The sequence below is a fragment of the Diabrotica virgifera genome, chromosome 1 (assembly GCF_917563875.1).
Source record: "Diabrotica virgifera virgifera chromosome 1, PGI_DIABVI_V3a".
In the NCBI taxonomy this organism is placed as follows: domain Eukaryota; kingdom Metazoa; phylum Arthropoda; class Insecta; order Coleoptera; family Chrysomelidae; genus Diabrotica; species Diabrotica virgifera.
The window spans coordinates 190742753-190814841 of NC_065443.1; the positions used below are offsets into that span (position 1 = coordinate 190742753).

The 72089-nt window shown below is 33.1% G+C and overlaps 1 protein-coding gene across 1 annotated transcript; it reads left to right on the forward strand.

Moving 5' to 3' along the window:
• The first annotated feature begins 8287 nt into the window (after positions 1–8287).
• Positions 8288–49173, forward strand: LOC126878992 (probable ribosome production factor 1). Its single transcript, XM_050641871.1, has 4 exons — positions 8288–8568; positions 33500–33724; positions 45039–45457; positions 48942–49173. Exons 1-4 carry the CDS (start codon positions 8401–8403, stop codon positions 49117–49119), a joined length of 990 nt encoding a protein of 329 aa, XP_050497828.1. The 5' UTR covers positions 8288–8400; the 3' UTR covers positions 49120–49173.
• Positions 49174–72089: the final 22916 nt, after the last annotated feature.

Consider the following 72089-nt stretch of genomic DNA (forward strand, 5'->3'; position numbering starts at 1 on the left):
CTCGCGCACGGTCGTTTCTCGTTTCCCTTTCCAAGTACTTGCACACCGCGAATATTAACCAATCACGAAAAATAAACCCATCATCCCCTAGTGCAAAGGCCACCCCGAGATAATTATGAAACTAGAAAATTCAACTGCAAGGAATTGCTTGCTACTTTATTACTGAAAGAGTATATTATTGCTGTAGCCGTTTCCGGGAAACAATAGGCGCTGCAGCGCGCTGTTAACTTTATGGTAAAGCTGGCAGCGCCATATCTATATCTCAGCAAGGAAAAATGATACAGGGACCATCTTGGCGGCATATTTTATTTCTAATTAATTGCTGCCGATTGGTTAATTAACATATCACCAAAAACTACCCCATCATCCCTTAATACCAAAATCACCCCCCAAATAATGATTAATTTGAAACATTCAACCGCAGCGAATTAATTGCTAGTTTATTACGGAAACAAAAAATTTATTGCTGCAATTGTTTCCGAAAAACAATGGTTATGCTAACTTTACCGTAAAACTAGCATAATCATAGCTATATGTCGGCAATGGAAAGGGTTACAGGGCCATCTTGGCGACATATTTTATTGTAATTACTTAATAATTAGTTGTACCTATATACTGCGCGTCAGAGAAAACGGGCACCCAAAAAAATGGGTCATTTTTGATGTCTCATATCTCCTAGAACTGTTGTCCGATTTAAGTAATTTTTTAATATTCTATAGACTTATTCTTTAACAATATGGTTATAATAATATTGTTGCTAAACAGGTAAATTTTCATTGTATACCGGGCGTACGAATCAACTGTGTTTTTTTCTTAAAGTTCGCAACACCCTGTGGTATATTCTAGCATTTATAAAATACTGAAATTTAAACCCAACTATAGCCTCAGGTGTTCTTAACATTCTGTTTTTTAATTCATTCGCTTATGTTGAATAATACAAAAGTTAGGTTCTTTAACAACTTCATCAATACAGGGTGTTTCTAAATAAGTGCGACAAACTTAGGGGTAACCCTAACAACACAAAACATTCCAGGAATGTACTACCAAAGTTCTATCAATATTTGAATGTCCTGGCCATTTAGGGAACATTCGGTGAAAATCTGATTAAATTATTCCTGGAATGTTACCATAAGACATTCTGTGAACATACTACCAATGTTCCTATATTTTAAGCTGCCAAATAATAAATACTTGTAATAGATATAACATTACTTATAACAGAAACTTGTGCAAAAACGAAGAGAGGCATTTATAATTATTCTTAATTGCGTTCATTTTCAAATTCGCCGCGTGTGTATTTGTCAGAATTTGTGAACGGCGCTTAGAGAGGGCATCACGTGAATAAAAACGACCAACGACAACGACCACAACGAACGACCTCACTTCGGCGCTTCGCGTGGATTCGCTACTTCGCTACGGCCATCTTGCCGTGTGTGATCGATGGATTGTTTTCGTTTTGGTAATGTCTGGTAAACGAAACGTGTGTGTTTTTTGTTGTTTGTTTTGTTTTGTTTTTGTGCTTGTATAGTGCATAAAATTGATAAAATGGTGTCCTGTTCTCAACGAAGTTGCAGTAGCAGAAGCAATGTATTCTGCAGGAATAACGTTTCATACTAGGTTAGTATGCAAATATGTAAACAAAGGAATAACCCCTATTTCAGAAAATAATTAAACTTAATACTATAATACCCTAATACTATTCATAAAAAATCTTTTAAGTAACGTAGATATAACAAAGTGAATAAAATGTATAAATCAGAAGAATTATTATTTTGTAAGTTAATAATTATTGGTCACATCCATTTATTATTTTAATTGCGAATAAGCCACAAACTTCGCTTATTCCTAACTAAAATAGTAAATAGAGATGATATAATAACAAAATAGAAAATAGAGATAATGACAAAAGGATTATTTGTAAAATTAAAATAATAATTCTTCTTTTTTGCGTTTTTGCTAATGTATGCGTTTATAGTTTATAAACACGAGGATAGACCACACACTATAATAATACCAACTACATAATATAATGAATACACAGAATATAAAGATATTGTCGGTCCGATAAACTCAGAGTCCCAGTACCACTGAGTCTCAGACACAACTGGCTAGTGATTTTAGTAAATAATTTTGCAAATTTTACCAAAAAAAAATAAATACTAAATAGTTAATAATTACTAAATAGTTAGAAATAGGGCTTTTCATTCACAGTCATTTGTTTCGAGCATCTATCATATGTCGTATAATCCCTGTATATAGGGCTTTTCATCGATTGTCATTTGTTTCGAGCTTCTGTCATATGTTGTATAATCTGTGTATAATATCAAGGCCGCGTCCCACCATCAAATAATTTGATCAAACTGGATTGAGCAAACTGAAAGTGACAGTTAGTGACGTCACATCCTTGAGTGTTCATTGTGGATAATAATGAAAAATTTTAATTTTAAATAAAGTACAAACAAGTTAGACAACTCAATACAAAAAATTTGATCAAACTAGATTGATAGTGAGAGCACATATTTTTATAATTTCAATAAAACTGCAATTGTGACGTCACTTTGACGTACTTCCGGAGTTTGCTCAAACTGTTTGATCAAATTATTTGATGGTGAGACGCGGCCTTTAATATACACGGATTATACGACATTTGACAGAAGCTCGAAACAAATGACTGTGAATGAAAAGCCCTATTAATATTATACACAGATTATACAACATATGACAGGAGCTGGAAACAAATGACAATCGATGAAAAGCCCTTTTTTGCCAATTTTGACAAAATTGGCCAAAAACAAAAAAATTGCCTACTAAAATCACTAGCCAGTTGTGTCTGAGTTTAGCGAACCGACTATATTAATAATCAATTTTTAAGCTGTTTTATAATATTTTTAAGTTCATTAATCATATTTTTTATTTAAAACATAAATTCGTTAATAATGCTTAGTAATGCATATATTTGTATTTTTAGCTTTCCAGAAGATCCTGCGAAGAAGGCGTGAAGTATAGATCAGATTTGTTAATAGAGAAGTATGTTCAAAACATTTTTTAGAAAAAGATATTAGCAGAACTTCACTTTCATCTGTTCATTGAGAGACTGTGCTGTTCCAATAGCTTATGTCACACAGGTAATATGCTTAACCTAATTAATAATACAGTCCGTACAATATAGATACCGTTGCACTTCATTATCTACATAAGTGATCTAAGTTGACATTGTTTAATTATTTGATTAATATTCAATGTTTGATTAATATTCAATTTAAATAAATAAAAGCATCAGGATAGAAAAATTACCATTTATTTTAATTTTTGTTTAGAATCAGCGGAGAGAAGTGTTCTACAAAAAACCAGGAAGGAAACGGAATATGTGGCTACGAAAGGCAAAAGAAAGGTTTACAAAGCAAATGTGACACATTTTTTTATAGAAATATCAGTGAATTACATTAAAAAAATGTGTGAAAAGATTTTGTGCAATAAAAATGTTTATATTTATTAAGGATGCATTATTTAGTATGGCCACATATCGTCAGTGATGTGACAATACCTCCTATCTGTTTTTCATGAGATTTGTAAGAGAGACTAAACACTTGTTTGGGCCACCTCCTGTTTTCATATATTTTTTGACTTGTTTTGTAGTAAATTCAACTATCTATTTACTACAAAACAAGTCAAAACTTACGTATGAAAACAGGAGGTGGCCTTCAAAAATGTTTTTCATCTCCTGCAAAACTCATGAAAAAACATATAGGAGGTATTGTCACATCACTGACGATATATTTCAGAGAATGTCTAAAAAATATACTGTGAATGTCCTACGAACACTCGTGGACATTCATGGAATGTTCCAACAAGACAATCAGTCTAAAAAATATACTGTGAATGTCCAAAGAACATTCGTGGACATTCATGGAATGTTCCAACAAGACATTCAAGGAATGTTTAAAATACTGACACAACACTTTCCTGGGACTTTCCATGGTCATTCGTGTGCTTTTGGGGACATTCCAGGAATGTTTTCAATGTCCTGTGTGTACCTTCTAGGAACATTCCTGGAATGATTCGTATTATTAGGGATTCTGCATTAAAAATAATGGCAGCTTGCTTTATAATCGTATATCCGCAAATGCTTCGTTTCCGAGATAGGAAATATCCTACGGGATGTTGAATTTTTTCTTACACGATTCATTTATTGCTTTAAAACCGGTTGAGATATGCAAATGACATTTGGTGAGGTTTAGGAAGTAGTTATTACACATTTTTGACATACAATTAAGAATTTTATATTTACCATTGGCGTGCATACGGGTAATAAGCTGGGTCATATTTTTGGTGAATATAAAATTCTTAATTGCATGTCAAAAATGCGCAGTAACTACTTCTTAAAACTAACGAAATTTCATTTGCATATCTCAACCGTTTTTAGGGCAATAAATAAATCGTCAGTTTGTAACAAAAATTTCAACATCCCGTATATCTCGGAAACAAAGCAGTTGCAAACATATGTTTATAAACAAACGCTTATTATATTGTCATGCAGAATTACGCATTAAAGTTTGTCGCACGTATTTAGAAACAGCTTGTATTGATGAAGGACATACCTAGTTGTTAAAGTACGAAAGTACCTAACTTTTGTATTATCTAACATAAGTGAATGAATCAAAAAAGAGAATGTTAAGGAAACCTGAGGCTATAGTTGTGTTTTAATTTCAGTATTATATAAATGCTAGAATATTCCACAGGGTGTTGCGAACTTTGAGAAAAAACACAGTTTGATTCGTACACCCGGTATACAATGAAAATTTTGCTGTTTAGCAAGAATATTATTACAGCGATATTGTTGAAGAATAAGGCTATAACATTAAAACAATTACTTAAATCGGACAACAGGTTTAGGAGATACGAGTCATCAAAAATGACCCAGTTTTGGGGTGCCCGTTTTCTCTGACGACCAGTGTATATTAATATTAATAATATAATTAGATGGTTTATGTTTTTGTCCCTCAGATGATAACTTATTTAATTCGTTGTATGCAAGTACTTGGAGGGGATACGAAAAACGATCGTGCGTGAATAGCGGAGAAATCTTACAACTTTCTTAAATAATTCAAATTGTCAATTGACATTGTCAAATTGACGTATATATCATACCTACTGTCATTGAAGAAGAAAAATTATATGTTGCTCCACAATATTGATATGATATATGCAATTAATTATATAAAAGTAATTAATTGTATTTTGCTTGCATTACTGCATTTTAATAATTAATTTTATTTACTACATACAATTGTTTACCTTTTAATAATATAACCTCCATCTTACTTTTTCTTCTTATAATTTTTTTGGGCTATGGCCAATATCCAGCAGCCAGGACTAATATAATTGGCCAATATAATTAAAAGTGCTAAAAATGTTGCTGAGCTATGAAACCAGGTGTCTCTTTTCCGAACTTACATGGTTGATTTATGCTTAATGTAAAATGTAACACTGATAGGGCTTTTCATCGATTGTCATTTGTTTCGAGCTTCTGTCATGTGTCACATAATATTAATATATCTACGTCATACGTCTTTGGTTTGTATCATTGGTATATGCCAATGCCAATAACGTATGACGTAGATATATTAATATTATGTGACACATGACAGAAGCTCGAAACAAATGACTGTGAATGAAAAGCCCTATTGTAACACTTGCGGATACCTAGAATTCCTCAGAGGTCGCCTCGGTACAGGAGCGCGTGCGCGAAAACTATTTGTAATTTTAAATCTCACAAGTAGTTAGGTTATTAAATTATTGGTTACATACAATAAGAAATAATATTGTTTTTCTATTTTACTTTACTAGTCTATTATAATTAATGGGGTGCCAGAGTTTTAGCCAATATTATTCAGACTAGCTGTATTATTTACTTTTCTGATGATAAAATTAAAAATACCGTCTCTATTATAATAATTATTATTGTATACCTTGGTAGAAGAATAATATTTCAAATTAATTTTGACACATTTGAACATTTTATGAACTATTTTCAAAATGGCCTATTTTTTTAAATGATTTTTACACTTTTGTTTTGAACGTCAACATGTTATGAACACGAAAATGTTTTTTGAAATAGTAATATCATAGTAATTATTTATAATAACAGAAAAATTTATCCTCTTATTAATATAAACATTTTAAAATCTTTAATAATAATTAAAACAAGTCCACACGTTTTCTGGGTTGTATACATTTAGGCGGACACATTTAAAAATGCAGCAAAGAAAACGTGTGGACTTGTTTTAATTATTATTAAAGATTTTAAAATATTTATTAATAAGAGGATAAATTATTTAAAATTTTTTTGTTATTATAAATAATTACTATAATATTACTAATATTTCAAAAACCATTTTCGTATTCATACATGTTGACGTTCAAAACAAAAGCACCACAAAAGTGTAAAAATCGTCTAAAAAAAATATGCCATTTTAAAAATAGTTCAAAAAATGTTCAAATGTGTCAAAATTAATTTGAAATATTATTCTTCTACCAAGGTATACAATATTAAAATAATTATTATAATAGAGACGGTATTTTTAATTTTATCATCAGAAAAGTAAATAATACACGTAGTCTGCATAATATTGTCTAAAACTCTGGCAACCCGTTAATTATAATAATAGACTAGTAAAGTAAAATAGAAAAACAATATTATTTCTTATTGTATTTAACCAATAATTTGATAACCTAACTACTTGTGAGATTTAAAATTACATATAGTTTTCGCGCACGAGCTCCTGTGCGGGACGACCGCTGAGGAATTCTAGGTATCCGCAAGTTATTGGGTGCGTTCGGACGACCACAGCGGCTGGACAGCTGAGCCAGCAGTAGCTGTCAAACGTCACCGCTGGAAGTAAGCCGCTGAGAGATTTACTAAGCTTTCCCTATCACGGCTGGATACAACCACTCAGCCGATTTCTGCTGACAGTCAGCCGCTATGGTTGTCCGAACGCACCCATTGTAACCGATAAAACTGAACTTGATCTCGCATTCCACACTTCAAAACACAAGAATAATGAGGCATATCTGTTATCTTTTTAAATTAATTCTTCTAGTGAAAATGTTAAATTAATTCTTGTACAAAACAAAATTATAAAGAAACGCAACTAAATGATCTAAAGGCTGTATGACACTATGCATGTTCTTGTATCATTTCTAATATCGTTTCTGATATCGTTTCTTGTATACATTTTCTTGTATCATTTCTTGTACGTACATTTGTGCCCTGTATGACACTATGCAAGTTCTTGTATCGAAAATTGTATGAAATTCGGCACATGATTGGTCGAAATTTTGTTTGTCACCCTGTGTCACGTTATGGTAGTACTGCATACTGCATCTACAGCTACAGCTGATTTTGAAGATTTTATAAAATTTATAAACTTTTAATTAACATTTTAATGTTAACCAGAATTTTACGTTGACTGTTTGAGGTTGATTATTTGTGTTTTTATTTTGTTTTGATATTTGTGCTAAATTATTTGCATTAGAATTATCTTCAGTTTGATCCAAATTAGGAACTATTGTATTTTCGTCTATTAAAAAATTATGCACCATGAAACCTAAATTTATAGTATGAACTTTACTAGGAGCTAAATATATGATTCTTAGTAGACCAGTAGTCCATACCAAACGGTATATTAAGTATCAATAAAAGATTTATAAATAATACCTACAAAAGCACAAAATAAATTCATCAATACATTATCCCATTTTCATTTCAGCCGCCATTATGAGTAAGTAATTATGACATTTTAGATGTTTTACCAGCAGGTTTTACGTTTTTGCTCTTTGCGCAGAAATTGGCGCAGTTCTTGTACAAGAATCTGTGTCTGACTCAAATTCTTGTATCGTTTCTGATATCGTTTCTTGTATCTGTGCGTATGACACTATGCATTTTTTTGACATATCAGAAACGATATTAGAAATGATACAAGAAAATGTATAGTGTCATCATAGTGTCATACAGCCTTAAAACCATCTAAAACACAGAACTGATAAAATAACATTTTGCCTCCCGACCACCGTCCTGACATATTGATTTAATTTTGACAGCATGTTAGTAGGCCCCAGAGTGCGTAGGCCCTATAGAGCTTAGACAAGGAAAGAGGGCTTTTCTCCTTGTCTAAGCTATACAGCGTAAAATTTCTTCTTTTTTTTAATCACGGCAAAAATGGATGTCAAATTAAAAAAAAACATCCAAAAAAAGATGACATACAAATAAATCTGAGAAAACGAAGAAGAATTTTAAGGTTATGATTATGTCAGTGATGTGAATTTGTGAGGTTACCAAGTAACACATTACATTTTCATATTATTTAATTATTAGAAATAAATACGTAATAAGTTCCGGCAATGGGTACTAAAGAAGAAACTGACTTTAAAGTTAAAACTGAAGATGACGAGGTTAAACCATCATTAAGTGGAACAATAAAATTTCCTTCAGAATCTAAATATGCCCTTATCAAGAATAAACAAGTTAGAAATGGACAATATCAGAAAGAAAAACGGGAAAAGAAAAAGGTACAATTACACTTTTAAATAAAATAAATCAGTCCACTTTCTGTCCAAATAAACAATGTATTATAATAGATATGTACTAGATGGTGTCCTTTAATAAGATTTGTTACTAGTTTGCTAATATAATTACTATCAGACTATTAGAATAGATGTCCCTATTTTTATTTTATTATCTACATAGTTAAGCATCTAACTTGATCTTCCTTGTAATTGATTATTATAATTATTTACTGACTTGAACTCTTCTATCCTATTTCACGTAAATCACCCAATTCCATTACCATAGCCCCATTTTTTTTTATAAATCTAGGATTGTCTGAGAAACCATTGATGTAGAGAATGCATCGACTGTCCCAATAAAATAGATTGTCTCCCAAAAATCAACATTCCGCCGTCGATAATCTTCGATATTCTTTATTAGGTATCTCTTCAGTTGGCAGCAAAAGACCTGCTTATAGAAAAATTAGATCTCGACTAGATCCAGAGAAACTAAAATCAGATAGTAGTACAGTAAAACCTGCCAATTACGGACACTAAAAATGACAGAACTATTGGCCGATATAAGGTGGCTGCTATAGTCCTATGATATAGTGCTATGGTGGGGTGGTTTTTTTAGTCCACAAATTTTGGTTTGGGGAACTTTGAAACTGGCCATCTAGTTCAGGTGGTCGTTAACACAGGTTTTACTGTATTTGTACAAATTATATAGATAAGAGCCTGCAATATTTGAAGACAATTTGTCAGCATTGCCTTACATTTACAATGTGTTACCATCAAAGAGGCAGTCCAAAAAAAGTAATATGTCTTGTAAAATTAATACAAACTTCATCAATTTGTTACTGGATTTGGTTAACATGCCTTATACTTATATTATTTATGTTAATGGTACAAAACAACAATTTAAATATACAGTGCGTCCATAAAGTAACGCATAAATTCGTTATTTCGTAAACCGACAACTTCAAGAAAAAATCCCGAAACAGGTCGATTTTTGTTTTTAAATTACGATTTTTTGGAATATATATCATACTAGTGACGTCATCCGTCTAGGCGTGATGACGTAATCGATGATTTTTTTAAATAAGAATAGGGGTCATGTGATAGCTCATTTAAAAGGGTTTTAAATTCTCTATTCACTTATGTAAATATTAACATAAATATTTATACAGGGTGTTCAAAAAAATATTTTTTTAATTAAAATAATTGAGACAAAAAGAAGAATGTATGTAATTTATTTAATTCAAAATGCGTTTTACTAGGTACTGTCAGAAAACAGAAAAAAATTTATTTGACAAATATACATTGATTTTAGCTTAATCGAAATGTTCAAACTGGCAAGAGACAGGTGGGTGGCAGCTATACCATTGAATTTAAGCAAAAAACAATATTTATTTGCCAAATAAACATTTTTTTCCTGTTTTCTGACAACATTAAAACATATTTTAAATAAAATAAATTACATACATTCTCCTTTTTGTCTCAACTATTTTAATTAAAAAAATGTTTTCTTAAACACCTTGTATTAATAATTATGGTAATGTTTATATTATGGAATAGAGGATTGAATACCCTTTCAAATGAGCTATCACATGGCCCCTTTTCTCATTTAAAAAAATCATGGATTACGTCATCACGCCCAGATGGATGGCATCACTAATATGATATATATGCCAAAAAAATAAAAATCGACCTGTTTCGGGATTTTTCCTTAAAGTCGCCGGTTTACGAAATAATGAATTTATGCGTTACTTTATGGACGCACTGTATTATGGCACAATTTTTTATCCTTCTTATATGGAATGTTCCTGTGTATACTATGTATGGCTAGTTAAATCTTTTTGCAGAAAAAGTGAACCATGTAATAGGCCTGGATCCCGTGTTCCAAAAAAAAAGTTTATTAATAGGAAGCTGAAAATTTGTTAATAGCTTAAGAGCACACAGTAGCGATCAAGAGGTAGCAACAAACGTGGTCCAAGATTGTGAAAGTTCTGCGAACTTTCAAAAGTGAGGCAACAGTGTGTCAGTAATTCGACACTGACAGTGACGTTTATACTATCAAAAACAATAATTTTTATACACATAGGCACGAAATGTTGCCAAGTCAGTGATGTTCGATTTCTTGTTATAAAAAAATCGATTTTTAGTAGTTCCAATGTGACACAAAATCTAGGCACGGGATAAAAAAGTTTATTTGAAGAAAGTGTATTTTTTTGTCTTTCTTAACCTTTAACTACCCGCGCATCAAATTATAACATAACTACATATGTGGAGTACTTTATATGCCACAAGAAAATACACGTAAAAACAGTGGATTTGTTTATTTTTTTTTGAAAAAATACACTTAGTTGTTTGTTATAAACCTTATTTGGCATCAGTGCTTCATCAAACGGCATCAAGACGGCATCAAACCACTTCCTTCGTGGTCTCCGTCTTCTTTTCTTAACTTGTTCTCCTGCTGATAAAACTCTTAGGACGTTTCTTTCTTGTGGCATTCGTAAAACATGGCCCAACCATCTAACTCTCTGTGTCTTGATTTTCTGAGTTATTTTAGGTTTCTTATACATCTCCATTATCTCCAGGTTTGTTCTTCTGCGCCATTCTCCGTTAGTCTCCTTTATACCCCCAAAAATTTTTCTCAATATTTGTCTCTCCCAAATCTCTAGCTTCTTTTCTACTTTCTGGTTCATTGTCCAAGTTTCACATGCATACAGCACCGTTGGTCCCACTATTGTTTCATACGCTCGGATCTTGGCTGCCCTGGACACGTTTTTTGCCTTCAACAGTGCGTTTAATGAACCTACTGCTTTGCTACCTTTTAACAACCGTTTATCTATCTCTCTCTCTTCGTCTCCTTTATTTGTAACTGTGACTCCAAGGTACTCATTCAGTTACTTTCTCAAATTTATAATCTTTGTCATTTGTCCTTAGAGTAATCCACTTAGCTTACCAAGTTGTTCATAGAACTCATTTTTTGTTTCCATGTCTTTCTCTTCTGTAGGAGCATGTGCATTTATTATGCTAATTTTTCTATACTTCCCGCGAAATCTTAAATAGCACAGTCTTTCTGATATTGCTTGGAAGTCAGTTACCACTCGTCTTATTCTGTCTGACACTATAAAACCAGTCCTCAGGTGTCTATTTGGCCGGCCACTTTTAAAAAGGGTACTTTTCCCAACTTTTACTATCTCACTTCCTAGTTGCTTGGTCTCTTACAAGGCCATTATTTAGATTCTATATTTCTCTCGTATTTCATCTAAATTTCTTAATGCTCCTTCATCGTAGGTCCCCCTCTTACATTCCATGTTCCCACTTTCAGTACATTTTCAATTTGTTTATTTCCTTTCTTATCTTCTTTTCCTTTCTCCGAAGTCATCGTCCTTATTGTAGCCATGTCGTTACCATTTTTCTCATGTTGATTATTGTTTATTAGTTTTTTGACCTCCCTGGTGCAGCTTTTCCTTTTTTTATTTCGTATAGCTGCTCCTTCTCTTCATCCCATCTTCATTCTCTACCGGCTACTATTAATTTTTTGTATCCAATTCTTGCCATTTTTCCTTTTTCTCTTTCTTCTTTCGCCACCTTGCTTATTTGTTTCTGTATTTCTTTTTCTTTCATCGTTAGGTCACTGTTTATGTAAATGCGTTCGTTGTGGTTTTTTAACTTTCTCTTTTTTTTTTTCAATATCTCCATTTTTTCAGTCATTGTTTCCGTTTCTAGAACACAGAGATTATCTCCAATTTTTGTGGCGTTCCTTAATTTCACTTTTACTTGCAGTTCTCTGTCTAGGAAATTTTCCATCTCTTCTCTAATGTTTCTATCGTCGTTTGTGTCCATTTTTAATCCTGATATTATCAAGTTTTTCTTCTTACTGTATTTTTCTATGTATTCGATTCTTTCCTGTAGTTGCTTTACTTCTCTTTTCAAGTTCTGATTCTCTTGCCTCATTTCCATTAATTGCTTATTGTTTTCGGCTTGTTCCTTCCTGACTTGTTTTATTTCATTCATCATTTCATCACTTTTCTCCATAAGTTCTTTCATCATTCTAATCATAACTGCATTTGTATCTTTGTCTGCTTCATTTTTCTGTTGTGTTCTCTTTGCTTTTTTATTTCTTTCAAAACTGTCCTTGTTTCCTTCTGTTCTCTTCCGTTTAGTTTCTTCGTCTGTTTCTACCTCGCTTCCAGTTTCGCTTCTATGCGCACTCATTGTGTTTTTGTTTAGAGACCTATTTCTGTATTTACTTATTACTATGTATTATATTATTATTTTATTTATTAATTATTTAATTTTAAAATTTTTATTTTAGGTACTTTTAAAATTATTTACAAATTTTTTAATTATCGATTATTTATTTATATCAACAACAATATTACGACTCTGTATTTTTCGATAGGTGAAAAAAACTTGAATTTATCTATTAGTAATTAACACTGCGGAAAGAAGGCCCGGCTAGTCGACCCAGCGGACCGTTGACTTCTTATCAGTGCCAAAAAACTTAATGATAATTATTGTTTTACTGTTAGTAATTTAAAATATATTTTTATTAAAACTAGGTTAGGTTAATAATGTTTGGATTTTACTTTTAAAATTCTTGTTTAGTTTACACTCTAAATTACTTAGTTCACTTATTTACACTTTGCAAGAATTTGGTGATTTATCTGTTCGCAATACCTCAGTAATGTTGAAGCTAAATCGACCTCACTGTCTCTTTACCAGGACCGAACTCCTTTCTGGTAAAATTAATACAAACTTCATCAATTTGTTACTGGATTTGGTTAACATGCCTTATACTTATATTATTTATGTTAATGGTACAAAACAACAATTTAAATATATTATGGCACAATTTTTTATCCTTCTTATATGGAATGTTCCTGTATATACTATGTATGGCTAGTTAAATCTTTTTGCAGAAAAAGTGAACCATGTAGTAGGCCTGGATCCCGTGTTCCAAAAAAATGTTTATTAATAGCAAGTTGAAAATTTGTTAATAGCTTAAGAGCGCACAGTAGCGATCAACAGGTAGCAACAAATGCGGTCCAAGATTGCGAAAGTTCTGCGAACTTTCAAAAGTAAGGCAACAGTGAGTCGGTAATTCGACACTGACAGTGACGTTTATACTATCAAAAACAATAATTTTTATACACATAGGCGCGAAATGTTGCCAAGTCAGTGACGTTCGATTTCTTGTTATAAAAAAATCGATTTTTAGTAGTTCCAATGTGACACAAAATCTGGGCACGGGATAAAAAATTTTACTTGAAGAAAGTGTATTTTTTTGTCTTTCTTAATGGCGGTACAGGCTCCTTTTTTCAATATTTTATTTAGTTATAGAGTAATTTCCACATACAGTAGAACCTCGATTATCCGTCAGGGCACCGGACCAAGGGTATGACGGATAATCGAAAAGACGGTTAACAGAACATTAAAAAAAATTAAAAATTCATGGTACAACTCTCAAATTTCATTTGTATGTTTTGTTTGACAATATAAGAGGGATTTGTGTTCGTACAATCGAATCAATTTAAAATATTCTGAAATCTTTGTTTGTTTTACTGTTGCTTCACATTTTGCTTCTTCTTCTTCTTCTTTTTATGTAGACATGATCTGTCTGTTTTTCAATGTGCCTCCAGTAAGTTGTCATTCCATCTTTTTCGTGTTCTTCCCACTGATCGTCTTCCTATTGAGGAACCGTCTCTCGCCGTCCTTACTACTCTATTTGTTGTCATTCGGCTTATGTGGTCGTTCCATTCTACTCTTCTATTTTTCACCCAGTTATTAATGTTGTTCACCTTGCATCTCCGTCGTATATCTGCACTTCTAGCTCTATTCCACAGTGTCTTACCATCGATTTTTCGCAGTGTTTTCATCTCTGTTGTTTTTAGCATTTTTTTTGTCCTTTCTGTATCAGGTCGTGTTTCTGCCGCGTAGGTATGCTATTACTGGTCTGATGACTGTTTTGTAAATTCTTCCTTTCACTTCTTTTCCGATGTTTTTATTCATAAAATGCTTCACATTTTGCGACGGCTGAATTTCTTAATCGGCATAAGATCATGCAACCTACTTTATTGGCTTTTTCTTGTTGCGAATACCACTCGATGAATTATTGCATGTGCGATGCAGTTTCTCTAGATTATTTACGCAAATCTTTTTCAGTTACAATAGGTTCATCAACATATCCACAGTCAAATTCCAAGTCTGTGTCAGTTTCTGAATGTATTTGGTCCGCCTTTGTTGCCATTTCAACGATTTCTTTATGTGTCAGCAATGGATAGCCGTTTGTGTCCTCATTCCTTATCACAAATGGTTCTCATCTGAACTTAAAAAGTTGATATCTTGTAAGAAGGCAGCTCATGCTAAGTTTAAAAATACTAACTCAGCTGGTGATTATTCCAACTTTTCTAATCTTCGAGCTCAGTGTAAAACTTTGACAAGAACATGTTATGATAATTATATTTCTAGTATTGATCTGAAGGTTAGTGAAAATACAAAATACTTCTGGAATCACATTAACTCATTGAAACAAGATCACGGTATCCCCAATAAAATGCATTATAATAGTACAATTGCTGAAAGTGGTATAGACATTAGTAATTTATTTGCTACTCATTTCTCTAGTGTTTATAAAAATGATAATATAGATGTGTCATATATGCAGTACGATATTTTTAGGCAGCCTGACATTCCATTTATACAATTTTCCCTAAGCGAAGTTTATGAAGGAATTAGCTCTTTAAAAGGTAAACTGGTTAGTGGTCCGGATGGTATCCCTGCGTATTTTTTGATAAATTGTAAATGTAGTATTTCCAAACCACTAAATTATTTATTTAATTCTTCTTTAAAATTACAACAATTTCCTGTTAAATGGCGGGATAGTTTTATTACCCCTGTATTCAAAAATGGTCTGAAAAATGATATTGCTAATTATCGTCCCGTAGTATTACTTTCTGCAATACCTAAATTATTTGAACTGTTGTTATACAGGGTGGGGCATTAGTGTGACAAAGTCCAATTACTCGTTTCTCGTAAGAGATACGAAAAAAAGTTATTTAGGTAAAAGTTGGGGCACACATAGTATCATAATTTAAAAATATTTTCAAATATACAGGGTCGTCCGTATTGACAGGGTGACACAAACTTATGTTTTTTTAAATGGAACACCCTGTATTTTTTTACATTTTTGGATTCTCCTCGATGTTTCCTTTCTTAAAATATATGGTTTTGTAATATTATACGAGGTAGTTTAAAAGATAATTACGTTTTTTTGTTAATTTCGTAGCAAAATCTACACCCTGTAGAATTTTAGTGATTTGACATCAAATTTTTATTTTATGTTCAAACGATTTTTAATATAGTCTACTATTGTTAAACATTAACAGTATAGCGAAATGTTTAATTTTAGTATACAGGGTGGGTCGAAACTCGGAATGAGTATTTTCTGAGTTTTCTTAAAAATGGAAAACCCTGTATTTAAGTATTTTAAGGAAATGATATTTTATGGTACTTTTTTATTTCTTAAGCATTCCCTATACCTAAGTGCTTTAATTTGTAAGTTATTCGTGATTCTTTAAGCCAAACATTAATTGTAAGAAAAATTACGTGAAATTTTATTAGGTGGCTGTGAAAATATTTAATCAAAAATAATTTTTGGAAAAGAAAATACATCATAATCTAGTCTGATCCTTAATTTATTACTATTGGATGAAATATCCAAATAAATTCGTAGTTAAGGTTGTTGGTGCGCAAAATATTAATAAAAACATACAATATTCTACCTAGTCGGCTATGACACTAAATTTCCTTAAAAATTTGATATTATACTATTTTTATAGATCCAGTTGCTTCGTTACCATTACTAATATGTATTTTTCTTATGAGAAACTGATTAATAAGATTTTGGTGCTAGTGGAATATAACAAAATGTGCTACTAGCAATAAGAATTTTTCATCAGAAATTCCCTGATAGAAAACAACTAAGAAGAGAAACGATTAAAAATATACTAGAACGGTTTCAACGGACTGATCACTTAGATTATGATAAATCTGCTCGAATAAAAACTATTGTAAGTGAAGAAAACAGCAATTAAATGTAATCCTTAGTGTCGCTGAAGATCTGCATATTAGTAAAATCGTTCTTACAATCTAAGTATCTTGTCTGTTGAAACCGTTTTAGTATCCTTTCAAAAGTTTCTCTATTTGCTTGTCGTCTATCAGGTAATTGCTGATGATACATTTTTATTGCAAGTAGCTCATTTTTGTTATACTCTCCTAGCACAAAGCCATTTTAATCCGTTCCTCTTTAGAAAAATTAATATTAGTAATGGTATCAAATCAACTGGAACTATATAAATAGTGTAATGTCAAATGTTTAAGCAAATTTTGTGTCATAGCCAACTAGGCAGAATTTTGTATGTTTGATTCATATTTTAAGCACCAACAACCTTAACTACGAATGTATTTGGATATCTCATCCAATATTAATAAATTAAGGATCAGGCTAGATTATTATGTATTTTTTTTCGAAAAATTACTTTTGATTGGATATTTTCACGGCTACCTAATGAAATTTTACGTAATTTTTGTTGCAATTAATGTTTGCTTAAAGAATGACGAATAACTTACAAATTAAAGCACTTAGGTACAGGGAATGCTTAAGAAATAAAAAAGTACCATAAAATATAATTTTATTACAATACTAAAATACAGGGTGTTCCATTTAAGAAAACTCAGAAAATTCTCATTCCGAGTTTCGACCCACCCTGTATACTAAAATTAAACATTTCGCTATACTATTAATGATTAACAGTAGTAGACTATACTAAAAATCGTTTAAATGCAAATAGAAAATTTGATGTCAAATCACTACAATTCTACAGGGTGTAGATTTTGCTACAAATTAACAAAAAAACGTAATTAACTTTTAAACTACCTCGTATAATATTACAAAACCACATATTTTAAGAAAGGAAACATCGAGGAGAATCCAAAAATGTAAAAATATACAGGGTATTCCATTTAAAAAAACATAAGTTGGTGTCACCCTGTCAATACGGACGCCCCTGTATATTTGAAAATATTTTTAAAATATGACACTATGTGTGCCCCAACTTTTACCTAAATAACTTTTTTTCGTATCTCTTACAACAAACGAGTAATTGGACTTTGTCACACTAATGCCCCACCCTGTATAAACCCTTGTCATGGTATTGTAAAAATATTCTGATCGAACAACAGCATGGTTTTACGAGTGGTAAGTCTACCAACACAAACTTACTGCTTTATCAACATTGTATCACTTCTGCCTTTGAAAAGAGGTGCCAAGTTGATTCGATTTACACTGACTTTTCGAAGGCATTTGATACAGTGAACCACGATTTACTCTTACAAAAACTCGCTAAAATCGGATTTCCACACTATTTAGTGAATTGGTTGGAAAGTTACCTACAATGCAAGATTCATTATGTGAAAATAAAAAATTTTACTTCGATTCCTATAAACGCAAGTTCTGGCGTCCCACAGGGATCACATTTGGGACCCTTACTATTTAATATTTTCATTAACGATGTAGCTTCATGTTTTAAATAGGTATTGTAAGTTTTTATTATTTGCTGATGACCTGAAATTATTTATGGAAATTTCTGAATTATCTGACTGTTTCAGGTTACAAGATGATTTAAATTACTTTATTAATTGGGCTACCAATAATGCCATGTCTTTAAATCCACGCAAATGTTTTACAATAACTTTCTCGAGATCAACAAATTCTGTAAATTTTGTTTATAATATTAATTCTGTTCCTTTAGAGAAAATTAGTGAAATCAAGGATCTAGGAGTAATTTTTGACAGTTCTTTGACATTTGTCTCACACTTAAGATCTATTACTAGTAGAGCTTTGAAAACTTTAGGATTTATAACTAGAAACTCTAGAGAATTTTCTGTTTCTACATTCAGGACTTTGTATTTATCTTTAGTACGCAGCATCCTATTGTATGTTTCACCAGTGTGGTCACCTCATTATCGATCACATATTTTATCTTTGGAAGCAGTCCAGAATTGGTTTTTGAGAACTTGTCGGTGGAGATTACATATGTCTCAATTTTCTTCTTATCAGAGAATAAATAATCATTTAAAGTTGTTGTCTATTGAAAAAACTTTAATTATTAATGATCTTTTATTTCTTCATTAAATCTTGGAGGGTAATATAACTTGCCCGGATTTGTTGGAGCTAATCAACTTTAAATTAAACACTATAAATATTAGAAATAAACCATTATTCTCAATTAGTTTTCATTATACTAACTACGGATATAAGTAATAGCCCTATACGCTGTGAGCTCGTACGTAGAGGGGATATTTACAAATTCGCGAGCGCCAGTAGTGGCAAGTCTGTAAACGTTTACCGGAAATTTGACATAAATGTCAAAGTGATTAATTTAAAGTTAAAAGTGAAAACATTAATTATAAAAAATATTAGTTGGTCAAAGCTGTGGTATATATTTTTACCTTAAATATACTTACGTTTTAAATACTGAATTTAAGTTTTTTTAATGTTCCGTAATATCGTTGATTGAAATAAACGGTAATCTTAGCGCCATCTACACGATAATTGTGAAAGTATCATCCGAAGTAAGAAATTCATATTTTATCAATAGAACGTCAAAATGATTTGCAAAATCTTAAAAAAATCGAGTACAATTTAATTAATTTTTTGCGTTGTAAATATTAAGCGATAACAATTAAATAATAAATTTAAAAATTACCGGTGAAAGTTGGATTAGTAATCCGCCAGGAGCGCCACCAGCCAAGCTCAGAGCCTATACCTAGATTTCATAGACTGGGTAATGAAATTAATAAAACTACAGATCTGCTGGGAGTTAGTCAAACCAGGTTTAAGAACCAACTGAGGGAGTATTTAATGTAATATGTTATTGTGATATATTTATTTGTTAGGAACCAACTGAGGGAGTATTTATGTAATTTATGTATTTTATATATTTTAAGTATTTTATGTAGGTAATATGTTATTGTGATATATTTACTTGTTAGTAGGTTAGTGTTAAAAATGTCTATATATCTTTATATTGTAAAAAGGAGATTTTCCGTTAAATAAATAAAAAAAAATAAACAAATCAAACCAACTTTTTTTTATTTTTCTACATTAAAATGTTTGCTTATGTAGTCAATACAACGTCTGTATGTGCCCTGACGGTTAACAGAGGTGACGGTTAATGGAGAGACGGATAATCGAGGTTCCACTGTACTAACATATTTCTGAAATTGGGCTCTGTACTGCCATTCTTTATTATATTACGAATATGTGTGCCAAATATCTCGACAAAATATTCAAAATTAGAGCCGCAATCTTGGAACGCGTTTGTTGCTACCTGTTAATCGCTACTGTTTGCTCTTAACAATGACTAGTCGGATAAACTTTGATGGACGGTAACACTGGAACAGGGGGGAGTTTTTATTTATTATAGGGGGAACATAATTCCTGTCATTTAACATGTTCTACGTTTCGGACTTATTAAAATGTCCAACATATGGACAAACATTTTTCATATATTATATAAAGTTTGCTATTGAATAATCTTAAAAACAGCCTGCTAGTTTTCACAATCATAAACTAGTCAAGATGACAAGTTTCACAATTAAAACTTCCCCTGTTCCAGTGTTTCCATCCATCAAAGTTTGTCCGACTAGGCACTGTTAAGCTATTAACAAATTTTCAGCTTGCTATTAATAAACTTTTTTTGGTACGTGGGATCCAGGCCTATAATGCACAGGAATAGTATGCCTAATGCCTTTTTGGATAAAGCGTTTAGACACTAATACTTTTAAAAGGATCCTTAGAAGAAAGAAACATAAATCGTATTCATTAGCTAAGATTATAAGTAGGTATGTATGTATTAAATATCTCGACATACTGCGGGGCTATGGGAATGGCCCATTTATTTTTTTTTTATGGAATGCTGTTTGAGTCTACATTTCTTGAAATGTTCCTGTGTATACTATGTATGGCTAGTTAAATATTTTTGCAGAAAAAGTGAACCATGTAATGCTCAGGAATGTATACCTAATGCCTTTTTGGATAAAGCTGTTAGGCACTAATACTTATGACATAGATATATTAATATTATCTGACACATGACAGAAGCTCGAAACAAATGACAATCGATGAAAAGGCCTATTGTTGGCAAACATATGCGATCCATCGGCGTTAGTACAAATATCCATGAGCTTATATCTGCCTTAGTTAAGGCTATGGGTACATAATTCGCAAATATTTTACGTGTATCCCTACTTTTTCTGTCTTTACACGGCAAATTACGTGTAGTAAAATTCACACTGGTGTGGATATGTAAACATTACTAGAATGTCATTCTACTTGAAAATGTCATAATTAATTTAAAGAGATGGCTTTTGAATGTTCTTGGATAACTGTTATTTTTATAATTGCAAATTATTAATTCAGTTAATAAATGTGATAATTTTTTCACTAACTATGTTTTCAGTGATTGTAATAATTTATTTGTACAACAAAAACTAATAATCAATCGAGAAAAGAGGAAAAGTGTTAAAGTGATTTTTTAATATGTTGTTATTTTGGAACGCTTACAATTTTGAACATCTCGAACAACAAAATACTTGGATCACAGGATATATCTGATGTATTCTCTGCTTGGATCTTCCACAAATAATACACAATAAATAACTTTTTATTAAGTTCACGTCTTAAATCAATTATTTATCAAATACACTATATATCAATAATATTTAATCAATTTCTCAAAATATTCCCGATGCAATGTCAAATATTTAAAATTGTCACTGATTGTCAGTGTCTGACTGACAATATATGCTGACAATATTATATTCGGTTGAGTGCGTTGTAAGACAAACATAGAAAAAAGTGTTGTGTGATTTGGTAGAATGCGATCTTACCCTTCAAAAAATATGTCACGTATTTCAGCACCTGGAAAATTGGAAGGATACTACAAATCTGGCCTCCACATAAGTGGTCTGTAGCTTCGACATGATAGGTGTGAAATTTTAAACGTTCTTGCTGTTGATTGGATAGGAAGGGTAGCGTTATCTAGCCTCCACGCTAGGTACACCATAGCCTCCATACGGTACTTCCAATATTTAATATTTTATTCAAGTGGGCAATAAAGGTAAAACACAAACAACTTTTGTTTCTTAATTATTTATTTATACAATAATGTGACATTTTACATAGAAATATGAGTATTTAATTTCGATTAAATATATGTTTACTTGTTGAATTTATCGGCTGCACACAACAGCTGATCGGCCATTAGACCCAACAACAAAACGCGAAATAAAATGTGTATTTTAAAACTGTTGGATAAACACTACCTACAATCAGAAAAACTTACCTTTAAAAAGGTACTCGATTATGAAATAACAAAAATATCAAAAAACACGACTGAATATCAGCTTTTTATGGTGACACAAACACAAACACCAAACACATTTTATAACCGACCTTATAAAATAAGTGAACGACAACGAACGAACGAACACAAATTACAGATTCACAGATAGCGCAGGATTTGTCAAAAGTCATGTTCCACCAATCACAATGCCGACATCAGCGCCTCTGACTAAACGGAAGGAAAATAAATACGATTACATGTTTTTTATTAGAGTTAGCGGGGCATGAAGACAAAGACAGATTTGGAAAATATTACCACGGCATTGTGTTCATTTTTTTCAAATCCTGAAAAAACCAATAAATATTTTTGAAAAATTTAAACGCAGAATTAAAGACTAAATTATTACCGAGGGCCGAAAGTCCCTTAGAATAAATAAAAGGTTCATTTTGAATGAGATATTTGAAATTAAAAATCACACTAAATTTTCTCTTAGTTTTTTCACCCCTGTAACTTATTAAAATAAACATTATAGAAGTTCTCAGGGACTTTCGGCCCTCGCTAATAACGTAATCTTTCATTCTGCGTTTAAATTTTTCAAAAATACTTATTAGTTTTCTCAGGATTTGAAAAAAATGAATCCCCATTTGAATAGCATTGCAGCCCAAAATACGTATCGATCCTCTTAATAGCAGAAACACCGCAGCTGGGCCCGATGATATTCCTTATGCATTTCTAAAGCACTTGTCTAATTATGGTCTTAAAAAACTCCTAACTTTATACAATCTAATCTGGAGCTCACATAAATGTCCATCTCAATGGAGCAAATCTATTGTTATACCTATACTTAAGCCAAATCAGCCAACTAGTTTTCCACAATCTTACAGACCCATTTCCCTCACATGCACTATGTGCAAATTAATGGAAAAAATGATCAACAAACGTCTTCTATGGTATTTTGAAAAATACAAGATTATTCCACAGGAACAATCTGGCTACCAAAGACAGCGCTCCACAAGAGATAACCTTGTACTACTTCAAACCCATATATCTAACGCGATTAATAGCAAACAAGATAACAAGATCTGATAGCAACAATCTTCGATATAGAAGGCGCATTTGACACCATCTCAAGAAACGCAATTCTTGACAAACTTTTTCAATGTAACCTCACTGGCAACATATACGCTTTTATAAAAAACTTCCAAACATCTAGAACATTCAGGGTTTCTGCCAATAACTTCCTTTCTTCTCCATATATCCAATATGACGGAGTTCCTCAAGGTTCAGTTTTAAGCACATCTTTATTCATTCTTGCGATTAGCCAGTTATGTCACAATATCCCTCCGCCTATCAAATGCTTATTATATGCCGATGACCTAATAATGTACTGCCAGGGTAAATCCAACGCTACTACTAGTAAAATTCTGCAATCAGCAGTAAACGATCTACAAATCAAAGTTGCTTCCCTAGGACTTACTGTCTTCCATTCTAAGTCCAAAGTTATTAAATTCAATAGAAGAATGAATTCTTTTAACCCTGAAATCACCGTCAATAACTTTAAGTTACTGGTCGTTGACAATTGCAAAATATTAGAGCTGATATTTGATTCAAGATTAACCTGGAAACAACACATTCAGGAAACTAAAGGAGCGTGCCTTAAAAGGTTAAATATAATTAAAACACTCACATTATCATTGGGGTGCGGAAGAAACTACGTTACTGAAAGTTTACAGATCACTAATCCATCCAAGCTTGACTATGGATGTTTCATCTATATGTCTGCATCGAAGTCAAACCTAAATTCACTAAATACAGTGCACACCACGGCTATCCGCCTATGTCTTGGAGCATTTCGTTCCAATCCGGCAGAAATTCTTTACTGTGAAGCTAATAAACCTCCTCTGTGGCTTAGACGAGAATATCTGCTTTCCTCCTATGCTGCTGCAATTTCTTCCAATCCCTCCAATCCAGTGTATCCTTTAATTACATCATCACATCAACCTCATAACCGTGCTCCTTGTAACTTAATTATACATCCTTTTCCTCATCTTCTACACCCGTTATTAAAAGATATAAATTTGTCTGAAACCAGAACGCTACCATTCTCCAATAATCCCTATTGGACCAACCTACTCCCTCATCATGATATGTCCCTCACGAAATTTAACAAGGAAGATGTCAGTGTTAACACATTAAGAAATCTCTTCCTAGAACTCATAAACAAAACTAACTACTCTAACTACTCTTCAACAGCCTATCGAACTCTGTAAAATTTCCCCTTGGTGTAGTATTCACACTGGCGAACTGCTAGCTATCTTGTGTGCTTTCAAACATGCTCAAACATATCCAAACACACACATAGCCATATGTACTGATTCACTTTCCTCTATACACTCCATCAATACTATAACCACCAACCATCCTCTTGTCCAAGATATTCATGACATTTATCAGCTTCTCATAAATCAAAATACAAAAGTCACTTTATCATGGGTACCATCCCATGTTGGGATTAGTGGTAACGAAAAATCCGATTGCCTTGCCAAAAAAGCTGCATCATCGATGGATACCATACTTAATGTACAAATCTGCAATGACCTAAAAGCCAGACTGAAGAAGCACAATCTATCCACCTGGCAAATTCACTGGAATAAAATTACTTCAGCGCTGCATGAAATTAAGCCCTCAGTGAACCTATTTACCTGCTCTAGTTTATCTCGGAAAAACATGACAATCGTACGGAGACTGCGTATAGGACATACCCGTCTAACACATGGCTATTTGATGACATCATCTCCACTGCCAAAATGTCAACACTGCAATACTACTCTTCGAATCAGACATATACTTATTGACTGTCATTTTTATGCCAAAGAACGCCAACAGCTTGGTATCAGTCCTAACTTCAAAGATGTCCTCAACAGCACAGACCAAATCAACAAGGTTATCAAATTCCTCGAGAAGAATCAACTGTTAAACAAAATATAATTATTGCTAACTGATTTTTTTTTACTTATGTTAAATAATGTTAACTAATACTATTGTAATGTATAATATATGTATATTACCATGTAAACTGTAACTCGTGCTAATGACCATAGATGTCAAATGCACGTTAATTTAAATAAAAAAAAAAATACACAAACCTTTAAGTGACCATTCCTACTCAGAAATTAGAAATACAGTAAACCTTCGTAAGCTATCTTCTAGACGGATTTATGCTGATGTTTTGTTTCTACATAAACTATTGAATTCTAAAATAAATTGCAATGATCTACTGTCTCTAATTGATTTTAATGCTCCCTCTACAGTCACTAAATCATCTCAAAAATTTTGCAATTAAATTTCATCGCTGCAACTTTGGTAGGCATTCTCCACTGAGTAGAATCATTCTGAATGGAAATAGAATAGACTTCGATTTGTTGCTGTGCGCTTCCGAACACAATTGTAGACAATGTGTAAAAAAATGTTTGTAATTTAGGTGATTTATATTGTTATGTGCTATACTGAAATGAGGGCATCTCCTGAGGTAAAATGTGCCGGAAGTAAAATGAGCCTCCGTTCGGATTTCCGGGTGAGGACTATCTCAGGGGGAACACCATTGCAGGTTAGAAAAATCAGGATAGGGTCGTGGAATCTTGGTAGTCTTACAGGTAAGAGTCTGGAGTTAGTGGATTTGCTCAAACGAAGGAGAGTTCAAATTGCTTGCATTCAAGAAACTAGGTGGAAAGGACAAAGGGCAAAAGAACTAGGTGAAGAATACAAATTGTGGTATGCAGGGAGTAGTAACACTAGAAATGGAGTTGGTATAATTGCTGATAGTAAAATGAAAGATAACGTAGTGGAAGTTGTAAGAACGAGTGATAGAATGATGCCAGTAAAATTTGTAATTGATAAAGAGGTATTGAATGTTGTCTATGTGTATGCTCCTCAAACAGGTCTGGGTGAGAATGAAAGAAGAGCTTTCTATGACCAATTAGGAGACTTCCTGAGTGATATTCCGTCAGAGGAGAAAGTTATAATAGGAGGTGATTTCAATGCACATGTAGGCCAAGCCAAGGCAGGATACGAAGCAATACATGGGGGATTAGGCTTTGGAGCTACAAATGAAGCTGGAGATGATATGCTTGAATTAACAACAGTACTAGATATGGCGATTGTTAACACATTCTTTAAAAAGAGAGAAACTCAACTTATTACGTACAAAAGTGGACAACATCAATCCCAAATAGACTATTTCATGATAAGGAAAGAAGACATACGTGAATGCAAGGACTGCAAGGTAATAGTTAGTGAGACAGTAAGCCAACAACATAAGCTGCTTGTTCTGGACATCGAAGTAAAAAGTGAAACTAAACCAAAATATCATAGAGGACCACAAAAATCAAGTGGTGGATGCTAAAAGATGAGAAAGAAGGTCTATTTAGGGAAAGAATAGTAGAGAAAATATGTTGGAACGTGAAAGGAAGCCCTACTACAATTTGGAGAAAAATGGCCAGTAGTATTAGAGAAACTGTTATTGAAATACTGGGGAAAACGTCAGGAAAAAAGTTTGAGGATAAAGAGACTTGGTGGTGGGCAAACGAAGTTCAAGGAAAAATAAAAGAGAAGGGAAAATTATATAAAAAGTGACAAGAAACCAGATCCAACACAGATCTTCAAAACTATATGGTCGCGAAAAAGGAAGCGAAAGTAGCAGTAGCAAAAGCTAAAGCAGAAGCGTATTCAAACCTATACGATCAACTTGATACCAGGGAAGGCGAAACGAAGATATATAAAATAGCCAAACAGGGAGCAAAGAAAGCAAAAGATTTTAATCAGATTAGATGTATCCGTAGTGTGACCAACTCCAATTCAGTCGAATCCGGGACAAGGCTGAAAAAAATACCTGAAATCCGGAACTTTTCAATGAAAATCGAGCCATTTTTTTTTCAGAAGACGATAATTAAAATAAAGAAACGAAAGAAAGTCCACCGCCCACCGATATAAAATGCATACGCTTTGGATGTGGTATTAGAATGAAACTCTAGAAATTGCCGACTTTTTTCGTCCCATACCAATTCAATTTGATGTGAATTAGAAGAATAACGTATTCAAAATTTCAAAATAGAATTTTACCAAAACGTTGAAAATTCGGATGGCCCTGAAGCATTGTCCGGGACGCCGGGACACGACTTCGTAATTCGAGCCATGTCCCGGATTTTTCGGGCTAGTTGGTCACACTATGTATCCGAGATGAAAATAATAAAATACTAGTTCACGAAAAGGATGTCAAAAAGAAATGGAGAAAGTACTTTGACAGCTTATTAAATGAAGAATTTGACAGACAGCCTGTGGAGTCAACGGAGACAGTAACAGCAATGGTCACCAAAATAACAAACGAGGAAGTGGCTCAAGCGCTTCAAAAAATAAATAAAGGAAAAGCGGTAGGACCAGATGATATTCCTGGGGAAGTATGAAAAGCATTGGGAGAGACAGGAACAAGGTGGCTAGCAGGTTTATTTAATAGAATTATGGAAGTTGGACAAATGCCAGACGAATGGAGAAGCAGTATACTAGTACCTGTCTACAAAAACAAGGGAGATATACAGCAGTGTACAAACTACAGGGCTATAAAACTGCTTAGCCACACCATGAAAATATGGGAGAGAGTAATTGATAGACGGATACGTGAAGAGACCGACATATCCGAGAATCAATTTGGCTTTATGCAGGGCAGATCAACAACAGACGCAATTTTCATTATAAGACAGTTGATGGAAAAATACAGGAGTAAAGAAGCAAACGCTCATATGGTATTCATTGATCTTGAGAAAGCATATGCTAGAGTTCCTCGAGAGATTCTGTGGTGGGCACTCAATAAGAAAGGAGTCCCTGGTTTATATGTAAAGATTGTGAGGGATATGTATGAGGGAGTAACGACTAGTGTTAAAACAGGTGTGGGAGCGACTGATAAATTTCATGTGAAAGTAGGATTGCACCAAGGCTCGGTGCTGAGTCCGTATTTATTCTCATTAGTTTTGGACCAGATAACAGCGAAACTACAGGATAACATTCCATGGTGCTTAATGTATGCTGATGATGTCGTGTTAGTAGGAAATAGTGAAAGAGACTTAGAACAAAAACTGGAACAGTGGACACGAGCTCTGGAGGAAAAAGATTTAAAACTTAGTAGGACAAAGACAGAGTATTTGGAATGTTCATTTAAAGATGGAGTTACTACAAATAAAATGGTATCTTTAGATGGTGAACTGGTTGGTAAAAGCAATAGTTTTAAGTACCTGGGATCGGTATTACAGAGTAATGGAGAAATAGATGGAGATGCATGCAGTAGAATTAGGGCTGGATGGATGAAGTGGAAGGAAGCGAGTGGTGTGTTGTGTGACAGAAAAGTTCCAATGAAGCTGAAAGGAAAATTCTATAAAGCAGCCATAAGACCGGCTATGATGTACGGAACTGAATGTTGGGCAGTGAAAAAGAAAGAGGAACAACGAATGCATGTGGCGGAGATGAGAATGCTTAGATGGATGAGTGGAGTGACAAGAAAGGATAAAATAAAAAATGAGTAATTATTTATATGGGAAATAAGCCACAATTAAAATGAAAAAAATAATTTTTTTAATATTTTGTATTTTGACAACGGCACCCGATTTGGGCGTCGAAACGTTAATAAAATTATTTTTTTCATTTTAATTGTGGCTTATTTCCCATATAAATAATTAATCATAAAAATGCCACAAGGAAATAGCTTCAGAACAACAAAAAATGAGTATATTAGGAGAAGTCTAGGTGTGGCACCAATTGATGCCAAAATGAGAGAGCGTAGGTTGAGATGGTTTGGTCATGTTCAACGTCGAGACGGTTATCCAACACGAAGAGTAGCTGAAGTGCAGATTCCTGGAAGGAGTAGGAGAGGAAGACCAAAGAAGACGTGGGGGGAGATGATTAGGCAGGACATGTTGGTAAAGGGGATTAACATTGATATGACCCAAGATAGAATTGTGTGGAGAAATGCAATTAGGGAAGCCGACTCCGCATAGGGATAAGGCAAAGAGAATGATGATGATTTGTTTTTTCTATATGGCTGCATCGTCAATTTTTGTCATATTCACTATATTTATGTTTAATGTATCACTAGATAATAATTATTGTAATATTTTATGTATATGTATATTTAATTGGGTGGTATCCTGTCAATAAATAAATAAATTAACCAAAAAGGCCCGGGGTGTAATTCTTGAATTCTTCGTCTTGATTCTTGTAAAAGAATCATACAATCGGGTCCTTTTTGTAGTGTACGGATACCCGGTAGTAAGAAGAATTGAGAAAATTTTCACATGCTCTTAATAGTATGGATATCTTGAAAATACAGTGGAACCCTGATAAGTCGGCCTCCGATAACCCGGAAGTCCGGCTAACCCGTACCGATTTTCATCAAACAAAACAAACATTTTTTTTCACTTTGACTGAGTTTTTTACCAAGAAATAAATAATACTGTATACAACTATGATTAATAAATACTCCCGTATGATTAATAAATAAAAATTAAAAAAAATTACAACAACTGTATGTAATTTAGATATACATATTGTGCATATGTATTTCATTTTTTTGCAATTATACTTGGATTTATATATAAGTACACCGTATTTTATTAATTTTTACCATATTCTCCGGCTAACCTGGATTTTCGATAACCCGGATAAGCTGCGCTTCCGATTAATCCAACTTATCGAGGTTCCACTGTATCAGTGGCGGTCTCAGAGTCAGATTTTGGGAGGGGCGATGGTCTGTTGCAGGGGGGTCTGGGGGGTGCAGCCCCCAGCCGGAAAGGGGGTCCGGAAAATTTTTAAAAATATGGCAAGATTTTGAGAGTTTTAAAGGCATTTTATTCATTTGAACAGTTGATGGACCGAATATGGACTGACTGTCACTTAGTGGTTGTGACGAACGGAGAAAAAGGAAAATCACTTATTATTATTACAATTAGTATGAGTGGAAACAGTTTTACACTATAATAAAAAATAAAAAACTAGCCTCTAAAGCTTGTTGTAAATATTGTTCGGCTAACTTACAAATAAAATATTCAAAATATATTTTGTATTCTTGTGATTGTATCAAAAACCAATTTAGAACTATTGAAAACAAGTCAAAGTCTAATAGAAAAGGTTTGTGGGTGATAGTATTTTTCAATGGCAAGCCTCTGAAGCAAGTCTTATCTTTCTAAACCTTTGACGATTTAGGTGGTTTTACTTTATCACGAACAAACGTCAAACTTCAGAGGTTTGGTCTGACAATGTTAGTTTTACGCTTGAATTGAAAGAGCTTAAAACACATTTTACCTTTTAAAATGTTAAAATTTACAATAAATATACAATACAAATTAGTCTATTAGAATGGAAAAAAGGAGGTTCACATTATACATTGTAATAGTTTTATTAGGTTATAAGTAATAAAATAACAAGTTATAAGGTTTTAAAAAGAATGTAATTACAAATCGAATTCAAGTCTTCGACGGCCACTTTTGGCGAATCGTTCTAAAACTTTCGTTGGGTCTACAGGGATGTCTCGATGGGCATGGAGTAGAGCAAGTCCAGTCAACCTGTCTTGACGCATCCGTGTTCTAGCCACGACTTTATTCTCTTTAGAGATTGAAAGCTACGCTCTGCAGAAGCATTGCTGATGGGAAGTGTAGCTAAGACTAGAAGTAGCTTGCTGACTGTAGGGAACCAATCTCTGTTACAACTGTCTAACGCGTCCAGCGCTGTTTTTTGAAATTCGTCCGTGTCTTTCCATTGCATTTCCCAAAGCTGTAGTTCACCTTTCAATAAGCATTTCATTTCAACTTGAGACATCAAAAAGTTCACTGTACCTCCTTACTAAACACTCAATTTTTTTCAGACATGTCCTGAACAGAGTTGGTTATCAGGTATTCAGGCATGCATACGTGAAGATTGTACAACTCCAATGTTTCTTCAGGAAAACGAGACTTTGTGTCTTCTATTACAGAGTCTAGAATGGGAAGGAACACTGATACTCTAAAGTATGTCTCTGGGTCTTTAGTTGCGTGGTTGGCTCGATTCTTCTGCACTTGTGATATTCTTGGAATACTAATATCTACTTGCCTCTTTTAGTATGCAAATCGCAATATTTTACGATAAATACAAAATAATGAAGGTAAATTTGATAGGCTGTACATAATACGTTGTACTCCGTACCCTCAAAAGGCACTCAGTTTTCTTAAAATGTTACGTTTGTTTGTGAGTTAATAGCCTAAGCGGTAGGCCTGTGAATAATTCTCTATAGCCTACGGTACACCAAAACTACAGGTTTTCTTTTAAACCCTTAAGTTAAACCCAAGGCAGCTAAAGATATAAATACGAATGAGTTAAGGACATAATTAAAACAAACTTACCATGTCGATGTCGTCTTTTGTAGTTGCACATGGAAAAGAAAACGCTTGAGCAAACTGACACTTATAGCCCTTTGACTTTGCCAGGCATTGATACACGGCCAATATGTAGCAACTAGCAAGGCTAGCAAGCAACGTCTGACTGAAGAAGATTTGTTCTATTCTCTGTGATTTATACAGTGTTGCCACTGCCAGTGTGACTTCAACGACAACATTACAGAAACGTCACTGTACCGTATTTGATGTTGTTACGTTATATCAAAACTAACCGTAGGCTATTAAAATAATCTGTCTACGGACGTTTTCACACTGTTAGATTATTTTGTCCAATAATAGCAATGCATTAGTTCGATCTCACATTTCGGATTAATATGTATATTAACTTTTCAATTTTTCAGAAAACTAAGGTTTCTGGGGGGGGCGATCGCCCCCGTCGCCCCCCCCTTGAGACCGCCACTGCACTGTATATGCAACATAAATCCCTTAAGGCCATCGTAATCGGTACATAATTCGCAAATATTTTACGGCTATCCCTACTTTTTCTGTCTTTACACAGCAAATTACGTGTAGTAAAATTCACACTGGTATGGATATGTGAACATTACTAGAATGTCTACTTGACAATGTCATCATTAACTTTAAAGAGATGGCTTTTGAATGTTCTTTTATAACTGTTATTTGTATAATTGCATTATTAATTCAGTTAATAAATTTGATTATTTCATTCATAGGACATTCTGACCAATAGAAAGCTACATAAATCTAAATTAAATCGATAATTTTTGATAATTTCCCGTTGTCAAGTATATTACGTCAGATGCCCTTCGTTGCCACGAAAAAATACATTCAGTGACATTAATGACAATTAATGTTTTAAAAATTATAAAAGTGATGACTTTCAACAGTCAAATTAATATTTATAACAACTGTGTGTTTAATTGTACTAATTTGTACTTACATAAATAAATTACAATAAAATTTTGGTTTTGAACAGTTTTATTCATGAAATAATCGCAACAAATTGCACTCGATCTCTAAAATTAATATATAATTTTAGAGCTCTTGTGCAATTACTACTGATAATTTTTTTCACTAACTATGTATTCAGTGATTATAATAATTTATATGTACAACAAAAACTAATACTCAATCGAGAAAAGAGGAAAAGTATTAAAGTGATTTTTTAATAATATATTGTTACTATGGAACGCTTACAATTTTGAACATTTTTAACAACAAAATACTTGGATCACAGAATATATTATCCTGATGTATTCTCTGCTTGTATTTTCCACAAATAATACACAATAAATAACTTTTTATTAAGTTCACGTCTTAAATCAATTATTTATCAAATACACTATATATCAATATTATTTAATCAATAACTCAAAATATTCCCTATGCCATGTCAAATATTTAAAATTGTCACTGATTGTCACTGTCTGACTGACAATATGCTGACAATATTCTATTCGACTGAGTGCCTTGTAAGACAAAGATAGATTTGGAAAATATTACCACGGACATTGTGTTCATTTTTTTCGAATCCTGAAAAAACCAATAAATATTTTTGAAAAATTTAAACGCAGAATGAACGACTAATTATTACCGAGGGCCGAAAGTCCCTTATAATAAATAAAAAGTTTATTTTGAATGAGATATTTGAAATTAAAAATCACACTAAATTTTCTCTTAGTTTTTCACCCCTGTAACTTATTAAAATAAACATTATAGTAGTTCTCAGGGACTTTCGGCCCTTGCTAATAACGTAATCTTTCATTATGCGTTTAAATTTTTCAAAAATACCTACTTATTAGTTTTCTCAGTATTGGAAAAAAAATGAATCCCCATTTGAATAGCATTGCAGCCGAGAATACGTACCCATCCCCTTAACATTTTAGTATAAAATTGTTTGTATATTGGCATAAGAGATTATTATTACAATTGCTAAAATCCTTAAAACTGTCACATTTGTTAGATCATATTAGATTCTATCTTTTGCATACCAGGTATACCATTTGTAACAAAGAGCAGGATTTGTTGTTATAAAGTTATAATGTAGATGATGTAACAACACAAACTTTATAGATACTGATACTACATCATGGTCATTTTTAGGCTAAAAAGGAGGCAAAGAAAGCAAGAGACAAAGAAGGTCAACCCAAAAAAGTTCCACATACAATTGAAAGTCTAAGAGAAAAAGATGAAACCACAATTACGGATTTAAACGATGCTGAAAATGAACTTGTTCGTGATGATTTGGAGGAGGATGAGTTTAGTGAGTTTTATAAGCAATCATATGAACCTAAAGTATTAATTACATATGCTGACAATCCCATGAAAGTAAGTTTGAGAAAACTAATCTGAAATATGAAAATATAAAAGCTTTATAATAGTACATTCTTTAACGGTAAAATATTGCAAAACCTCTAAATTTTAAAGAACCGCTTGGATTGACACGAAATTTGCAGTGGCGAAGCGTGACTTTTTCTAAAGTGTTACCAAAACTAGATGTAAAAAAATCTTATTGAAAAATAGTTATTTATGAAATAGTTCGTGAAGTATGCTTTTTGCGAACGCACGCGATATTTAGAGCACGAGCGACAACGGAGCGAGTGCTATACATCGCGTAAGTTCGCAAAAAGTACTTCACGCACAGTTTCATACAATATTGAATATTTGACATTTAAAAATCCTAACTACTTTCAAACCACAAAACTGTCAAAAATTTTGTTGTAAGTTAGGGTGACCAGATCAAACTTGAAAAAACGGGACACATCCAAGGAGCAGTAGCGTAGAATTTTTCTCTGGGGAGGGGGGTTGGCTTATTTTTTTGTATTGTTTGTGAAAGATTTGTATTGTTTGTTACATTTTCCTACTTTTTTTATATATTTTTCATATGCCCTGGGGGAAAGGGGGTTTAACCCCCCAAGTCCCCTCTCCGGGTGCGCCACTGCCAAGGAGGGTTTGGGGCTATATCCAAACAGGCAGAATGAAACATGGTCTTTTAGCTAATTTGGGACCTACAAATCCTTTTCAATTTACCTTTGAATATGTAATTTACGTACGATCAAGACTGCGAAACAAACTAAAAAACTCAGCCATAATATCATGGATCAACAATCCGTCAGAACAAAACAGTTGTTAACTGAACAGCAAATAAAGCAATTTTACAAAAAAGTCAGAGCAACAAAAAATAAGCCCAGCATTAAATCAAGCAAAACAAGAGGACTAAAAAACCAAAAAGGAGAAACCGTATTTAAAGAGAAACAGATCAGCAAAATATGGGAAGAATATTATCGAAAAAATGCTATTCACTATGAAGAAGGAAACACACTGCGATGAAGAAATAAAACCGTAGAAGATAACGACGAAGTCGAAATTTTCACAGCAGAAGAAGTACAAAAACAAATATTAAAAACCTAGGAATCGGAAAATCAGCAGGAGGAGATGAAAAAGCAGTGGAATTAATAAAATGCGGAGGAAGAGAATTACATAAAGAAATAAACCAACTAATACAACAAATTATGGACAAAACTGACTACGAGACGATTGGAACACAGGTATTATAGTACCTATAATATATGAGAAAAAAAGGAGATCGAGAGGAGTGCGAGAATTAAAGAGCAATAACTTTATTAAACACCACATATAACATTCTAGCAAACATACTAAACATGAGACTTAAATAAAGCGCTGAACGAATATTAGGAGAATACCAGAATGGATTCAGACCAAGGAGGTCGATGATTAATTTCACACATACAGTGAAACAAATAATTCAAAAATCTAGAGAACACAACAGAGAAATTCCCCGAATATTCATAGATTTCAAAAGCGCTTTTGATATAATCAATCGGACGAAAATGATGGAGGAGCTAGAGAATGTTGGAATCCCAGAAATATTAAGACAAATTATGCTAACAGTAAGCCTAAAGAACACCAAAGCAAGGATCAGTTTCAACGAACAACTTCTAAGGAGATAAATGTAAATAAATGAGTGATATAAGGTGACCCTGTCTCCTCGACATTATTATTTAATCTGACATTGAAAGTAATCATAAGGAGGAACTTGTATCTACCTTTAGCTACTTGGGAGTAACAATATGGAAAACCGGAAAAGAGAGAACAGAGGAAAGAATTCTGAAAGGCAGAAAAACATATGAATGATTAGAAATCTGTTGAGAAACAAGACAAGTATAATATGAACCAATATAATACCTTAATTAGACCTGTTGATACATATGGGATGGAAACAACGACGATTAATAAGAAAGAGGAACATATAGCATTCCGAAATTTGAACGAACAATAATGAGAACAATACTAGACCACAATGTAATAAGAGAGGGAGAAATAATAATGAAAACAAATGCCGAAATTGAAGAAACAATTGAAATTGAAGAAAAAAATAAGAGACAAAAGTCAGATACATAAAATCAACCTAACGCAAATACGGGACATTTAGGCGTCCCTAGAGACTTTTTCGGGACACCGGGACAAATCGTTAAAAAACGGGAAAGTCACATTTTTTCGGGACGTTTGGTCACCCTATTGTAAGTCATTGCTCATATTGTCATCACCATGACAACGGAAAATTAAGGATACTTGATTATATGAAAGTGTGCCAAAAAACCCATTGAAAGTGTGCGAAAAAGTAAATCCCATTTAAAATACATTGTTACTTCACGCACACTTTAAACCCTTCACGCACTGCTATCTATAATGACAGTTTTCACAAACTAAAAACTTATACATAATATGACATAAAGTAGATAAAAATTATTTTAAACCTCTAAAATATAAGTTTTTGTTTTCAATCCTGTGGGATAAAATTAAACAAATCACTATTCCCAAATTATATGCATGTAATTATGTATACATGTATTATATGCATGTAATAGAATAGGTATAACAATAAATAATAAACAAACTAAACAGATTATTCTACAATAAAATTAACATCAAAAATAAACAAGTAGGAAACAGAACATATTTTGAAAACTAGTGTTTATATTTTAAATCTTCTATTTTCAATAATTTCATTTTTTTCTTCAAAATTATATATATAAAAAAATATACAAGGATAATGACTTTTCAAGTAGTTGATCGATTACGCAGCAACATTCTTCCATGTTCAAATGCACGAATAGCTACTAAACTAACGTTACCACATTGTAAAATGGTTACAGTACTGATATACACAGCGTGCCCTTCATTCTCTCGGCTCTCTGGAGCCGTCATTCCTTCAAAATTTTCAGTTCCGAGCGATAGCGAGAATCATCTTTCGTTACCAGAACTAGAAGTGGTAACGGAGTATAATAACGTGCAACGGAATCAAATGTATTCACATGTAATCTCGCCAATATTTTCGTGCGTCTAGTTGGCTATTTACTGAATTAGGTAGGTACTACGTATTAACAAATATTTCGGTTGGTAAAAAATATAAATGGAATTATTTTATAGTAGTCATAAAATATTTATTTGCAAGATTTTTAACTGTTACCAATGGTAACAGTGGTTACATGGACGCTTCGCCAGTGGAAATTTGGCATACACATAGTTAACAAGTCAAAGAAAAAAAGTGATATTGTGCCGATGTGCCCTGGGGGTCCAAAATAAGTCCGGAAATGGAAAAACTGACTAATTTGAAGTAGGAACTTTTCTTCGATAGAATTTTTTCATTAAGTTAATCCTTTTCGAGTTACTTGCTAGTGAATACGTTCATTTTTCAACAAAATAACCACGTTTTTAGACGGTTTTTCGCAAATAACTCAAAAAGTATTTTGTCGAAAAAACGTTTTTAGCAAAAATATAGCCTGTAAAAAAGTGAAAAAAATGGTGTACAATTAGGTCTCTATTCCAAGTGGAAGCAGAGTTATAGCTAATGAGAAATAGGTTCAAATTCGTCAAATTCCAAACAAAATATTTCAACGTGAAATGACCAAAAATGAAGAACTTTTTGGGGAAAACTCATTACAACTGTTTTACAAGTGTACAAAAAAGCTTTATTTTTGTTTTATAAATTAATTTTCTAGCTTCAAAAGTAAACAAGTTACGCTCAAAATAAAGTTCCAATGTTTTGGTAAATCCCATTTTGGAGTCCCATTTTTTGGTAAAAAAATCGTGAAGATCACCCCCTAATTAGCATCTCAAAATGAAATTAATGGTTACCACTTAACAAGTTGCTTTACTCGTAAATGGATTGTTTATATGATCTGTAAGTTTCATCGGTTCAAAGTGCTTATTTTTTACGGGGGCTAACTGAAAGGGCTTGAACAAGTCAATCATCACGAGGGTATGCAACTTTTGAACAACTATACCTATCTTAACCAATTTTTGTCTTACATAAAAACAAAAAAATCCAAAATATTCAGAAAAGCAATACCTACATATATTTTTGCTGTTTGTTATTTTTGCTGTCACTAACAAATTTTAAGTTATTTAAAAAAAGGCATTTTTATCAAAATTAACACTTTAACAATTTTTACTTTAACATCAATAAATTTAAAAAAATAAATGCCCTTTGAACCGATAAAACTTACAGATCATATAAATAATACATAAGTAAAGCAACGTGCAAAGCGGTAACGATTAATTTTATTCAATTTGCTAATTAGGGGGAGATTTTCGTGAGTTTTTTTTTACCAAAAAAAGAAATCAACTTTATTTTGAGCGAACTTGCTTACTTTTGATGCTAGAATTTTTTAAAAAAACAAAAATAAATATATTTTTAAACACTTTAAAAAAGTTGTAATGCTTTACTTTGCTTCTCGGGTTCTAGAGATTTCATAGATACACTGTTTTAGAAGCTATATTTCTGCTGAGAATGTTTTTTCCGATAAAATATTTCCTTTTTGGGTTATTTTCAAAAAACTGCCTAAAAACTGTTTATTTGGTAGAAAAATTAACATATTTTATTTACTCGCAATAACTTGAAAAGTATATTAACTTAGTGAAAAAATGCTAAGTATAGAACAAAAGTTGCTTAGGATTAGTCAGTTTATCCATTTCCGGACTTATTTTAAACGTATATTTCTTCACCCCAAAGAAGGGGTGAAATTCACCGCCAGGGCAAAAGCACACATCAGCACGATATCACTTTTCTTCTTTGACATGTTACCTATGTGTGTGCCAAATTTCTTGTCAATCCAAGCGGATATTTAAAATTTAGAGTAAAAACCGTGAAAAGTTTCAACATTATTCTGTTACTACACAATACTTTCTCAATCACTGATATATTGTAGGTAGGTACATATCTATTATGATATTGTTATAGAATTACTTTGTAGTGATAGCTGATGTCAAAGTCTAGTAATGTCAAAAACAAATTATACATTGATATATCGTATCATATATTATGATATATCGAATGAAGATATCAGGATACCTACATAATATAAGTATAGGAAAAAGTGTATCGGTATAATCCTTTATAAAAGGTATATTTGTTAAAATCCCTAAAATGCTACATCACAGAACTAGTTTTCGATCGGATGACCGATCATCATCAGTGATTACCTAAAATGTGTATAATCTGATAAGATAATGCAAAGTATTTAAAATTTTGACTACGGTTTTAAAAAGTTATAGTTTACTTATCTATATCTATCTATATCTATATGTATATGTATATCTTTAGGCTTTGATAATTTGGGTAACTTTCTGAATTATGTTCCGGACAGGTTAGACAGGGTAACCTTTATTAAATTCAATACACTAAACTCTAAACTCAACAATTTATTCCGAAAAAAAAATCTCATTTATCTAATCAAAACAGTAACAACAACACTAAATTTTCTAACTTTACTTTTCACCCCAGACTTAAAAATCTATCGTCGGTTATCTTTGACAAAAATGAATTAGATTTATTACATCTAGGTCTCAAATACTCCATTCCGAGAAATGTTTCCGAAAAGGACCTTCAGAGTCATTCAAAAATTCTATTAGAAACTCCTGTTTTAATATGTAGTATAAATAAATTCAAACATAAATACATCTCTTCTTCTACACTTTCTTATAATTCCACCACTAATAATTTGTCATTAAATACTTCCAACAATGCCTCTTCTATTAATGTATCTGCCTTTTCTCAGAACACATTATTTCTGAATTCCAGCTTTCCTCAATGTTCATGCAAGAAACGTCAAATCATCTTAAAACCCTTAAATCTATTAAAAATAAAGTCAAATCTAATAATCTAATAATTAGCAAGGCAGATAAAGGCAATTGTCTGGTTATTCTACTCTTTCAAAGTTCAAACTCTTTATATTGACAAAGTCACTACTTTTCTTTCTAATAATAATTTCGTGTCATTTCCAGAAGATCCTTCCCAAAAATTCATTAACAAACTCAAAGATAACCTCAAACCGTTTACAAAATTTTTTCTGAACAATTTGCACCTTACTATAAAATATCTAGTATTCCTCTAACACCCAGACTCTATGGTTTACCTAAGATACATAAAGAGGGAATCCCCATTCGTCCAGTTGTTAGCTTCATAAACACTCCTGTTTCCATTCTTTCAAAATTTATACTCAATCTTATTAACAACATGACGAACTTCACCCCTCGATTCTCAGTCAAAAACACAAGTCACCTTGTCAACAATCTACAACAAATCCAGCTGCGTCCAAACATTACCATGCTATTTGATGTTTCTTTTGACAATCTTTTTACTTCAGTCCCAAAACAAGAAACTATTAATCTGGTACATTCTCTTGTAAGAGCAAGTTCTATTACCAGATTTACCACCAATTCAATTATTCAATTACTCAAATTTTGTCTAGCTCAAGACTTCTTTGTATTCAACAATAAATATTATAGACAACCTGATGGCTTAGCCATGGGTTACTTTTGATGCTAGAAGATAGGCTCCGCTTATCGCCTCTCCTAGCTGACTTTTTATGGATCATTTAGGATCCGTACATATCATGAAAAATCCTGAAATTCTCCATTGGTATCGTTATGTTGATGATTGTTTACTCATCATCTCAGGTAACTCAAATACAGCTGATCTATTACTTTTTAAAATCAATCAAATCCACCTGAATATTAAATTCACCATGGAATAAGAATCATCCTAATCAATAAATTTTCTCTACCTCACTATTACCAGATTAAATGACTACTTCGATTTCAGTATCTATAGGAAACCAACACAGACCGACCATGTCATACCATTATCTTCTAACCACCCTATGTCTCACAAACTTGCTGCCTTTCATAGTTACATATACTCCATCTAATTTACTTACCATTGCACGTCATCCGCGTCATAGCCCGTGACGTCACATGATACCAACACGAAATATTTAGGCGGTAGGTGTGTTCTGTTTTAGAATCACTTTGCCGAGTACACTGGCATTACAGCCACTAGACTTATTTTATTATACAGGGTGTAACAAAAATACAGGTCATAAATTTAATCGCATATTCTGGGACCAAAAATAGTTCGATTGAACCTAACTTACCTTAGTACAAATGTGCACGGAAAAAAAGTTACAGCCCGTTGAAGTTACAAAATGAAAATCGATTTTTTCCAATATATCGAAAACTATTAGATATTTTTTATTGAAAATGGAGATTTGGTATTCTTATGGCAGTAGTATTTCAAGAAAAAATTATAATGAAATTTGGACAACCCATAAAAATTTTATGGGGGTCTGGTTCCTTTAAACCCCCCCAAACTTTTGTGTACGTTCCAATTTAATTATTATTGTAGAGCCATTAGTTAAAAACAAGTTTTTAAAAACTTTTTTGTCTCTTAGTACTTTTTTCAAAAGTCAGTTTTTATCGAGATATTTAAATATTTGTCAAATCCACCACATATTTGTATATGGTAAAGTACGGTTATGGAGACTTGGAATAATATGAAAATTTATTTATGATTTACATTTTTAAGTATACTTTGAACCATATTAAAAAAGAAGCCACATCTCGATAAAAGATGCTTTATCAAAAGAATACAAAGAGGCAAAGAAGTTTTAAAAACACAGTGTTTAACTAATGGTACCGCAGTAATAGTTTAATTGGAACGTACACAAACATTTGGGGGGTTTAAAGGAACAAAACCCTCATAAAATTTTTATGTAAACATATTAAAAAAGAAGCCGCAACTCGATAAAAACTGCCTTATCGAAAAAATATTAAGAGGCAAAAAAGTTTTAAAAATATTGAATTTAACTAATGGCACCACAATAATAATTTATTTGGAACGGCCACAAAAGTTTGGGGGGGTTTAAGGGAACAAAACCCCCATAAAATTTTTATGTGGTGCACAAATTTCACTATAAGTTTTCTTTAAGATGCTTCTGCCATACGAATGCCACATGTCCATTTTCAACAAAAAACCTCTAATAATTTTCGATATATTCAAAAAATTCGATTTTCATTTTGTAACTTCAAAGGGCTGTAACTTCTTTTATGTGCATATTTGTACTAAGGTAAGTTAGGTTCATTCGAACTATTTTTGGTCCCAGAATATGTGGTTTAATTTATGACCTGTATTTTTGTTACACCCTGTATACGCGTAGAAATAATATTTAAAGATTTCTATTAATGTTAAATTAAAGAAATACACAATAATATGTTTCATTTAATTTGTATAAATTTTTTTTATGCGTTTCAAAGCGTTTTTATGAAGCACATTTGTTCGGAATACACTGTAAGTATAATTGAACGAAGGTGATATTTTGGCATAAATTGGTAACATTTATTTGACAGTTGCGGGGATGACACTTCATATTTGTTTATATTCTTTACTATAAGTATTTGTTTCATTATATTTACTGTTTTTATTATGTATTTTAACGCACGATTATAACTTAATTCTTGTTTTCTATTTCTAAAGTTTTTATTTATTTACATTGAATATTAATTTGTTTTGCTATATAATCCACTTCCGCAAAAATTGTGTGATGTATTTGATTTAAAATGAATTCAAGAATTTTTTGTAATTGGGCAACAATGTCCACTTAGATATCTAAAGTAGATAATGACGTGCAACGGTAAGTAAATTAGACGGACTGTACACCGTCTTGAAACCATCCCGTTATCACAATCCAACTAGAAGAAGAAGAAAGAATTAAATATACTTCATTAAAAATAGCCTTCAATAACGGTTACGATCCCCACATCATAAACAAGCTCATTCATAAAAGACAGCTTAAGGTCTTAAGACATGTTGCGTTCCCTAGGGATTTGACAACCAAACCAACTTATGCTTCGATACCATTCCACCAAGATAGACTATCTGGGTCATATCTCAAATATTATCAAAAGATCAGTAGATAACATTCAAATTTCTTTTAAAGTATTCAACAACTTAGGACAATCTCTATCCAACTCCAAAGGTAGTATTAACTACAGTCCGTCTAATTTACTTACCGGTGCACGTCATTATCTACGTTAGAGATCTAAGTTGACATTGTTGCCCAATTACAAAAAATTCTGGAATTCATTTTAAATCAAATACATCACACAATTTTTGCGGAAGTGGATTATACAGCAAAACAAATTAATATTCAATGTAAATAAATAAAAACTTTAGAAATAGAAAACAAGAATTAAGTTATAATCTTACGTTAAAGTACATAATAAAAACAGTAAATATAATGAAACAAATACTTATAGTAAAGAATATAAACAAATATGAAGTGTCATCACCGCAACTGTCAAATAAATGTTACCAATTTATGCCAAAATATCACCTTCGTTGAATTATAGTTACAGTGTATTCCGAACAAATGTGCTTCATAAAAACGCTTTATGATCCATTTATACAAATTAAATGAAACATATTATTGTGTATTTCTTTAAGTTAAGATTAATAGAAATCTTTAAATATTATTTCTAGGCGTATATAATAAAATATGTCTAGTGGCTGTAATGCCAGTGTACTCGGCAAAGCGATTCTAAAAAAGAACACACCTACCGTCTAAATATTTCGTGTTGGTATCATGTGACGTCACGGGCTATGACGCGGATGACGTGCAACGGTAAGTAAATTAGATGGAGTATACATGAATCGTAGTGGTGTTTATAAACTACAATGTTCTGGCTGTGATGCTACATACATAGGAACAACTTGTAGATCACTTGCTTCTCGCTCTCTTGAACATACCAAAAGAGAGAACACCTCTACCTTTTCACATCTTAAACATAAAAATCATACTTTGAATATCCCAGATGATGTCTCTCTACTTCACAACATCCCACAGAAAGACTTCTTAAAATTGGACTTGTACGAGGACCTAGAAATAATCAAAGAAAAACAAAAAAATCCTAACTGTGTCAACGGCCATGTTTCGTTCCACCGGGACTTCCAACCACTTCACCGACAATTTTTTTTTCTTAACTCTTTTTCTTAATTACAATATTACTTTCCACCCCTTTTATTACTTCCTACACATTCTTACAGTCACACTTATAATTGATTTGGTACAATCCACAATGATCTTGTCATCTTCATCCATCAAACCATTATCATTTATCCAGTGATATACATATAAATTATCATCTGATATCATCCACATACATCTCCATATCCAAATTTTCATCTATATACTATCTCTATATCTATTTTCACCCCATCTATTCAATCTGCCATCACCATAACATACCACTGGATAACATTCATACTAAAACCAAATTAAAAAGTCTCACTTTTGTTTCTGGGCCCCGTTCATGTCCCATTCTCATTAATTATCTCATTCACATCGTACATTCTCACCCTCTCATCCTCCTACTGTTAACTACATCTTTTAGGGTTCCGGGTAGCCTGCGGGGTCCTTGGGAATTATTCGCCTAAGTCTGAGCTTGTTTTATATATCCTCACTAGATTATTGAGACATATTTACACTTCTGTCACCCCTACTGTGATCTTTTCTTGAACTCACACAAACTCCAACAACTACCAACTATTTAAATAAAATCAATAACATGAATTCACATAAAATTGCTTTTCTAAACCCCAGGTGTTATCACAAGAGGGTTCAATATCGATTTCACAGTTTCGATTCATGCGTAATGTAGTTTGCCTACCACCCTCATTGAAAACATTCTAACTATAACATCAAGTTTATTTTCATTTTAATTGATTATTTATCACAGTGGAGTGATTGTAGTTGCTGTTCTCAATTTAACAAGCTTTACAATAGATTTTGCATAACTAACAGAGAAATTTGAACTTCCTGTGGAACTGTCATTTCTGTCATGTCATCATTCGGAATTTCGGCTGTCACTGCCACTTGCTACCATATAGTCATCATGTGAACAAGTCACGTGAGTATAACCTATAACTTTTTAAAACCGTAGTCAAAATTTTAAATACTTTGCATTATCTTATCAGGTTATACATATTTTAGGCAAGCACTGATGATGATGATCGGTCATCCGATCGAAAACTAGTTCTGTGATGTAGGCCTTTTCAGGGATTTTAACAAATATACCTTTTCTAAAGGATATTATCGTTTTTGTAATATATGGTATACAGCCAACTACAGGAACACTTTTTCCTCGTGGATTTTTATATCGATATAATATACGTGGCTAATATGTGCACATATCTGCAAACCGGTATTATGCAGGAATATTGTTATTGGCAATGAGAAAACGGCATTAAAACGAATATTTTATTATTAATTATATGTTTTAGAAAACAAGAATATTTGGTAGAGAACTTACAAGAATTATCCCAAATTCAGTTTCTCTCTATAGAAACAGATCAGGAGTTAAGAAAATGGTAAAAAGTGCTACGCAAAAAGGATATACTGATATTCTAATTGTTAATGAGCATAAAAAAGAACCTGATGGTCTCTTACTTATTCATTTACCCGATGGACCCACAGCTCATTTTAGAGTCAGTAATGTTAGAATAACAACAGAGCTTAGAAAAAATCATAGAGATATAACTGCACATCGTCCTGAGGTAGTTTTAAATAATTTCTCCACAAGGTTAGGTCTAACTGTAGGTAGAATGTTGGGAGCCTTATTTCACTATGACCCAGAATTTGAAGGACAAAGAGCTGTAACTTTCCATAATCAAAGAGACTTTATATTTTTTAGACACTACAGGTAAGAGCCATTTAATTTATGCAATTATGATTCAAATGCTGGCAACTTGGCAAATAGTTTTCAGAATAGTTTTAAAAATGTAGACATTTTTGATGTCAAATCTTATATGTGTGTGAATTCTCAAAACATATAAAAATCGTTAGTTTGACTTAATTTTTAACTCCAATTAATATATAGTAAAAATTCTACAGTAATTTAAACTAAATCTTAAAAAAGAATATCACTTCTATGAGAAGTACGACTTCTTCATAGAAGTGACATAGAATAAGTCAAAACATTCGTGCATCTTGTCTTAGTAGCCACCAGTACTAAATATAAAATTGATAAATACTATATGAAGAGTACAGGGGGAAAACAAGGATTGTCACTTTTTTATGAATTTTGGCTTTTCTCGCCATGTGGTACCAAAAACTGAGGACTGTCGACTGGCTTATCGATTCAGGACAATAACCAGGAAGGTCAGTCTGTATAAATTTTCTAAAAATTTGTATACAAGCAAAGAACAAGCGAACAAGGATTGTCTACGCGCTACCGAACAAAAACAAGGAATGTCAGCAGTATCCCACGTGTAGCTGCCGGTAATGCCGCGATTATTTCGGTTTTTTTATGTAGTAAAAAGAATTATGCTTTAAAGTAAGAATACTTTCATAGTTTATCATATAAATAATAATTGCTAGACTTGTTTTCTAATATAGATTCATAATAATAAAGTGACATTTCTTGTTTTTGATCTTTTTTCTTTGTCTGTATTGATATTATGTCAAAAATTGGGATTTTGCTCATGTTACTTAAAAATTGTAATATATCGGGATTGAAGTAATATAAAATTAAATAATATCTATGAAAATGAAACAAATCTGCCAAGTATTTTTTACATATCACAAGAATTAAACCTTTATTGGCGTTTATCTCAATATGTATAAAATCTGACATTCCTTGTTTTTCCCTTGTATTCTTCAAATATAAAATTGATTTTTCTGGTGTAAAGATTTTACATAGGGAAAAAATTTCCTCTTACAGACAATTTCTAGAAATGTGTCAATTCTCAAATTAACGAGAAGACTGACGGCAACTTGAGCCAAATTTATCATTTTATTAATTTTACATAACACTTAATAATTTAATGCCTTAATAACACTATATGGCAAGACCGACATATTAACACTGAGATGAAGTCAAGAATTTATAAAGCCAGTGTAAGACACATTATGCCATATGCATCAGAAACAAGACCCGGCCCAGCCACAACCCAAAAACTACTGGAAACGACAGAGATGTGAATACTCAGAAGAATTACACGAAAAAAAAATGAGAGATTGAAAGAGATGTGAAGACATCAGAAGAAAGTGTAACTACCAGTGTATAAAGGAATGGACACTAAATAAAAAAAAGAATGGAATAACCATAGCTTTGATCGCGCAGGACATCCTGGGTATACCCAGAGGGAGAACGCCTGCGCATTACAAAATTGAGCGTTCGCGGAGGTCAAATCTTTCCCTCTGAACACCCTCCGGATTTTTAAATCGGTGTTCGCGCAGTACAGAAAAAATATCGTGAAAGTGTCCGGGATACGCTCTCGACGTTCGAGGATTGTGTTTCGGATTTTAAGTTCGCACAGGCGCACAAATTGTTTGGGAAGAATTTCTTGACATTCTGTTCTTACTCCTTCCAATTCTTAACCTAAAATATTGTTTTGTTAAACAACTTGTAGGTAGATGCAGATTCTGGTTTTTAAAGTTTTGAAATTATGTATCATTGTGTTGTATCATTTAAATATTCTTCAAACAAATTTTAATATTTTTTATATTAAAGCTTTTTTAGTTGTGTTTGTCAATGTTTTCCATTAGTATGTTTATAAATAAGTAGCTACCTTTTCTAGTATTATTTTCATTCGATATTCGATAATTATCTATTGCGGTAGTATGTTTTAACTTAATTTCTTCTATCTAAATGAGCTTATAAGTACCTACATATTCTTGTGGTTTATTTTTCAGTTTAATTTATGCGTTAAATTAGTCTCTTATTGAATATAATGAAACATAAACAACACATCAAACTTATTCTGAAACTATTTCTTGTGTCTTGTTATATTTTATTATTTTTGTGGTGTAATAAACCACAACACAATGCCACAACCTATCAAATTCAATAGATATATATCAAAATTGGAAATGATTGCTTTCCTAAATTATTCCTTCCTTCAGATAATGTTCAACCCCCAGGAAGTTAAAGGTAATTTTTATATCTAAATATCAAGCTGCCATTTCCAAGTAATACATAACAATCTTTTACTCTCTACAAAGATGTAAGCCGGATTTCGGCGTGGAAATACCAAATTATCGAAATAATGTGGAAATAATAAAGAAAGACGCTAATCAAATTTCTAACTTCTAAGAAAGGCATTGAAAAGAAAGTTAATCCTTTCCCTGTTGCTTTTATTCTCTTTCTCTTTGTTGACGTTGACATACAAATTTGTTGCATTTGCATTTTTTTTGACATTGCTTTCGAAATAAGAAAGGGACAACAAAAGTTGTCATTACTCTTGTCAAAAGCTCTAACCTTAATGTATGCAACCCGTCATTACATTACGAATCCGAAAATTGTTCGCGGAGCGAAAAATCCTGAGCATGTCCAGGATAAGTTTACGTTGACGCCTGCGCATTGGAAACTAATCCCGAACTTACTCGAAGGTGCGTTCGCGGGTACAGTTGACAAATTGTCGCCGACAATTTCTAACCTAATTTAATATAAATAATATCGTTAATAGGTAAATAAAGAAGGTATATTTACTTTTAATTAATATTAATAACTAATTTTAAATTATAATAGGTAAATATACCTTGTATATTTATCTATTAGCGATATTATTTATATCATTTTAAAGTGCGCATGCGTTTTGCTGCTAATTTGTCGCCGACTTGTTGCCGACAGGCACCCGCGAACGCACTTAATTCGTTCGATTTGTACAGCGCGAACACTGCTCATATAAGCAGAATGGGGGAGACTCGTGTGGTCAAAATAGCAAGAGATAGATATCTTCCAATTCCAGAATAAATAGGTCTGGTAAAATTGTATCGCCTTGTCTACTTCCTCTACTGTTATTGATTATTTGTAAATGCCAGTCTAGCGAAATTTTCATAGCACCATTTTGATGTATATAGGTTTCCATAACGCTCGAGTAACTGCAAATTTGGCATACTTTCCTCCCCTACTATTATGTCTCTTTCATTAGACATTACAAAAAAACCGAACTTTTCTATATAATAAGTACAATGATGTACAATGTAAACTGCTGCAGAGCAGGACTCGACGGCAGACATAACACTTTGGTAATATGGAGTACTTATTTGGAGTATATACACATATATGGAGTTGTCCGTGGAGTACAACAGGAGTACGGATTAGCCCAACACTATTCTAAATATTTTGTAAATAAAAATAGAAAAATTCTATGATAATGATAGTTTTTGTTATTTTTTTATAGGTATGGATTTGATGCGAATGGAAAAAAATGTAGGCTAAAGGAATTAGGGCCAAGATTCACTTTAAAACTGAAATCGTTACAGAGAGGAACTTTTGATAGTAAATATGGAAAATACGAATGGATAATTGATGGAAGACGACATTCCATGGAAACCAGCAGAAGGAAGTTCAATTTGTAATATTCGTTATATTTATGTCATAATAAATATATATCATAGTTTCTTTTATACAAACGTTTTAATATTAGATTATTATGGATATAAATTTTGATTTTAGTTCTAATGAGTTTAATGAATGAGGTGAGTTTTTTGCTTTCACCAAGTTTGAAAAAATGTGAAAACGTTGAGTTATCCCCGTCCGTCTGTCTGTCCGTGAACACAACTCCTCCGTCACTATACCAGGTAGAATGACAAGTGAAGTGTCAAGTGAAAGCTTATAATTCAAGGATGATACTAAAGGTGAGAAATTTGACCTAGGCTGTCTGTCCGTCCGACCGCGGATATAATTCCTCCGTAACTATACCAGGTAGAGTGACAAATGAGGTGTCGAATGAAAGCTTATAATCCAAGAATGGTACAAAAGGTGAGAAATTTGACCTAGGCTGTCTGTCCGTCTACCGCGAATATAACTCCTCCGTCACTATACCAGGTAGAATGACAAATGAGGTGTCGAATGAAAGCTTATACCTAATCCAAGTATGGTACTAAAGGTGAGAAATTTGACCTATGACTTCCGGTTTTGGAAATGCGACCGGAAGTACTGTTTTAAAGTCACCGGAATAGTACAAGTGATATATTATTCGACGCGCCTTCGCAAGACGAGAACAAATATATTATACTTCCGGTTTCATGACTGTCTGTCCTTCCGTCCGCGAATACAACTCCTCCGTTATTAATATAGATAGAATGACAAATGAGGTGTCGAATGAAAGCTTATAACCCAAGGATAGTACTAAAGATGAGAAATTTGACATCGCACTTCGGTTTTAGAGTTGAAAACGTAAGTACTGTTTATAAGCCACTCAAAATATGATATGAATGTAAATAAAGATGATTCAAAATTAGTAGAATCGTATATCAGTCGACGCAAATTTACACGAAGAGTTCAAATGTCGACTTGTAGTTCTACTTTGGGTGAAAAACTAGGACTTACAAAGTCCAATTACTTGTTTTTGGTTTATTTATAGGAGCATACTCAATTATTTTTTTCACTGGTAAAGTGATAAAAATTTAATATAATAAATTTAACTTTTTCATAAGTTAAGATACAAACTGTCTTGTTCAGAGTAATAATGAAACTACACGTCATGAAAGTCGCGTCCCCTTAACAAAGAGTGGCTACAAAAGTATTCAGAATGGCGGTGGCACACAGACACCATCCTGATACCTACTCAACTATATCAGGCTCAAGCAGACTTGGTCATTAACAAACTAGAACAAGCAGTTGATGAAAATTGTATTGAGGTCAGAATCCTTAAATAACAGCCTTATCTGAAAATCAGTGTTTGTGAGTGTGTTCAGGGGGTCAAAAGGTTTTAAGATCGTTTGTCTATACCCCTGGTGAGCAAACATACGCTTTCCTAAAAGGTTTGGAAAAGTTTTTAATGAATATTTACCATCCACTTTCTTCTTCCTCTTTATAAGCAATTCTGCTTGTTCATTGGCGGATTGATACCTCTATGGAAGGTTGTCACTCCATCTTTTGCGCGGTCGGCCGATACTTCTTCTACCGATTGGTGATTTATCTCTTGCTATTTTGAGCACACGTGTCTCCGCCAACCTGGTTATGTGGTTGTTCCATTCTCTTTTTCTATTTAGCGTCCATTCGTTTATACTCTGTACGTTACATTGTCTTCTGATATCTTCACTCCTCTTTCGATTCTCAGTGTATTTCCTGTAATTCTTCTCAGTACTCTCATCTCTGCCGTTTCCAGTAGTCTTTGTGTTGTGGCTGTATCGGGTCTTGTTTCTGATGCATATGTCATTATTGGTCTTAGACTGGCTTTATAAATTCTTGACTTCATCTCAGTGTTATAATATGTCGGTTTCGCCATATAGTGTTATTAAGGCATCCTGCCAGTCTATTTGCTCTTTGTACTTGATTTCTCACTTCTTTGTCTAGGTTTCCGTAACTTGACAATATAATTCCAAGGTATTTTATTTCCATTACTTGTTCAATACTGATACCATCAATTTCTATTTTACATCTGATTGGTTCTTTACTGATTACTATTGTTTTGGTTTTCTGAGATGAAATTGTACTATTGAATTCTTTTGCTCTTATGTTAAATCTGTGGACTAATCTTTGCAGACTATCTTCATCTTGGGCTATCAATATTGAGTCATCTGCGTAGCAGAGTATTTTTACTTCTTTGTTTCCAATTCTATATCCTCGTCCTTTGTTGACGTTTTTGATGATTTCATCCATGATTAAATTGAAGAGCATAGGACTCAATGAGCCTTATGTCTCTCCATCCATTTTACTGGATATATTTTGTAGTTGGTGATTTTAATATCTGTACATATTTATGCATCATACTTTGTTAGGATCATATAACTTACTTCCGTGCGTGAAGGAAGATACTCGAATTACAAATATCAGAAGGTCACTTATTGATATTTTTTGTTAATTATTTTGAAGAATATACGGTCACGATTCATAAAAACTTAACATCGGATCACACTGCTCGATGTGCTCAAAGCCTAACTGTTAATATAGGTAGACAAAGTAGGTACTGTATTTTGCGTTAAAAAAATCTTCATCCTTCTTCTTAACGTGCCCTATCAAGTCCCCTTGACGTTGGCGATTAACATGGCGAAACTGTCTCTGTCTCGAGCTATTCTAAATATTTGTTCTGCTTTCTTTATTCCTGTCCACTCGGATATTCTTCAACCAAGAGGCTTGCTTTCTACCAATTCCTCTGCGTCCTTCGATTTTACCCATCATAATAAGTTGAAGAATATTATACCGGTCTCCCCTTACTACGTGTCCAAAATAGACCATCTTTCTATATTTGATGTTATTAAGCAGCTCGCGGGCAGCATTTGCTCTCTTAAGGACTGCCACATTTGTCAGCATAGCCGTCCATGGTATTTTCAGTGTACGTCTGTGCAGCCACATTTCAAAGACCTCCAAACGATTAATGGTGGATATTTTTAATGTCCATGCTTCGACACCATACAAGCGGACTGACCAAATATAACATTTAATCATGCGCTTTCGAAGTTGAAGTTGCAAGTTATCATTACAGAAGAATGACCTCATTTTTAAAAATGTCGTACGGGCTATCTCGATTCTACATTGTATCTCTTTATCTGGATCTAGTTGTTCAGTAATGTGGCAACCAAGATATTTAAAACTGGGTACTCTTTGAATTATATGACCATCAACATATAACCGTGAATCTTGATTGGCCATACGGCTAAATACCATGTATTTTGTTTTTGAACAGTTTATGTTTAGGCCAAACTCTCTTCCCACTGTGTCAATAGCATTTAAAAGGTGTTGTAATCCATTCATATCATCACTTAAAATAACTATCGTCTGCATATCTGATTGTATTTATCAGAATTCCATTAACTTTCACACCCCTTTCCAAATTATGCAGCGCTTCCTTAAATATTCTATCTGAATATAAATTGAATAACAGTGGGGACAGTATACAACCCTGTCTGACACCTCTTTGTATTTTGCATATTTCTGTTGATTTTCCATTTATGCAAGCTGTCGCTGTTTGACGCCAGTATAATTTTTCTATGATTCGTACATCTTGACTATTAACTCCTTTATCCTTTAATATTTTAATTAATTTGTGATGTTGTACTCGATCAAAGGCCTTCTCATAGACAATAAATACAGCAAAGACGTCTTTCCTTTGATCTCGGCATTTCTGCAATAATACATTTAGTGCAAAGAGTGCGTCCCGGGTTCCCAGTCCATTTCTGAAGCCAAATTGTGTTTCATCCTGATCTTCTTCACATTTATCTCTGATTCTACTGTGGAAGATACGTGGAAAGATTTTCAAAGTGTGGCTCATAAGGCTTATCATTCTTTAATCGCTACAGTTTTTCGGACCTTGTTTTTTTTTGGTACGGTTATGAATTCGGACTTTAACCAATCTTCACGGATATCACCAGTCGAATAAACATCACTGAAAAGTTTGACTAGTATTCCAATGTTTTCCTCATTTATGAGCTTTAACATTTCTGTAGGTACGTTGTCAGGCCCAACGGCTTTCTTGTTTTTTGCCAATTTTATAGCATGTAGTATTTCTGATTTTAGTATTTCTGGTCCTTCACCTTCATCTAAAGTCTCCAGTTCTTCGGGTCTATCATCATTATAAAGTTCATTTATATAATTATACCAGGTAGTTCGAATTTCGTGTTCGTCTATTATCATTTTCCCGACGAATCCGTTATAGTATGTGGAGTTTTCTTATGATAAAGACCAGGTACTTCTCTAACTTTTTTAAACATATTAAACGTATCATGTTTTTCATTCAACTTTTTTAATTCCTTGCATTTATCCTCCATCCATTTTTCTTTAGCTACCTTCATTTTTTGTTTAATTAGTTTCTGTTTTTCTTTGTATTCTGTCTTGTTATCTTTCAGTTTTCTTCTCTGCTCCATCAATTCCAGGATTTTATCATTCATCCATTGTTTTTTGTGCCTCTGCATGGTTGTTGTATATTTTTCCATTACTTTCCAGGTAAGATCTTTAAACGTGTTCCATATTTCTGTATTGTTTTCATTTGTTAATTCTTTAGCTGATTATTCAGGTCATTTTCTATTAGCATTTTGTTGGATGCTGAGATATGTAATTTTGGTGTTTTGGGGCTTTCTTCGACTTTTTTGAGCTTCACTTGGATGTCAGTTATTAGAGGGTTATGGTCTGAACCGATATCTGCACCAGGATATGTCGTTGATCTCTTGGCACCATTCTTAAATCTCTTGTTTACTAGAATATAATCTATCTGATTTCTAATTATATGAAGTGAGTTATCTCCTGGTCCCTTCCATGTGTATAATCTTCTTTTGTGTAATTTGAACCATGTATTTGCGGTTATCATGTCATGTTCTTGACAGAACTGGTATAATCTATCGCCTCTTTCATTGCTCTCCCCTAGTCCATATTCACCTACCAGGTCAGATCTTCGTCCTTGACTAATTTTCGCGTTAAAATCTCCAATAATATATGTGATTTCGTTCCTTTTTAGATTGTTAAGTGTCTGTTTTAATTGAGTATAGAATGATTCCACATCATTATCATATTTCTTTTCTGAAGTAGGGGCATATATCTGGATAACATTGACATTAAATGGTTTACTATTTAATTGGAGTATCGCCAGTCTGTCATTCACAGGTACACAATTTTTCACATATTTCTTGAATTTAGATGTTGTAAATATGCCAACTCCATTCCTATGATGTACGTCATCTTCTACACTTCCAGAATAGTATAGTGTGCCTTCATCTTGTTCACATGTTCCCGCTCCAGGCCAGCGGAGCTCACTGATGCCCATTATATCAATTTTTAAGCGTTTAACCTCTTGAACAAAGTTACTGAGCTTTGCCTGTTGCATAGAGGCTTTTAATATTCCATGTGCCTAATCTGATTGTACTGCTAGACATTTTTAAAGTTGTCATACTTTTTAAATTGTAGGGGTTTCGTGTGGTGACGACCGGGAAGGCCCTACAGTCTGGTGCGCGCCCCTCCCTGCCGGATCTTGGTTTCCGAGATCCATGATCAGTAATACTCTGATTATGTTTGGATTGCGCCATGTTAACTTTACTCGGGAGAAATAATTGGAGTGGTTTCCCCTTGCCTTCCCCAATGATTTTTCTGGCGCATTAGGTTTACTCCTGTGGGTTGGATAATTGGAAAGGATTTTTGGATATTTGGTAGGAAATTTGGATCGGAACATGACCTCCCTATCTGGATTTGGGGGATAGTCATGGCTTGCGTGAACAGGGTCGCGTCCCTGAAATATATCTGACTTACACCGGGATCGTATAAGTGTATCTATCCGCTACTACTAAAAAAATCTTCATAGTTGTTTTAATAAACAGCATTTTCAAAATCGGTTGACACTAGCTTAGCAGATTGGAATAATATTTATGAGGGTGATATGCAAATGAGTTATTGAATAGATTGGATAATATTGTTACGTCAATCCGCTCGCTACGTTACTGATCCCGTCCTAACGCTATCGTAGAGAAGTCTCAAAACTTATTGTTGCTTTGTGTATCCAAATACCACGTTTTTTTTCTTTCGGCGTTTTTTTTTGTTGGTTCATTAGGCTGACTTTGTGAGCTGTATAAAGTTTTGTACATGTCTTCGACTATCATTATTACATTATATTTTCCTTCTCTTCTTTATTATTGATACCTAATACTAATAGCTTCTTTGAAATGTCGTGAAGATAGTGTACCTATACGTAGATGGAGAAATAAACGGTAAAAAATCAACATTGTTGGTGGATACCGGAGCGAACAGGGCATATACACCCGACTGTTAAAAACAGCCGTAAGAAACTTTTACCAACGAGGTTGCGACTGCGGACATGTAAAACAGCCGAAAATGACAACATTCTTGGAGAAATTCAGATCCAATTAGAAACTGTGGCAGAAAAGTTCGTCCATATTGCCATAGTTGCGGACATTGAAGTACACACACCCAAACTTATATGGAATCACCATGTATTTCAAAGTAATATTTATTTCTTTTGAAAAAACTTGTTTAGTGTAGGAAACAGAGGTTGAACCTTGCAAAATGGACACAAGTCCGGTTTTATTTTTTTTCTGGTATATCAAGGGGTGCTTATTATAAGACTAACTTTTTCTGAAAAAATTTCGCCCCGGAGCCCCCCTTTTCACCCCTTTAAAGGGGGTAATTTGTGGTTTTTGCGGAACGTAGCCCTTCCTGTCCCTTTTACAAAAAATTTCTTTTATAGAAATATGAAGAGGACTATATTTTCTACGATTTATTTCCCGACAGCATCTGTCTATCATCCACCGTTTAGCGGGGGTGGCGCCCCAAAGTTGACAAGGTTTTAAAAAAGATGTTTTTAAAAAAAATATATTTTTCCCTAACTGTAACGGAAATTAAGAAGAAATCCTGCGGCAGTTATTCACAAATATTTGATTGATTTTTTGGTATAGGTTTCACCATTGATTAATAACTACAGGAATATTTATAATCAATGGTTTCACTTAAGAGTAATAGCCCTTTTTTTAATTACAGGGTGTTACATTTAAAAAAAACCCCTTTTTATACCATCTGAACCGTTTATGCTAGAGTAAAAAGACTTTCAGAGATTACCCATGTACTGGTGCTATTTACAAATTTGTATAATGCACCCCCATTTTTTCCTCGGAACCACCCAAAAAAAAAGAAGAATTAATAAATAAAGTGATTTTCTTTGAATCCTTCACACACAATGCCCTTTATTAATATGATTCATATATCATTTTGTGCACGTTATTATTACCCATGCATGGACACCAAAAGCGATTTACTAGTGCAACCCCTGTAGCCAAAAAAAAAATAATTAAAATGGGGGGTTGAAATTTTTTTTTGTTTTTTGCTTTTTGATTCATATGGACATATGCTTCATCATTAGTGCTTTTCAAAAATATATATGGTTATTGCAACATCCCTGCGGAAACAACCCCTATCCTTGAAAATATACTGCAGAAACTACCCCTATCCCTTGGCGAGCATGTTTTTACGATTTTCTCATTACCTATGCATTATTGTTAAACAAAACTTATACAAGGTTAAAGACCACTATTTACTCTAAAAATTAGGTCCTATTAATTTTTTTTCGTATAAGCAACCGTTACGGCACAGTGGCGCCGTAAACCTCATATATACTTTGGCGGGCTCCAGTTTTTGTTTTTTTTTTTTTTCGTTATCTGTTCGTTCTATTGATAAAGTACTTATGTAAACTAAAACAACACAGTGTAACCTACACATTACGACCTATGCACATTTTACATTCTTTGCTCCCTAAAGCCACAGTGGTGGCCCAAAATAAATTTTTGCATATTTTCGCCACCTACACGCATTTTATTGCGTTAAAGCTACCTTAATAGCACAATATTCACCCCTAAGTGGTCGCTAAGCAGTGTCGGATCCAGGTGGGTTATGGGGGCGATTACCCCCACCCCTCTCAAACCAAGTGATATTATATTTGAAGATTATAAAAATATTCATTTATTTTTATAGAAATACTTCTATTATATTAATATTATTTTTATAAGAATGACTGTTTATGCGTTAGCGACAGTGGCGGATCCAGCATCGTTAAGAGGGGGGTGCCAACTGGTTAAATTTCTATAAAAATAAATGAATATTTTTATAATCTTTGAATATAATATCACTTGGTTTGAGAGGGGGGGGAGGTGATCACCCCCATCACCCCTCCCTGGATCCGCCACTGCTTAGCGACCACCTAAGGGTAAATATTGTGCTATTAAGGTAGCAATAATGCAATAAAATGCGTGTAGGTGGCGAAAATATGCAAAAATTGATTTTGGGCCACCACTGTGGCTTTGGGGAGCAAAGATTGTAAAATGTGCATAAGTCATAATTTGTAGGTTATACTGTGTTGTTTTATTTTACATAAGTACTTTATCAATATAACGAACAGATGACGAAAAAAAAAACAAAAACTGGAGCCCGCCAAAGCATGTATGAGGTTTACGGCGCCACTGTGCCGTAACGGTTGCTTATACGAAAAAAATGAATAGGACCTAATTTTTAGAGTAAATAGTGGTCTTTAACCTTGTATAAGTTTTGTATAAAAATAATGCATAGGTAATGAGAAAATCGTAAAAACATGCTCGCCAAGGGATAGGGGTAGTTTCTGCAGTATATTTTCAAGGATAGGGGTGGTTTCCGCAGGGATGTTGCAATAACCATATATATTTTTGAAAAGCACTATTGATGAAGCATATGCCCATATGGATCAAAAAGCAAAAAACAAAAAAAAATTTCAACCCCCCATTTTATTTTTTTTTTTTGGCTACAGGGGTTGCACTAGGAAATCGCCTTTGGTGTCCATGCATGGATAATAATAACGTGCATAAAATTATATATGAAACATATTAATAAAGGGCATTGTGTGTGAAGGATTCCAAAAAAATCACTTTATTTATTAATTCTTCTTTTTTTGGGGTGGTTCTGGGAAAAAAATGGGGGTGCATTATACAAATTTGTAAATAGCACCAGTACATGGGTAATCGCTGAAAGTCTTTTTACTCTAGCATAAACGGTTCAGATGGTATTAAAAGGGGTTTTTTAAAATGTAACACCCTGTAATTAAAAAAAGCGCCATTACCCTTAAGTGATACCTATACCAAAAAATCAATCAATTATTTGTGAATAGTTGCCGCAGGATTTCTTCTTAATTTCCGTTACAGTTAGGGAAAAATATATATTTTTTTAAAAACATCTTTTTTAAAAACTTGTCAACTTTGGGGCGCCACCCCCGCTAAATAGTGGATGATAGACAGATGCTGTCGTGAATTAAATCATAGAAAATATAGTCCTCTTCATATTTCTATAAAAGAAATTTTTTGTAAAAGGTACAGGAAGGGCTACGTTCCGCAAAAACCACAAACTACCCCATTTAAAGGGGTGAAAAGGGGGGTTCCGGGGCGAAATTTTTTCAGAAAAAGTAATTCTTATAATAAGCACCCCTTGATATACATAATAATAATAATAATAATAAAGACTTTTTATTCATTTGGTATGTAAAACAAATAAGCACATTGAAGAATATAGAACAAAAGCAAAAAAGTTAAACCCTATTGGGATAACATCTGGCGAAGTCTAGCTAAAGCTACTCTTACTTAACCAAATGTTAATCCCCGACGCTTCTAATTAATCTAAAAATAAACCTAAACTAACTAATTAAAACGAAACCTAACTTAAAAAAAAGGTGGGGAAAAAAACTAAATATTAACCAAGTACTCAAAAAAAAATATTTTTTTTCAAACTCATCATTGGGAAAAAAATTCCTTCAAAACAGCCCAACCAAAAATATGTCCATGAAGCTCAATGCACAACAAAATTGTTAAGCAATGTTATTGTTTATCAAAAAGATATAAACGAAATTTATACTTGAATTGATTAATTGAATATAGTTTAATATTATGAGGAATTGAATTATACAGCTTTACTGCGTTGTAGGTAAAACTCCTTTGGAACCAAGCTTATCTGTGTTGTGGCATTGTGAAAGTGTCTTTCAATCTCACGTCTCGCATATGGATTTCCTTTCTTCGGACGAGCTTTTGTTTAAGGATAGTGGAGGTGTTTGGCATCAGAAGTAACTTGTGAATAAAGTTACCCAGATGATATGTGCTTCTATTTTTCATATTAAGCCAACAGCATTCTTTTATTTTATGTGAAATGTGGTCATATTTTCTAATCCCGTAAATCAGTCTACAACAGGAGTTTTGCATTTTCTGTATCCTATTCTTCTCCGCCTCCAGTAGACATGGCATAAAAATAAAATCACCATAAGAGTAATGAGACAGGACAAGGCTCTCACAAAGAAGCTTTTTTAAGTCTTTACTTAAAATGTGACGATTCATAAAAATGAGTTTCAATGATGAAAAAGCTTTTTTGTTAATGTTTTTGACATGTTCCTGAAATCTTAGATTTTCGTCAAATATAATTCCAAGGTTTCTAGCTGAGGCTGTGAATGGTAAACTAACATGATCGATTTTTATGCTTGAATTGTTTTTTACAAGTTGACGTTGGACTTCATTTGCGATACATAATAGTTTTGATTTGGTGGAATTAAGTTTTAAGTTGTGTTCGTCAGAGAGTTCTTTTATTATTTCAAGATCAGAATTAATTTTATCCAAAGCATTAAATAAATCTTTTTTATCGAAACTAAGGTACAATTGAGTGTCGTCAGCGTAAGCAACTATGCTGCAGTATTGTAAAGAGTTAATAATATCAGTAGTGTAAATTAAAAACAATAATGGAGAAAGAATTGACCCTTGGGGTACACCTGAAAAAATATTTATTGGGGTAGATTGTTTGTTATCTACAGATATTTTTTGTGTTTTATTTAATAAAAAAGATTGTATTTGGTTTACAGACTCTGCCTCAAACCCATAGTATCGCAATTTTGAACATAACAACTCATGGTCTACGGTATCGAACGCTTTGGAGAAATCTAAAAGAACGAGCAGACTTATTTGACCTTTATCAGATGCTCTTAGGATCTCATCCATAACCGTTACCAAAGCAGTAGCTGTGCTATAGTTTTTCCGGAATCCACATTGTTTATCAGACAGTATTTTATTGTTTGTAAAGTAAAGATATATTTGATCATATAGAATCCTTTCCAATACCTTGGAAAGGGCTGGAAGTATACTTATAATTCGTAAATCAGAGAAAGTCTGAGGATTGTTGTTTTTGGCTAATGGTTTACCAATAGCCATTTTCCATAAATAGGGAAAATATGTTTTTTCTATACAAGAGTTTACTATATGGAGAATATAAATATCTATGAAGGGGCTACAAAGTTGAAGCATTTTCGCTGATATGTTATCTACTCCGCAAGAGTTTGTTTTAATGGAATGCAATGCCAAGTTGATGCTATAGGGCTTTTCATTCACAGTCATTTGTTTCGAGCTTCTGTCATGTGTCACATAATATTAATATATCTACGTCGTACGTTATTGGTATTACCAATGATACAAACCGAAGACGTATGACGTAGATATATTAATATTATGTGACACATGACAGAAGCTCGAAACAAATGACAATCGATGAAAAGCCCTATTCAGTGAGGTGAGCGAAAAAGCGAAATTTAGATTATTATTAAATTTGTTACTATTGTAAAATTGTACTTTATTTTTACCCTTATTAGAAACATTGGACAAATATTGTTCAAAATACTTATTAATAGCTTCGGGGTCAGCTAATTTAGGAGGAAGATCGTAGTTTTTATTAGTTCGAACATTTAAATTTTTTATTGCATTCCAAGTTTTATTTGAATTTTTTTCATAACATATATTTTCTAAGTAGTTCTTTTTGGCAGTTCTAGTTAAGTTTACAACTCTATTTCTTAGTAGTTTATAATTATCTCTATCTTCCTGATCCTTACTTTTTTTAAATTTTTGCAACGCCTTTGATCTCTGCTTCTGCAAAAGTCTAATATCATCCGTCAACCAAGGTGCTTTATTTTTTGTTACTCGACATCTTTTATAAGGGGCATGAACACCAAAAAGTTCAATTAATAGTGTGTTAAAGTATTCGATCTTTTTGTCAATATTTGATATTCTAAAAATGTTATTCCAGTTAAGTTCGATTAAATCATTATAAAGTTGTTGATAATTAAGATTTTTGAAGCAGCGATATTCTATAAATTTAGGTGGTGGTTTATGTGATTTAAGATTAAGCGTTAGATACACAAGATTGTGATCAGAAATATTATCTGTAGGAAGAGTACCTTGGTAGGAGAAGAGTACAACAACGTCCGGACAATTTACAAAAACAGGATCAATAAGTGTGCTCGTTGTCCTTGTTATGCGGGTGGGTTCATTAAGAATTTGCTGTAGACCATAAGACTCAAAACAGTTTAAAATAGGAGAGTTTAAATTGAAAAAATTTATGTTTAAATCTCCCAGAATAACGATTTGATCAAAGATAGGACAAATATATGAAAAAATATTATCAAAATCAGATATAAAAGAGTTAGGATTTGAGTTAGGCGGTCTATAGAACGCACCAACCACAATTTGTTTCATATTAAGTGAAATTTGAAGAAACAAGTACTCCAAAATTGGATTTATTTGAAAGCTGAAATTTATAACTTGCGTTTGTAATGTATTTCTTATGTAAGCACCTACACCACCCCCTCTAGTTTGCCTATCCGCTCTAAAAAAATTATAACCATCAATTTTTACAGTGTTACTATCGATGTTAGAAGAAAGCCAAGTTTCTGTTATCAGTACTACATCATAATCTTGACTACGAATTAAATTTGAAAGCTCATTGAAGCTTGGGAGTAATGACCTAATATTAATATGTGCAAATTTCATAATATAATTTTACTAATCAACTCAAGAATAACAAAAAGGAGAAATCATGATAAGCTACTGTTCTGTTCTGTTTTGTACATCTTGCTGCACGGAGAAACGTTAAGTAGGTAAAACTTTATTGTTGCAAGGTGTAAGAAACTCGACAAACATAAACTACAATCAACACTGCTGCGCAATTCAGCCACACAAAATACACAATTCGGATGGGCTTAGCTTCAAAAGAATTAAGAAGAACTAAAGAGTACTTGGTTTTAAGTGTGTTTACGTCTTAAAAGAATAAAAAAACTGCAATATAAAAAAAATATAAAACAACATATACCAGAAAAAAAATAGAACCGGACTTGTGTCCATTTTGCAAGGTTCAACCTTTGTTTCCTACACTATTATTGTTGCGAAGATTAAAGGTTTTTATTGAAAATAAACAAATATATAAGACAATCGGATAGTACAGCCCGGTACGGTATAGATTATTTGTTTGAGTTGCAAGTTGAACGAAAATAAATAAACTAACTTTTGCGTCTAAAAACGAAAATATTCCTCATGTGGGGTTATACAACTTAGAACGAGGAAAGATTATTGGTCTTGTGGAGAAAGTAATGTTCTCAGATGGACATAGCTGCAGAGCTAGGCGTAATACAGGGCGTTCTGTCCAAAACATATGCTAGGTAACAGGAACTAGTAAAGCTCAAAAATAAAGCAAGGGAAAGTCGCCAAAAGTAATAACGGCTCTCCACGATCGTTTAATTGTCCAATCAGCTGAAAGACACCCAACCATTTCTCACCTGCAGCTCCAAAGGCAGCTTTTGGAAGCTACAGGTGTAACTGTTTCAGTTGAAACGATAAGAAGAAGAGTTCGTACCAAGAGGTATACAGCAGGAGACAGTTATGGGTTCCCGAGTTATCCAGGCAGCACAAGATTGATCGCCTAAATTGGTGTCTTCACCACCAAAACTGGAACATTGGGAATTGACAAAATGTGCTATTTTCAAAAACAGTCAGGATTTAATGTAATCAAATGGAAAATCAGATGACCCACTAAATCGTGTACTTACAGGTCGAGGAACACAAGCAAGAACGAAAACTGTCAGATCTGTTCACAAATATACAAGGGGAAGTGTAATGTTCTGGAGAGGAATTGTGATCCGTAAAAAAACACCTTTAATTTTCATCCAATCAACTTTAACTGCTCACAGGTATGTTGATAACCTGTAGTCAGGCTCTGGAGAGGTGCAACAGGAGAAAATTTAATTTTATTGCATGATAATGGACCTCTGCATACCATTAGAGTGACTACATACATCATTGAAGCAGAAGGTATCCCTTGTTTGGAGTGGCCTGCTTGCTTACCCGAGCTTAATCCTATAGAGTATTTGTGGGATATGCTTAAAAGAAAAATTAGAGCTCGCCGGGATATTCCACAAAACACCGCACGGCTAGTACAAGCTGCGTTTAAAGGATGGAACAACCTACCACAACAAAATGTTGATAATTTGATTAGGAGCGTGCCCACGCAAACTGAAGCTTGCATAAGGACTAGAGGTGATAACACTGACTACCACAAAATACAAAAAAAAATAAATAAAAACAAGTTAAACATTATTTGTTTTACATTGAAATTTTGTATGCTATATTGACTTTAAAACAACTACTTGTAATTTGTTTGTTAAATACTTTATTGTTTTATTTAATTGTTATGTATTTGTTATTAAATTGCTTTAAAATAAATATTGTTTGACTTCGTGTGTTCGTTTTTTTAAATTCGCACGGAATAGTAAGAAATATCAGATCGATGATTCCATATAAGTTTGGGTGTGTGTATATATTAGTAATGGACGTAATAAATTTGCATGGATTTCAATTGGATTTTAAGAACAAAGTAATCATAATAATTGGTAACGACTAGGTATTTCTTCATCCATATGATAACAGCACTGTGCAAGTAGCCGTTAAAGAAGATACAGTTGCAACTGCGAGAAGTGAATTAATCAGTAGCGCGGCTGCAGGAAAATGTGGAAGAAGGAACACCTGTTATGGTGAAGCCTTGGAACCATGACGACGAAGTTGGCCGACTTATTGATGTCAATAGCTGCCCAGTGATTATTACTAAAGAGAAAAGTAGGGACCTGTATGCCTGTGACGTCCATAATTAGTCAGACGACAACTTCCGATAATTCCAACGACAAATTCGACCAAATAGTTTCAGTTGTTGGCCAGTCTTTAAAATAGGCGGGAAAGGGGAAATTAACGTAATTTCTTCGGCGGTATCGCAACATTTTCATGCCGAAAAGAGGAAAAACATGTATGACTATCATTGTCAACCATAAAATCAATGTTGTAATTCCAAGCCCATTCGTCAAATAGCTCGACGATTACTACAGGCGATAAGGGAGGAAGTTTAGGATTGTTTAGGAAATGAAGAAAGATAGGATGTAGTCCAGGGTAATAAGGTTTTTTCCATGACACTTGAACAGCCAGGGTACTTAAGCGTTTTTTCGACAGGTAATACCTATAAGAGTAAATTCTAACTATTTCCTGCGTAGGATCTGGCGGTCATTTTTATTTATAAACAATTAAGTGTCAAAAAATGGCATTTTTCACTTTTTTTTTAATCAATGGAAAACAGGAAAACTTATGGTTTTTTTAGTACAAATTTCTTCGAGATTATGGAAAAAGCTTTAAAATGACGTTTTACAAAGTTTGATATACTCATTTATTGTTAATATAATTGCGAAAAAAGGTCGGAATTGCAAAAAAAATTATTTTCGCAATAACTGTTGTAAAAATTAGGGTACAGCTTTGAAATTTTTGTCAAATAAGGGTTCTTTGGTGCTTAATATGTGATAAAAATTTCAAAGCGATTCATTCAATTGTTTAAATTTTATTCAAATTGTTTATCCCAGAGAGCATTTTTTTTGCAATAACATAAGTCAGAAGAAAATAACGTTATAACCATTCCACAGGTGCCAAATGAAAGAGCATGAGCTATATTTTCAACTTGGTTTAAAAAAGTGAGTAATAAATGCATTTATTAGTAATAAATAATTATGCGGAAGTATCGTAAATCTTTCCTTATTAACTTTTTATTTTTTTACATAAGAAATTATACATATTTATTACATTTTTTTATCAATTATGATATAGATAACATTACTTGGTAGTTGTGCACTTAAATCAGGGTAAAAAAGTTAATTTTTTTGGAAAAAGTTATTCAAAAATTTTATAAAGAAAAATTGACGATACTTTTGCATAATTATTTATTACTAATAAATGCATTTTTTATTCACTTTTTTAAACTGTTTTGAAAATGTAGCTCATGCTCTTTCATTTGACACCTGTGGAATGGTTCTAAGGTCATTTTTTTCTGACTTATGTTATTGCAAAAAAAATGCTCTCTGGGATAAACAATTTAAATAAAATTTAAACAATTGAATTAATCGCTTTGAAATTTTTATCACATATTAATCACCAAAGAACACTCATTTGACAAAAATTTCAAAGCTGTACACTAATTTTTACAACAGTTATTGAGAAAATATTTGTTTTGCAATTCTGATCTTTTTTCGCAATTATATTAACAATACATGCGTATATCAAACGTTGTAATACGTAATTTTAAAGCTTTTTCCATAATCTCGAAGATATTTGTACTAAAAAATCATAAGCTTCACTGTTTTCCGTTGATTTGAAAAAAAAGGGGGAAATGCCATTTTTTGACAGTTAATTGTTTATAAATAGAAATGGCCGCCAGATCCTACGCAGGAAATAGTTATTATTTGTTCCTATAGGTATTACCTGTCGAAAAAACGCTTCAGTACCCTGGCTGCTGAAGTGTCACGAACAGGGTATATTTTTGTCTTATTACCCTGGCCTAATGATAGAACATTCTACCAGCCCATAGGTCTTTCCTGTGGTCCTGGTCGAGAAGAAAGACGTAACTACGAGGTTCTCTGTCGACTACAGTTTGTTGAACAATTTTTCCAAGAAAGATAATATCCTCTGCCTCAGATCGATAACACGTTGGATACACTGGCTGGAAGTAAATTGTTTTCTACGTTGGACTTAAGTGTGGATACTGGCAGGTAGAAATAGACCCAGTAGAAAAAGAGAACCCACCACAGGATCTAGATTGTGGCAATTCAATGTTATGCCATTTGGATTATGTATTGCTCTTGCGACACTTAATTGTGAGGTTTTTTTTGGGAAACATGTATGCTGTATTTAGACGACACAATCGTCTTGGGAGAGACTTTTGAAGACCATCTGAAGCATTTAGAAGAAATTTTTAATCGAATGTTGCCCGAAGCTGCCCAATTGATTTTAAACTCCAAGAAGTGCCAGCTGTTTCCAAGTAAAGTCAATTCATTATCAGGGCTTTTCATTCCGGGTGGAATGTTTGCCACTCTTACTTAGAGCTCTCTGATTCGCTTATTGCCAAGAATCACTCCGCATTCCACTTATATGTTGTCAAAGTTTGTTGTATGACTTGGCTTTCGTTACAATTTTCTTCCACTCATTTCGATATGTGCATATAGTTCCCTCCAGTTTCTCACTTCCAGAATTTTGATATCTCTCATGACCTGGTCCTCCTATCTCTCTCTGGGTCTTTCAGTTTCTGGTTTCCATCTGGTGATCTTCTTAATCAGTAGGTTGTTTTTTCTTCTCTCTATGTGTTTCAGCCATCTCAGCCGCTATGCTTTAATAAATCTAACTATATCTTCTCCCCTCATTATGTCTCTTAGTTCATGGTTTATTCTTCTTCTCATTTCTCCGTTGTTGATTCTTATCGGGTCCATAATCCATCTGAGGATTTTCCTTTCGAATATTCTCAATTTTTCTTCATCTTTTTCCGTGAGGCACATTGTCTCAGCTGCGTACGTAACTACTGGTCTGATTACAACTCTGTATATTTTCAGTTTTGTATTTCTGGAAAAGTTCTTGTCCTTCATAAGCCCATGATATCTCCAGTATGTTTTGTTGCCTGCTAGTACTCGTTCCGTTACTTCTTCACTTCTCTTGTTTTGGCCATTTACTATTACTCCCAAATATTTAAATTGTTAAACTCTTTTAAAAGTGTAGTTTTCTATTTTGATTTCTCTCGTCCTGTTATCTTCTCTTCTAGAGCAGAGTAGATATTTTGTTTTTCCTTCGTTAATTTCTAGATCTCTTTTCCGTGCTTCTTTTACCAGGATTGTTACTGCTTCTTTTAATCTTTCCTTGCCTCTTCCCATAAGAACTAAATCATCTGCATATGCAACTATTTGTATTGAGGAGTGGGCTATAGTTCCTTTAATTTTGCTGGCCTTGACTGTTCCTTCTACTGCTATGTTGAATAATGTGGTTGACAGGGAATCGACTTGTCGAACTCCTGTTTCTATTGCAATTGATTTCGTGCTACCTTCTTATGTTGTTACTTTAGCTCGAGATCCATCCATATTCATTTTTGTTAATCTTATTAATTTTGCTGGTATATCTTGATTTTCATTTCAATAAATAATTTGTTTCTTCTAATACAGTCAAAGGCTTGTCTGAAGTCTGCGAAGAGGATGTGTAGTTCTATGTTGTGTTAGTGGCATTTTTAGATTGTTTGTGTAACTATGTGGATCGCATCTGTAGTGAATCTGCCTTCTCTGAATCCTTGCTGGTAGTCCCCAATTTTTTTCTCTGTGAATTGAGTGAGTTTTTGTTTGATGAGGGCTGTTAGAATTTTATATGTTGTACTCAGTAGAGATATTCCTCTATAGTTGTTACATTTTGTTACTTCTCCTTTCTTAAATATTGGTATAATTCTGCCTAATAGATGCTTGTCCAATAACGGACTTAACATAAATGCAACAAAGACAAAGTTACTTGTGGTTAGTAAACAAGACGTCGCGTCGGCCCTATGCAACTAATTGTCAATGATGAATCAATAACAAAAGTTAACCATTTTAAATACCTAAGAGATGTTGGATAAACGAGACACTAAATCCGGATGAAGAAATTAAAACTCGTATAGAAATTGCAAGAGGAGAATTTATGAAACTAAGATCTATTCTGAGCAACTCTCAGCTGAACTTACAACTAAGAATCAAGTTCCTAAAATGTTATGTGTATCCTGTATTACTATATTGATGTGAAACCTGGATCATGAAGGTTAACATGATGAACAAATTAGAAGCCTTTGAGATGTGGTCGTATCGTAGAATACTCAGAATATCTTGGGTTCAACGCATTTCAAACGAAGAAGTCTTAAACAGAGTAGGTCAAGGCGAAGGTGACTTAATGAAGATGATAAAAAAGAGAAAACTTGAATATCTGGGGCATATAATGAGAGGTAGCAGATACAGGATGCTGCAGTTAATACTCAATGGAAAGATCGACGGAAAAAGAGGAATTGGTCGAAAGAAATATTCATGGCTCCGAAACCTTCGTCAATGGACTGGCTTATCAGCAGATCAATTGTTACATGCCGCACAAGATCGAGAACGATATCAGCAAATTGTTATGGAAGCTACCCACGCCTAAAAATTTGGGCACGGTACTTAAAGAAGAAGAAGATGCTTGTTAATATCTTTTCCCCTCCGTTTTTAATTAGCTCATTGGGATTTCATCTGGGCCAGGTGTTCTTTTCTGTTTCATTTTTTGAATGATGTCTGCCTTTTCTTTGTTGAGCTTTTAGGTATCCAAATAGTCTGGCGCTGTCGTTACTATTCTTTTCTAGGTCCTTTAAGAGCTCTTTCATCCACAGTGTTTTTTTGTTCTTGCATCATTTATCAGCTGCTTTCTTTTTTGTTTTTTTTTTGTTTTCAAGTCAATTACCTGGGTCATATATATAATCAGCGGAGGTGATTATAAGGGGTGGACAAAACTGACTAACAAACATCAAACATTGGGATATGTCCTTACTATCGGTGCATCATTAAGAACTTTGCAGATATCGCTAAACCATTAACCCGAATTACAGAGGAAACAAGATATTTCTGCTGGGATAGAGATGACATTGAAACCTTGGAGAAGCATTTAATCACAACACCAATATTAGGGTATCGCCTACCAGAAGGAAAGTTTATCGTAGACAAAATCAAGAAGGAAAAATTTGTCAGTTGAGTATAAGCTTGTTAGGAGGGATCTGTTTTGAAGTGGATGTGAGAGGTGGCATTCGGATTTTTGCTGATAAAGTTAGTATAGGTGGCAACTTCAGTACCTAATTATAATTGACTTATGCTCCTTCTCAAATATGCTCGGAACATTAATAAAAAAATTAAAATATTTAAAAATTTCGATAAACATCGAATTTTTTCTAATTTCCTTGCTTATAACTTTAAAACGATTCATTTTGGAACAAAGTCGTACAGAAATAAAATAAAGATAATTAAATTTTGTATGAGATACGATTGGTTAAAAATGTCTTAAATTATTACTCTCTCTGCAAAATAGCAATAAATACAAAATAAGGGGGCAAAATAAGGCTATTTTTGTTCAATGTTTTTCAACCACTTTGGTTGCACTTAGAACCTTCGTAATTCGCCTAAAAATTCTTATAACATACTTAAACCGTCCACCAAATTTCATTAAAATCGACCTAATAGATTTTGTTTAATAATTTTGCAATCTAAATGTTTTTAAAAAAGTTCAGTTTTGTAGATCATTTAAAAGTTAGCTAATTTTTTACATATAAACAGGCGCTCTACCTGTCTAATACAGCTTACAGAATTAAAATCGGATTATTTAGGCAGCCTCAGCAATGTTTTATAGTGATAAACAATTTTTGTGGGTTATAAACAAATTAGCGCTGTCGCCAGGAGGGGATGCAACCGCCTCCTATATTTAGATGGACCAAGTTTTTTATGTATTTTGACCTGTAGAACACGAATTTTTTGGGTAGCAGTTGATCCGGATGTCGATAAGATTGTTATAAATAGAGAACTCGAGGAATTACATAACAGCTATTTGTCGCAAAATAAAACATTTTTTTGTATTTCTTGGGTAATTCCAAGCAAGTTTTTTCTTAGGATGTCCAAGTCTTCGAGATAAACGCGGTTGAACTTTCAAAAAATCGAAAAATTTTTGAACCCGAATAACTTCTGATTAAAAAATAAAAAAGCAATTCTGCTGACAACATTTGAAAGTTTAAATTAAATTATGCCGGTTTTGATTGTTTGCACTGCTAAAAATTACGTTTTTTTATTTTTAAACAAAGCTATTTGTTTATAAGCCAAAACATTGTTTATAATTTTAAAACATTGCTGAGGGCCCTTAAATAATCCGATTTTAATTCTGTAAAGTGTATTAGATAGGTAAAGTGCGTCGAATTCTAAATGGTCTACTTTTTGTTCAGAAAGTTTTTAAAAAATTTGAACTTTTTAAAAAAATTAGATTGCAAATTTATTATGCAAAATCTATTAGGTCGATTTTAATGACATTTGGTTGACTGCTTAAGCATGTTATAAGAATTTTCTAAGCGAATTACGAAGGTTCTAAATGCCACCAAAGTGGTTAAAAAACATTGGATAACAACAGGCTTATTTTGCCCCCTTATTTTGTATTTATTGCTAAATTGCAGAAAGGGTAATACTTTAAGACATTTTTAACCAGTCGTATATCATACAAAATTCAATTATATTTATTTTATTTCTGTGCAACTTTGTTCCAAAACGAATCGTTTTAAACTTATAAGCAAAGAAAGTAGAAAAAATCGATGTTTTTCGAAATTTTTAAATATTTTAATTTTTTATTAATGTTCCGGGCATATTTGAGAAGGAGCATAAGTCAATTATTATTATTGAACCTATTAGGTTGTCACCTAACTTTATCTGCAAAAATTCGAATGCCACCTCTCACATCCAAAAATAGACGTTTTTTCACATATCAGCCCTGGTCTATGTCGGATATAGAGTTTGCAGGGAGTTTCCACTTAGTACTCTTGATGCTTTAAATACAAAAATAAGAAATGTATCTCTGAAAAAGAAAGAATCTCTGGAGGTGAAATGAAAACTGAAACAAAATTCCAAAAGAAAGAATGCCGATTATGACATTACATAAATATAGCACTTTAAAAACTAAATTCAAACGCATTCCAATATTGCAGCTTTAATTTTGAATATTTTGTTGAGATATTTGGCACACATATGTAGGGGAGCCCAAGCGGGGATTTTTGCAGTTACTCGAACGCGTCAGATTATTACATGGGGAGAAACCTTGCACCCTGAAAGTGTACCTCTACCATATATTGGCTCTTAATGCAGGGGGCCTGAAAAAAAATCTATTCTTAAAAAACTCGAAATCGTCAGATTAAGATAAAGTAAGTTAAGTACGTGCAAAACAGTGTATATTTAAAAAATCTGACAATTTGAGCGGGGCGTAAGGAAATGGGTGAGTCCCACAGTTTCACAAAATAAAGCGAATATTTCGCGAAATGAATGACATATCGAAAAACTAAAAAATACGTACTCAATATTTTTCAAAAATCTATCTATGATACCAAACACGACTTCTCACGCAGAGGGCTGGGAGTGTGGGAGGTAAATTTAATATTTTAAATACGAATCCCGCGATATTTCGCGAAATGAACATCAGATCGACAAACTGAAAAATACACTTATTCAATATTTTTGAAAAATCTATCAAATGGAACCAAACACGACCCCCCAGGGAGGTGGGGTGGGGGTTACGTTAAAATCTTAAATGGGAGCCCCCATTTTTTATTGCAGATTTGGATTCCTTACGTAAAAATAAGTAACTTTTATTCGGGGCATTTTTTCGAATTATGGATAGATGGCTCTATAATCTAAAAAAACGATTGTTGGAAATGGAAAATTAAATTAAAAAATGGAAGTCCCCACTAAAATGGAAAACTTTACTTAACTTTTTTTGGTTTAATGACCTACTCTTCACAATCCAATAGGTCCCTAAAGCGCTCGAGTGACTGCACGTTTAGCATACTTTGCTCCCCTACCATTTGGTAGGGGAGCAAAGTATGCTAAATGTGCAGTCACTCGAGCGCTTTGGGGACCTACTGGGTTGTGAAGAGTAGGTCCTAAAACCAAAAAAAGTTAAGTAAAGTTTTCCATTTTAGTGGGCGCTTGCCATTTTTTAATTTA

Coding starts and splice junctions, on each gene's coding strand:
- LOC126878992 (XM_050641871.1), top strand. CDS start 8,401: ATGGGTACTAAAGAAGAAACTGACTTTAAAGTTAAAACTGAAGATGAC. Junction 33,725..45,038: donor ATGCTGACAATCCCATGAAA/GTAAGTTTGAGA, acceptor TATATGTTTTAG/AAAACAAGAATATTTGGTAG. Junction 45,458..48,941: donor ATATTTTTTAGACACTACAG/GTAAGAGCCATT, acceptor ATTTTTTTATAG/GTATGGATTTGATGCGAATG.